We start from the raw sequence: 72089 nt of genomic DNA, 5'->3' as shown, positions 1-72089 counted from the left end.
ACATCCCTTGGTGTGTCATCGGTGATTTTAATGATTTACTGTCACAACAAGACAAGAGGGGGATCAATCCTCACCCTAATTGGCTTTGCGAGGGTTTTCGGCAAGTGGTCGAGGATTGTAATCTAACGGATCTTCCTTTGGTTGGGTATCCGTTTACTTGGATATAAAGTCGTGGCAAAGAGAACGCGGTTGAGGAGCGTTTAGACAGAACCCTTGTAAACCCGGGATGGTCGGATTTATTTCCATAAGCAACGCTTACGAATCTGTTAGCAGCTTATTCTGACCATAGCCCACTTTTCCTTCAATGCAATAATGTTCAGCGCAGGAAGTTAGCTTTCTCTTTTAAGAAAACAAATGGTTGAGGGAGGAGGATGTTGAAGAAGTGGTTGCAAGAGGTTGGTGCAAAAGAGATAATTCGGAGGTTACGTCACATATTGTCTCTTGTGCAAGTGAGTTAACTAGCTGGAATAGAAGGAAATTTAGTGACCAGAAAGAAGTTGTAGCAGGTCTTTTGGCTACTATGGAATTGTATCGGGGAGGGCAGGATGCAGTCTCTTCGTCGCGGTACCTGGAAGCATAGAGTGAGTATAATAAGCTTTTTGTCAACGATGAAATTTACTGGAAACAACGTGCTAAAATGTTTTGGCTCCGGAGCGGTGATCGTAACACTAAATTCTTCCACGGGCCAGCTACTGTGCGTAAGAATTTTCAAAAGCTGGACATGTTATTTGATGAGGATAATGCCGAGATTCGTGATCAGACAGGATTATGTGGAGTTGCGCATCGTTACTTTGAAAATCTTTTTCTGGCTCAGAGTGGTGTATATGAACATGTATTGGATCTTATACAACCTGTTATTTCCGTGGAAGATAATACTTACCTGTTAGCAAGCATCACTAAAGAGGAATTGTATGAAGCCCTTCATCTCATGCATCCTGATAAATCGTCGGGACCCGATGGTTTCAACCCGGCTTTTTATAAGAATTTTTGGCATATTTGTGGGGATGATATTTTTGCAGCAGCGTCGGCTTGGTTAGATCGTGGTTTTTTTCCGGCTACTCTCAATGAAACAAATATGTGCTTGATTCCAAAGTGTGCTAAACCTCAGACTATGAAAGAACTGAGGCCTATTTCTTTGTGTAATGTTGCTTATAAGCTGGTGGCTAAGCTACTAGGGAACAGGATGAAGAGGTGTTTGGTGAAATGTGTGTCTAAGGAACAGTCTGCATTTGTAGAAAATCGTTCCATTTTGGATAATGCGATGATGGCAATTGAGATTATCCATGCGCTCAAGCGAAGAACAGGTGGTAATAAGGCTCATATGGCATTGAAGATTGATATTAGCAAGGCCTATGATAGGGTGGATTGGGGTTTCCTGAGGGAGATGTTAAGGAGATTTGGTTTTGCAGATAGGTGGATTCATTGGGTGATGATGTGTGTGACATTTGTGAGTTATTCGGTTCTTGTGAACTCAGACAGAGTTGGACCAGTCAAACCAGGAAGTGGGTTGAGACAAGGTGACCCACTGTCACCTTATCTCTTTCTTCTCATAGCTGAAGGTCTTTCAGCTCTTATAAAAGGTGTTGTAGCTCGGGGGGATATCCACGATGTTCAGATATGCAGAGGGGTGCCTAGTGTGTCCCATCTGCTTTTTGCTGACGATTGTTTTTTATTTTGCAGGGCTACCATTTCAGAGGTGTCTCACCTTATGGAGTTACTTAAAATCTATGCCGCTGCATCCGGCCAAGAAATTAATATGACAAAGTCAGAGGTCTTCTTTAGTCGTAATCTTAGTATTCCGGCCCAAGAGGATATTGCTAAAATGATGGGAGTTCGTCATGTTCTAGGAACAAGTCCTTATTTGGGCTTACCATCGATGATAGGTCATAGTAAGAAAGGGACTTTTGCTTTTATAAAAGATCGTATTTGGAAGAGAATTAATTCTTGGAGGGGTCGGTCTTTGTCGAAGGCAGGTAAAGAGGTGATGATAAAATCCGTTCTGCAATCTATTCCTTCTTATATCATGAGTGTGTTTGTTATTCCTGACGGGGTGGTAAATGATATTGAGAAGATGTTAAATTCCTTTTGGTGGGCAGGTGGTGGGGGTAATAAAGGCATTCATTGGTTGACTTGGGAGAAGTTGGTGGTTTCGAAGCGAGATGGTGGATTGGGGTTTAGAGATTTTAGGGTCTTCAACTTGGCTATGGTTGCTAAATAGGGTTGGAAGTTGTTGTCTAATCCCGCCTCCTTAGTATCCATATTCTTCAAAGCAAGGTACTTTCCAAATTCCTCGTTTTTGGATGCGAATTTAGGCTCTAATCTGAGTTTTGTGTGGATAAGTCTCTGGAAAGCTAAGGATGTGTTGTCTTTGGGATGTAGGTGGAGTATTGGAAATGGAAGTAATATTAAGGTCTTGCATGAACCTTGGCTTCGCGGAAGCAAAGATTTCCGCCTTAGAGGTCTGTTTCCCCAAGGTGTGTATCAACTTTCAGTTCAAGATCCTCTCTTACCCAATGTAAAGAGTTGGAACATTCGAGTTGCTAATTCCTTGTTTGATCAGGTTGTTGCGAAAGACATCTTGAGTATTCCCTTGATTGAGGAGGTTGTAGAGGATAAGCTTGTTTGGGATGAAGAGAAAAGTGGGGATTATAGTGTTCGTACGGGTTATAAACTTTGGAGGAATTCTCACTCTTTTCAACCAAAGTATAGAGTGGATGGAAATTGGGATAGTTTGTGGAATATTATGGCTCCGCTGGAGTTAAACACCTTCTTTGGAGAATTTGTCGAGATTGCTTACCATCGCGTAGGAGACTGAGACAACATTATGTTCAATGTTCTTTGTATTGCCCAGTTTGCAATTTGGAAGTGGAAGATGATTGGCATACTTTCTTTGGTTGTCATACTATTAGTTCTTGTTGGCGGGTAACAGGTTTATCTTTTATTGTTGATCACCGTTTACTAACTTTCAGTGATGCTAAGTCTCTCATCCTGGATATTTGTAGTAGAGAAGATAAGAAAGATGCGGGGCGTTTTGCTATGGTGCTAGAATGTATTTGAAAGAACCGTAATAATATTGTTTGGAATAATAATAGGGAGGAGCTCTCTAGAATTGGTATTCAAGATTATTATAATTGGTTTGATTGGTTTGAGGCCCGTGAAATTCAGGTGTCGAATATTATTCCTCAGCTCCCGTTGGTTTGGATTCCCCCCGCAGAAGGATGGCTGAAGTGTAATGTTGATGCCGGTTTTAGTAGACATAATCAGACTACAAACAGGAGTTGGTGTCTTCGAGATAATTTGGGAAGATTTATCATTGCACCTGTAGCATGGGATACTGGCCTTATTGTTAGAACAAGAATTGTTCTAATCAATATTCTTAGTTTTGATGATAACAATTTATATGAATTTTGCTTAAGACAATGTGGTACTCTAATCCTATGAAATTCCCATTTCAGGAAATATATAAAGAGTATGCACAAAATCAGCGCAAGAAGCACTGACTCAGAAGGTTCAGCATGCAACATCAGAACATGCTCTCGCAAGACATCAGAAGATGGTCAAGCAGAATCAGAACATGGTCTATTGAAGCATCAGAAGAACTTGAGATCAGAAGCACTGAAGTTCTCATGGTATCACGCTTGAAGCACTTCAAAGTCAGAAGACAAGAAGATGCTCTGCACCAAGCTGTTTGACTCTGATATATTCAAACGTTGTATCTACAAACATCAGATCAGAAGCAAGTACAAGATGGCAGGCAACGCTGACTGACAAAAGGAACGTTAGAAGCTATTAAAGGCAAAGTCAGTTAAAGCAGGAAAAGCAAGGCTCGAGGTAGTTGACAAAAGAGTGAAACATTAAATGCAATGCTGTACGGATCACGCAACGCATTAAATGCTCCCAACGGTCATCTTCTCAAAACGCCTATAAATAGAAGTTCTGATGAGAAGCTGAATACAATACTCTACGCAAACATACAGAAACACTGTCAAAGTGAAAAGCTCTCAAAACTTCATCTTCAACCTCACTTCATTACTGTTAATATCTTAGTGAGATTAAGCTTAAACTTAAGAGAAATATCACAGTTGTGATTATAGCTTATTAAGAAGTATTGTAATACTCTTGTAAAAATTTGTTTACATTAATTTGTAAAAGGTTCCTAGAGTGATCAAGGTGTGATCAGAATACTCTAGAAGACTTAGAAGGTATCTAAGTGGAAAACCATTGTAATCAAGGTTGATTAGTGGATTAAATCCTCAGGTGAGGTAAATCACTCTAAGGGGGTGGACTGGAGTAGTTTTGTTAACAACGAACCAGGATAAAAATCATTGTGCAATTGTTTTTATCTTAAGAGTTTTTAAAGTCACACTTATTCAAACCCCCCCCCCCTTTTCTAAGTGTTTTTCTATCCTTCAATTGGCATCAGAGCGCCGGTTCTAAGGTGCAAGCACTTAACCGTGTTTAGAAAAGATTCAGGAAGAGAAAAACGCTAAGTCAAGATGGCTGGTGAGACTCCAACACCTACATCTACATCTGGCTCTACTGAGCAACACAATGGAAATGGTAACAATGGTTACACTAGACCACCAGTATTCGATGGTGAAAACTTTGAATATTGGAAAGATAAACTTGAAAGTTACTTTCTTGGTTTAGATGGTGACTTATGGGATCTTCTGGTGGATGGTTACAAACATCCAGTGAAAGCTAGAGGAGTAAAGCTGACAAGACAAGAAATGAGTGATGATCAAAAGAAAGAATTCAAAAATCATCACAAGTGTAGGACTGTTTTGCTGAATGCTATCTCTCATGCTGAATATGAGAAGATATCTAACAGGGAAACTGCCTATGACATATATGAATCATTGAAAATGACTCATGAAGGAAATGCCCAAGTCAAGGAGACCAAAGCTCTTGCCTTGATCCAGAAATATGAAGCCTTCAAGATGGAGGATGATGAAAACATTGAGAAAATGTTCTCAAGATTTCAAACGCTAACTGCTGGATTAAGAGTTCTTGACAAGGGATATACTAAAGCTGATCATGTCAAGAAGATCATCAGAAGCTTGCCTAGAAGATGGGGCCCAATGGTGACTGCATTCAAGATAGCAAAGGATCTGAATGAAGTCTCTTTGGAAGAGCTGATCAGCGCTTTAAGAAGCCATAAAATAGAGCTGGATGCAAATGAACCTCAGAAGAAAGGTAAGTCTATTGCATTAAAATCTAATTATAAAAAATGCACTAACGCTTTTCAGGCTGAAGAAGAAGATTCTGAAGAATCAGAATCAGAAGAAGAAGATGATCTGTCCACGATCTCCAGAACGGTAAACCAACTCTGGAATAGGAAGCATAGGAAGTTCAAGAACTTAAAAAGTTCTAAGAAGCTTGAAAAAGGAGAATCTTCTGGAAGCAGAAGATATGACAAGAAGAAGGTCACTTGCTTTGAGTGCAATGAGCCAGGTCACTACAAGAGTGAGTGTCCAAAACTTCAGAAGGAGAAGCCCAAGAAGAAGTTTCATAAGAAGAAAGGTCTTATGGCAACGTGGGATGATTCAGATTCATCAGAATCAGAATCAGACTCTGAAGGCGAGCAGGCAAACATTACACTGATGGCCACAGTTGATGATGGATTAGAATCTACATCAGAATCAGATTCTGAAGAGGTATTTTCTGAACTATCTAGAGAAGAGTTAGTTTCCAGTTTAACAGAACTTCTGGAACTCAAGGCTCATCTTAGTATCAAATACAAAAAGCTAAAAAAGATATTTGATTCTGAAACTAAGAAGCTGGAAGTGGAAAATTCTGAACTGAAGGAAAAGGTTTTAAAATTATCCAAAGATATTGGATCTCCTTCTGACTCAGAAAAGTCCATTCCTAGTCTGAACCATATTTTGAAAGAATATGACTTGAGCTTTAGAAATTTCTTATCTAGAAGTATTGGCAGAAGTCATCTTGCTTCTATGATATATGTTGTTTCTGGAAACAAGAGAGTTGGCATTGGTTATGAGGGTGATACCCCATACAAACTTGAACCTGTAGATGATATGAAAATCACATACAAGCCATTGTATGATCAGTTCAAGTATGGCCACTCCCATGATATTAGGCTCACATCACATGCCAAAAGCTTTCACATTACACACACTAAGAAGCATGTGACACAACCTAGAAAATATCATGTAACTCAGAATAAGGAATATCATGTTGTACCTCCTGTTGTTTATAATGCTAAACCCAAGTTCAATCAGAACTTGAGAAGAACTAACAAGAAAGGACCCAAGAAAATGTGGGTACCTAAGGAAAAGATTATTCCTGTTGTAGATATCCTTGGCTGCAAAGAAGACAAAGGAAAGCATGTCATGGTACCTGGACTCTGGGTGCTCTCAACACATGACGGGAAGAAGGTCTATGTTCCAAGACCTGGTGCTTAAATCTGCTGGAGAAGTTAAGTTTGGAGGAGATCAGAAGGGCAAGATAATTGGCTCAGGAACCATAAATACTGGTAACTCTCCTTCTATAACTAATGTTCTTCTGGTAGATGGATTAGATCATAACTTATTGTCCATAAGTCAATTAAGTGACAATGGTTATGACATAATCTTCAATCAAAAGTCTTGCAAGGCTGTAAGTCAGAAGGACGGTCAATCCTATTTACAGGCAAGAGAAAGAATAACATTTACAAGATTGATCTTCAAGATCTTAAGAATCAGAAGGTAACTTGTCTTATGTCTGTTAGTGAAGAGCAATGGGTCTGGCATAGAAGATTAGGCCATGCTAGTTTGAGAAAGATTTCTCAGATTAACAAACTAAATCTGGTCAGAGGTCTCCCAAATCTGAAATATAAATTAGATGCTCTTTGTGAAGCATGTCAGAAGGGAAAGTTTTCCAAACCTGCATTCAAGTCTAAGAATGTTGTTTCTTCCTCTAGGCCGCTAGAACTTCTGCACATTGATCTGTTTGGCCCAGTCAAAACAGCATCTGTCAGAGGGAAGAAATATGGATTAGTCATCGTAGATGATTATAGTCGCTGGACATGGGTAAAGTTCTTAAAACACAAGGATGAGTCTCATCCAGTGTTCTTTGAATTCTGCACTCAAATTCAATCTGAGAAGGAGTGCAAAATCATAAACGTCAGAAGTGATCATGGTGGCGAAGTTAAGAACAGATTCTTTGAGGAGTTCTTCAAAGAAAATGGTATTGCCCATGATTTCTCTTGCCCTAGAACTCCACAGCAAAATGGAGTTGTAGAGCGAAAGAATAGGACTCTACAAGAAATGGCCAAAACCATGATCAATGAAACCAATATGGATAAGCATTTCTGGGCAGAAGCAATAAACACTGCATGCTATATTCAGAATAGAATCTCTATAAGACCTATTCTTAATAAGACTCCTTATGAATTGTGGAAGAACAGAAAGCCCAACATTTCATATTTTCATCCTTTTGGTTGTGTTTGTTTCATTCTGAATACTAAAGATCATCTTGGTAAGTTTGATTCTAAGGCACAGAAGTGTTTCCTTCTTGGATATTCTGAACGCTCTAAAGGCTACAGAGTATACAATACTGAAACATTGGTTGTAGAAGAATCAATCAATATCATATTTGATGATAAGCTTGGTCTTGAAAAGCCAAAGCAGTTTGAGAATTTTGCAGATATAGATATCTCAATTTCAGAAGCTGAAGAACCAAGAAGCAAAGTATCAGAAGCTGAAGATCTCAGAAGCAAAGGATCAGAAGATCAAGTTGTTGTATCTTTAGAGAATCTCAGAATTTCTGAAGAGCCAACAGTCAGAAGATCTTCTAGACTCACATTTGCTCACTCATAAGATGTCATTCTTAGAAAGAAGGATGGTCCTATCAGAACAAGAGCTTTTCTGAAGAATAGCAACATGGATTCTTGATCAGAATGAGAAGATGAGAAGTTCTAACTCTGTTAGAATCAAAAGTTAAAGTAAAACAGATGTCACCAACTGCTCCAGAAGTTGAACACGTGTTCACTATTTTTGGACAGACATGTATGCAACTGATGAGACGCCGCCCTAGGTAACTATGCAAATCATTTCAAATTTCACGTTATCCCACCTAACGTCATTCATCATTAAATGCGATTGATTTCATTTGATTCTGTAACTGTTCATTCTCATAATTTCATTGCATTCTTTTTCAAATCCGCCTCTATATATTCATCTCACATCATAACGTTTATTCTTTTACGCATTCATCTTCTCTCTCTTGTTTATGCACTTCTGCAATCTCTTTGCCCTTTTTGACTACCCTAAAAGAAAGAACCCTAGAAAACTCAGTTGTGCAACTATGGCTGCTCCTTCATCAAACGTTGCTGGTTCTCCATCTCCTTCTCAACAACACCTTCAAGAAGAAGAAGAACTGTTCTATCCTCCACTCACATGCACTATTCCTCGAGAAGATTTAGAAGTTATCTGCGAGTTGATGGTTGATTTTGATAATCTGGCAGAACATCAGTTTGATCTCACGGAGAATATAGCCTTTCAAGGATGGTCTCCTTTATTTCATGAATTTTGTGGACCAGTCTATCCTGATTTGGTCAAGGAATTCTAGGTTAATGCTTTCGTCATTCCTAAGGCAATTGTGTCGTTTGTTCACGGAAGGTTCTTCTCAATCACTGAAGACACATTGCGAATGTTGTTTAATTTGAGAGAGCCTGTTGGTGCTTTTGAACTCTCAAAAAGGGAAAACTGGAATCATGTTCTTGCTGAACTATATCCAGATGTGACAAAGACTAAAGATGTCAGGGATCTGAAGGACATCTACAAAGTCTGGACAAAGATTCTTCTTGGTTGTTTCTATCATAGGAAAGCAACCCATTCTCCAAACTTTGTCAACAGAGATCAACAATACATTCTGTATTGCATTGGTACTCAGAAGAAGGTTGATGTTGTATACATCATTTTTAATCATATGTGGAATGTTGTAAGAGATACTCGTGATGAGAATAGAACCAAGAAAGGAAACATTATTCCTTTTGGAAGAATCATCACCAATCTTCTGGTTCAAACCAAGATGGTTGAAAGACTGGAAAATGCTGGAGTTGTCAAGGATCTTGTTACTATCACTGACAGTGTATCGAATGCCAATACCTTGAGAAAGATGAGTCTCATTGAAGCTATTGAAAATGTTCCTCAACCTATTCCAGGCGTCAGAATCAGAAGAGGACCTGTGCTAGCTGAGTTTGAAGCGTTCTTCTTAAATGAACAACCAGATATTAAAGTTAAGTATCTGAACATTGTCAAGAAAGGCAGTCAGAAAGCCTCAACTTCTAAACCTGCTGCTTCAGAAGATGTTCCAGAAGCTGCTCCCGAAGTTGCCGCTAAGAAAGAAAGAAGGACAAAGTGTAAGTTTGATCGTCCTTCTATCAATGAGGAGAAAAATAATCAAGAAGAAGATGCTGCAGTTGTTGATGAGAATGTTGTTGTGGAAGAAGCTGTAGTTGAAGAAAATCAAAAAGCTTTAGTTGAAAATGAGAATGTAGAACAAGATGTTGCTGAGAAAAAGAAGAAGAAGAGGAAGTCGGAGAAAGAAAAGAAAGCAGAGAATGAGAAGGAAGTAGAAAAGAAGAAGGGGAAGAAAAATAAAAAGAAAAAGGAAGTTGTTGCTCAAGAAGAAGTGATTCAAGAAGCTATGAATCAGCAAGAAGAAGAAGTGAATAAGGAAGAACAACAGAAGGAAATTGCCAGAAAGAGAGAAATAGCTCTGGGCAAGGTAAGGTCTGTTTATGAGAAGAAGAAGAAGAGAAAAGGATTTGAAGCTGATTCTGAAGGGTTTCAGAAGAAGTCCAAAGGTATACATATTTCTTAGCCTGACTCTGTTTCTGTTTTAAATTCAGAATCTGTACCAATAGAAGTTCCCCAACCTTCTCAACCAGAAAATCAACCACATACAACCCCTGTTGAATCCCCTCAACCTACTAAAGTTCTCACCCCTCCTTCTTCACCAATTACCAAAGTTCTTACTCCTCCTCCTTCACCCATAACCAACCCTGCTTCTGACCATCCCATTGATACACTCGTTCTAGACATTCAACCCCTTCAAACTCTCTATCCTCCTCACTCAAATATCTCCACTTCTCAACCTCCACCTCATGCAAACTATTCCCCCATTGCTAACCCTGTCACCAACAATTCACCAGAATCAGACTCTAAAAGTATTGGTTATATGGCTCAATTGTTTCGTGAATGCAATTTCACTCTCAAACCCCGTCCTGAACCTGAGCTTGTGGTGTTAGACGCTGAGTCAGAAGAAGTAGAATCCCATCTCTCTCTTGATAGAGAACCTCAACCATACTTCTTTCTGAACCCAGATTCTGCCGTCACCAGACTCAAATCCCGCCGGAATTCTCTGTTGGTGTACGTTTTGAATTATTAAATCTAAAAATAGAGGCAGGTTTAGAGACATTGAAGGCAGCGCATCATGCCAGGATGGATGATGTTGAATTGAGAAATCTTTGGAGGATCTTCAGAAGAAATATGCACTCTGAGTTTCTGAAGCTTCAGAAGGCGTGCGTAGCAGAAGCTCCAGGTCATCTTGGATTCCTAAGATCCTATGAAGAATTCTGGGTCAGTCATCTCAAGGGCATGCATTGTCTTGTAGAAAAAGAGTTTCTTGATGAGCTTGCAGAAGATGTCTCTGACCAAGTGCCCTGTCTTGCCATGGTCGTATGGAAGCCCCCATACTCTGTTCTGACTGGAGATTTCCAATGGCTATTCAACTGGCTAAGGGAGAATCCTTCTAAGAAGGCACCAAACATGGTCATTCCTGAGGTTGTCTACCCTTCAAAAGTTGCTGCTCCCATTCCTCCAAAGAATCTGGCTGAAATTCTTAAGGCTCTGGAGAATGAAGATTCTGAGATCCCTACTCCAGAATATTCTGAAGATGCTTCTATGTCAGAAGCTGATGCTAAGAAACAAAGTGCTGAGAATCATCATGCTGAGAAAGTTCCTGTTGCGGAAAATCAAGATGATGTTCTGATATTAGATGTTGCTGCTGGAAATGCTATCCCTCTGAACGATAGCTGTGAAGCTTCTTCTGCTGGACCTTCTGTTCTGATGAACGTTGTCAAGGCTCTTCAACAGAACCAAGATGCTCTAGCTTCTCGGTTGGATAAGCATGAGGAAACGCATGAGGAATTCAGAACCTTCATGAAGAAGCAAACTGAAAGCACCTCTGAGATTCAAGACTTTCTGACCAAGATAGTTTCTAAGCTAGGCTAGTCGTAGTCCTTTGGTCTTAGCTGTCTCTTGTTTCTTGCATTTGTTTCTTGCATCTCCTTCTGTATCTTCTGATATTTTGTTGAATCAATGAAATATTATCTTCTTCTCTCATATTGTTTGTTTTTCATCTGAATCTTTTATGCTTTTTGATGTTATGACAAAAAGGGGGAGAACACGTGATAATTGATTTGATTTATGATATCAGTTGATGGGAGTAAGTCTCAACATTCCTAACAATATTTGCAAGTTCTATGTCTTTGAGATTTTTGCAGGATTGAAGATATTCTGAAAAAGCTCAACATGAGAAGCAAATACGTGGGTGTAATACGGTGAACTGACTTTTATATCGAAATGTTGCGGTAAGCAAGAGTCGCCACCGACTTTTATTTTATCCAAACAAGTTAGAAAGGCTAAAAGAAACAGGAAAAACCTTTTAAATAAAATAGGGTTCGGGGGGTAATTATGCAAAGGGAAGGTGTAAGGCACCCTTTGCATCCATGGTTTTCCATGGGCTCTTAATTGCTTTGCTCTTTGTTTGAAAAGAAATGTAGAAGAAAAAAGAATAGGGACTTTAGCTCGTAAATGAGCGTAGCCCTTTTGAAGGATTATGAGAAAGAATATAAAAAGTTTAGAGCAAGGCAAAGTAATTAGGGGCAATTACCTTAAACTTAGATGATAGGTTTCTTTTAGCCTTTCAGGATGAAAGGGTCTATCCATGCCATGAGAGGGCAGGAAGCCTTTCGTTTGGATGTAAACGGGTCATCGCATTATCGTTCGCCATAAGACTGACCCATGCCATAGAGAGGCAGGTAGTCTAAGGGGAAGGATCAGAATAGCCTTTTTCGTAGGCAGCCAAAGGATACCTCAACCTTTTCGAAGGCAACTTACAAGGGTCGAGATCATGTATATCGAAGGCAGCATCATTAGGGACCATGATCTTTAATCGAGGCAACATGGCTGAGGTATCCTCGTATTCGAGGGACTGGCTATTCTACAAAGTAACACAAGGCAACAAGGCAACAGGCAACAGGCAACAGGCAACAGAGAGGTTTACCCAAAAGTGTGTGTGTGTGCACCAATCACGTGATTATGTTCAGTTATGTTATCTTGTAAATTTACGTGATGCTAATTCAGTTAATAAGTTGCACTCCCTAGAATTACTAACCACGCAGTTTAATATAAACAGTAATAATGGGGAAGGGAAATTGCAACCAGCGGAGGAGAGGGGAATTGAAACCAGCGGGATAAAATAAATGGGTTTGAAACAAGTAATAATATAATCGAGATTAGGGTTTAAGGTTACCGATACTCGATGCTTTGGCAACTGACAAACCCTGAAAAGGTGGGAAAAATGGCAAACAAAAGACGGGTGAGTGCATTATCGGTTCAGAGGCGAATATTGCTAAACCTAATAAAAATAAAAGATGAAGAAATTAAGAATAAATAAATACAAGGGCACTTAGCTTTGCATTTTAGATTTGATCTGACATGGTTGGCGGTCGGAGGTAGCTTCGAGATTAACCCTAAAAAGGCAAAAAGGCAAGGCACGTGAGTGTAAAATAGTCCATTGACTTTCGAGGTTTTTTTAACCCTATAAGGCAAACGAATATTTAAATGATAAAATAATAAAGAAGAGTAAAGTCGGGACTTAGCTTCGTAGAAGGCGAGGCGCGTAGTCGGAAGGCACCTGAAAAGCCAACCCTGAAAAGGCACAGAAAAAAAGAAATATTCAGTGTAGGGTTATTCCTCGTAAACCCTATTTAAGATTCAAATTGAATATAATGATAAATTGATTTAATTAATTATTGGTCTTGCGACCTAATTAATTAAATCGGGGCAAGAAAATTAAATCGAGTGCGAAAATAATTTTTAAGAATTTTTTGGAATTAAAATAAAATAAATATGAATTTATGTAAATAATTAAATCAATATATTATATATATATATATATATATATATATATATTATTAAAACAAAAATAGAAAAAGCTGTGTAATTAAAAATAAAAAAATTGCAAAAACTTAACTTTTGATTCAGTGTGGCATTCGCTGAGGGACTATGGTGGTCTCGCATCATGTGGCTCGTTGGATGCGCTTTGGATGAAATCCAACGGATACTGCGCTAGGGACCACCACATGTGCATGAGGACGAAACGCGTCAGATCCACTCATCCACTCAGCAAAAGGCGCGCGCGGAAAAATTTGAATGGGCCAATCGTGTGACGCCAACGCATCGTCTTCCCCACAGATTTTCTGCAACTCACTTTTGACAGCGCATATTACCAAAGCGCTGTAAAAACTCCAAGCTTTTACACCTGCGAAAATAGCGAACCCTACCTAGAGCACAAATAAATTTTTCGCGAGGGCACCATTATGTTCGTATGGTCCTCACGAATCCAACCATGGTCTTGATTTGACCAAAATCTACCTGTGTATAAAAGCCCCAAAAAAAGCTTCGAAAACCTAGTTATGGCGTCTCGTTCAAAACAACACAATAACACGTATAATTCTCCAGAAACGATCATCACATGATATCAAACACAAATATACAAATTAAATTCACCAATGATGCATGAACAATGCAAATCGAACAAGTTTTAAATAAGACAAACCGTGGGGAATTAGGGATGATTCTGGGCGTGTCTCTTGCGTGCGACAATTGTAAAAGCTTCAGTGAACACTAGGGGACGCTTTGCAATCAACAAAAACACTTGAATCGTCCTGCAATTAAGAATTGGAACTTTGATTTTTCTTGAATTTTTTGCTTCGGGTTAGGGGCTCTTTGGCTGCAGATTTTCGTAACCCTAGCATCTGGCATTGTTCATGTACTTATAGAGATGATTTTAGGGCAACAAAATTGAACCAAATCTCTTTGCATCTTGAGATTGAGTTTTAGGATAATTTGATTGAGATATGCTTCCAAATCTTTCTAAAATTGTACTTTCTTGGGCTTCAAGCATTATGAACGAAATTGACTGATTGGTGGGAGAGATTTGATTCAATTCTTGACTTAAAATTAAAGCAAAATCAAATCTTGCATTATTTTTATATTTTATATAATTAAATCATGATTTTAATGAATTAAAACCATAAAATAATAAATAAAATAGTAAAAATAACATGCTCCTAGTTCTAGCACGTGGATGGGCTTAAAATAAGGTTAGAATAAAAAGAATGCAAGCCCATTTAGAAATATTTTGAGTTTTAGGCTTTTTTCCCTCTTGTACACTCTTGAAAATAGGTGAACTTGTACACCATGCCATTTCTTCATATATCAATATTTTTTCAAGCTTGTGGACTTTTTGGAAACCTTAGAGAGTCCCTTAACCAGTGTCTTTGGTCTCACATCAAAATAATTTTCCATGCTCTTTATATGACCTTTTGAAAAAAGTGTCCTTTTGTTGACTTTTGAAAAGGACTTGTAATGTTTTGGTCCATATCTCTTAAATGAAGCATTTTTAGACTTGGCATGTGAGAGACAATTTTGTAGAGAATCCAATTTCCTTCAAGATGAGCTTTGGATGGAAAATTTTGGAGGTTCCATGTAAAAGTTATGGCTGGTCAAAGTTCAGTTGACTTTTCCTATACAAAACCCTAATTTAGAAACTTTTGATTTGTTGATTTTTGATCTTTCCTTGATGAACCATAATCAATTCTTGATCAAATGGTGAATGATACTTCAATATGAGGATCTTGACAAAAAATCAGGAGTTTTGACTTTACTTTGACCATAGTTGACTTTTAGGTTAAACTAGTCGACTGTTGACCTTTTGAACAATTGAGTGATCAATTCTTTGAGATGAGACTTGATATTTGTCATGGAGATTATGTGAGATATACTGAGCCATATGAGATGCCTTGGAGCCATTGATTCACTGATTTTCCTTTGGGTAAACCAAACCCTAGTTTCTGAGCTTTGTATAGGGGAATGTGTCTTGGAGCTTTGTGTATTGATTTGAATTTGAGTAGGAGAAATAGTATAGGCAAATTTTGGGGTATGACAGCTGCCCCTGTTCAATTATCTTAAACCTGAAGATGTAGAGTGGTTTGTATGCCATTCGATATCTGAAGGTGGAAGGTGATTGAACACTAGAATACCAAGAAATTTGCCCTAGCTGAAGTAGGGACTTTTGTCGGAGATGGGCTTGAAGATGCCATCCAGTAGTTGTTGGAGTGTTGATTGTTACGGAACCGTCCGAGGTTTCCGCTTTTATACTTTGAACATTGATTATTTAAGGAACCGTCTGAGGTATCGACTTAAATTTGAAGTAGTTCATTAAGGAACTGTCTAAGGTATCGACTTAAATCTGAAAGTAGATCATTAAGGAACCGTCAAAGGTATCGACTCAAATCTGAAAGTAGATCATTAAGGAACCGTCCAAGGTATCGACTTAAATCTGAAAGTAGATCATTAAGGAACCGTCCAAGGTATCGACTTAAATCTGAAAGTAGATTATTAAGGAACCGTCAAAGGTATCGACTTAAATCTGAAAGTAGATCATTAAGGAACCGTCCAAGGTATCGACTTAAATCTGAAAGTAGATCATTAAGGAACCGTCAAAGGTATCGACTTAGATCTGGGGTAGATCATTAAGGAACCGTCCAAGGTATCGACTTAAATCTAAAGGTAGAAGTTGTTTATTTGATTGTAGCAATAACCTGTTATGTACGCATTTTTCGCGATGCATTATGTATTATGTATGGACATGTATGCAATTGTATGAATATGTTTATGATTTATGACGTACGACTATGATTTATGCTTTTTGACACATCTTGATTGAGAAGGTGGATCTCCTTGTCATTGTAATTTTGATGTTTGATCTTATCTTGAAGATATCTTCTTAGTGAACGAACTGTGGGGATTCCTTCAGATTATTGACTTTGAAGGAGGACTTCCGGTTTACTTTGGACATTGTTTCTTCGCCCTTCCTATCTAAGGACTAATAGATATTTTTATGAAAAAAAGATAGATGACAATCATGTTCATATGCATATGATTATTCAAAATTATCATTGGGCGTTTGCGTATTCGACACAGAGAGAAATGGAAACTCGAAAGAGAGAAAGTAACTTGTATTAAGAAAGCCATGAATAGGCAAAATAAAAACATATTGTGTGTTTTTTTTTTGAAAAAGGTACAGAATAAAACAAAAGAAAAGTAGCTATGTGTAAACAATCCTATTGAGTTTCAACTCTGTTATTTCTATTATGTCTTCGAGCATCTCATCCCTTGCTTGTTGGAGAAAGATGATTGGATTGATCCAAGCCTTTTGAACTTGATGTTGTAGGTATATCTGATTGATGAATGATGTGAACGAGACATAGTCATACGCTTAATCCTTAACTTTTGCCTAGACCGCCCTTTCAGGTTTTCAGCCTACCAGGATATCCTTTTTTGCCCAAGTCACCCTTTCGGGTTTTCAACTTGACGGGTGTACATTTTTTGTATATATCCCTAATTTTTGCCCAAACCTTTTTGGTTTGCCGGGATGCCTTTACTTTTGCCTAGGTACGTCGACCTAGCGGGTCGTATTTATGTGTAGTATTTTTTGACTATGTCTGCGTTCACAGGCTGTGGAAAGTCTTCTCCGTCCATAGTGGTGAGTATCATGGCTCCTCCGGAGAAAATCTTCTTGATTACAAATGGTCCCTCATAGGTGGGAGTCCACTTGCCCCTAGGATCACCTTGTGGTAGAATAATCCTCTTTATGACCAAGTCACCAGCCTGATAAACTTGTTGTTTGACTCTTTTGTTGAATGCCTTGATCATACGCTTCTGATACAATTGTCCATGACAAACAGCCGCAAGCCTCTTTTCGTCAATTAGGTTTATCTGATCCAGTCGAGTCTGAATCCATTCATTTTTAGACTTGGCATGTGAGAGACAATTTTGTAGAGAATCCAATTTCCTTCAAGATGAGCTTTGGATGGAAAATTTTGGAGGTTCCATGTAAAAGTTATGGCTGGTCAAAGTTCAGTTGACTTTTCCTATACAAAACCCTAATTTAGAAACTTTTTGATTTGTTGATTTTTTATCTTTCCTTGATGAACCATGATCAATTCTTGATCAAATGGTGAATGATACTTCAATATGAGGATCTTGACAAAAAATCAGGAGTTTTGACTTTACTTTGACCATAGTTGACTTTTAGGTTAAACTAGTCGACTGTTGACCTTTTGAACAATTGAGTGATCAATTCTTTGAGATGAGACTTGATATTTGTCATGGAGATTATGTGAGATATATTGAGCCATATGAGATGCCTTGGAGCCATTGGTTCACTGATTTTCCTTTGGGTAAACCAAACCCTAGTTTCTGAGCTTTGTATAGGGGAATGTGTCTTGGAGCTTTGTGTATTGATTTGAATTTGAGTAGGAGAAATAGTATAGGCAAATTTTAGGGTATGACAATGGGGAAATGCAATTTTGTAAAGAAGCATGGAATTTGAAGCAAGCTTAGTGCTGTGAAGCTTCATGATCAGAAGCAAGAAGGAAGAATGTTCTGATATTCTCGTGGCAGAATTTGATCTAACACATTCTTATCCCTTATATGTTCTGATATATATTTCTTTTAAGAACTTACCAGAGTTGTTGCTCTGATACATGTTCCTTCTTAAAAGAATGATTCTGAGTCATTCATGCTCTGACTTTTGTCGTATAGTTTGTTCTGAAACATTTAAGGATGTAAAGATGCTCTGATGATGCTCTGGTACATTCAAGAATGTTCTGATACAATCAAAGCATGCAATGATTCAAGAAGAAATTCAAAGCTCTGAAGCTGTCCTATGGAAGCAAGAAGCAGAAGCTCTAAATGTTCTGAAGTTTAAGCAAATGTGAACGTCTCAACTGAAATGGAAAATACTCAGGGAAGTCTTTTATTTTTAAATTCTTCTAGTATTTATTTCAGGGGGAGATTGTTAATCTCAGGGGGAGATTGTTGATCTCAGGGGGAGACATATTCACACACTATGTTTATATGCTTATGCTATAACTGTGTAATTGTCTTTGGTCATCTGTGATTCTGATTGCAAATTCATATCAATTATATATGTTTTTGTCATCATCAAAAAGGGGGAGATTGTTAGAACAAGAATTGTTTTGATCAATATTCTTAGTTTTGATGATAACAATGTATATGAATTTTGCTTAAGACAATGTGGTACTCTAATCCTATGAAATTTCCATTTCAGGAAATATATAAAGAGTATGCACAAAATCAGCGCAAGAAGCACTGACTCAGAAGGTTCAGCATGCAACATCAGAACATGCTCTCGCAAGACATCAGAAGATGGTCAAGCAGAATCAGAACATGGTCTATTGAAGCATCAGAAGAACTTGAGATCAGAAGCAGAAGCACTGAAGTTCTCATGGTATCACGCTTGAAGCACTTCAAAGTCAGAAGACAAGAAGATGCTCTGCACCAAGCTGATTGACTCTAATATATTCAAACGTTGTATCTACAAACATCAGATCAGAAGCAAGTACAAGATGGCAGACTACGCTGACTGACAAAAGGAACGTTAGAAGCTATTAAAGGCAAAGTCAGTTAAAGCAGGAAAAGCAAGGCTCGAGGTAGTTGACAAAAGAGTGAAACATTAAATGCAATGTTGTACGGATCACGCAACACATTAAATGCTCCCAACGGTCATCTTCTCAAAACGCCTATAAATAGAAGTTCTGATGAGAAGCTGAATACAATACTCTACGCAAACATACAAAAACGTTGTCAAAGTGAAAAGCTCTCAAAACTTCATCTTCAACCTCACTTCATTATGGTTGTAATATCTTAGTGAGATTAAGCTTAAACTTAAGAGAAATATCACAGTTGTGATTATAGCTTATTAAGAAGCATTGTAATACTCTTGTAAAAATTTGTTTACATTAATTTGTAAAAGGTTCCTAGAGTGATCAAGGTGTGATCAGAATACTCTAGAAGACTTAGAAGGTATCTAAGTGGAAAACCATTGTAATCAAGGTTGATTAGTGGATTAAATCCTCAGGTGAGGTAAATCACTATAAGGGGGTGGACTAGAGTAGTTTCGTTAACAACGAACCAGGATAAAAATTATTGTGCAATTGTTTTTATCTTAAGAGTTTTTAAAGTCACACTTATTCAAACCCCCCCTTTCTAAGTGTTTTTCTATCCTTCACTTATGTCTCCTTTAGAAGCAGAAGATTTGGCCATGAAAGAATCCATTCATAATGCTATTGCTATGAATCTGATCAAAGTTATTTTAGAAAGCGATTCTCAGGTGGTGATAAATGGTATCAATTCTACGGTTACCGGTAATTCTGAGTTTAATACTATCATTATGTCTATTCAAAGATTGTTGAGTTCTGTTACAAACTTTGAGGTTAAGTTTATTAAGCGTCAAGCGAATATGGTTGCCGACTCGTTAGTCAAGGCGGCCAATTCTTGGTCTAAACGTAGTATTGTTAATGTTATTCCTCCTTGTATTGATACTCTTTTGTTTAATGGAATGAATTAAGTTTCTTCTTGTCAAAAAAAAAATATGCTTCCATATTATTTTACTATAAATTTGTATGTTTTCTTGCTAAATAAAATTGTAACAACGATATTTTGTAATTAAATTTATATAAATAGTATTAAAACTTTCTTTTATGTTTTCTTTGAAACTTCTATTAATACATAACTTTGCATCTTAGGTCTTATTTTGAATTTTAAAAATAAATATACTTAAATATAACACCGAAAAAAATGGAGAAAGAGAAGACTAAAGAGAAGGAGCAGAAGGAGTATTTCATACCTTATGGTTGAAATTTACTTTGAATGTATGTTGTTTTGCTTTTGAATTAAAAGGAGTATTTGATACCTATTTTTTAGTATAGTAATTAAAATTTACTTTTTACCTCAAATTTAATATTTATAGTATATTTAATATATAAATGGAAAGTAATATATTTTATATATTATTTTGTAATGTATCCTTCAATAAATAATATAATGTAATTTAAATAATATATTAGCTTATAATTTGTCCTTCCATAGTTAATTTATCCTTCAATATATATTTTGTTTACTTAAAAAACAATAAATTTCTCTTAATAAATATATTCTTCAATAACGTATTATTTTCTTAATTTCTTCTTCAATAAATAATCTATTTTTATTTACTAATAAAAATACAATGATATTCATAAGAAAGGAAGTTCTTAATTTTACGGCAGTTATAAACTTATCATTTAATTCCAATAACAAATACCTATATTATTTTATAAAAAAAGGCAATAATTGAATGACAATATGAAAATATTAATTGAATGGGTATAAGAAATTGGAAGCAATAATTTAATATGAAAATATTAATTGAATGGGTATAAAAAATTGGAAGCAATAATTTAATGACAATAATAAACCTTAGTAATATTTTTATGATAAAATGTTATCAGTTATACTAAAAAATATTACACAATTTTCTCAAGACTTGATTCTAAGTATAAATTAAGTATGACTTTCATATAATTAATTTTAATTTCAAACTAACAATAAAAAAAATTATTTAATATTTAATCCAAATTATCTTAAAATAATTAGAATATTATTACATTACCAATAATAAATTTATATTAGAAAAAAGTTATGTTAAAAGATGCAAAATTATAAATTTGAATCACTAAATTATATAATTATTAAATTAGATTGGTCCATGTAACTAAAAGGTAATATGTTATAATCCATCATTTTTTTTATTTTCTTATATATGTAATTCATATAAGTATTTATTAATAGAACATCAAATTATTTTATTTTATTTTATTTTGATTTTCAAATTTATTTTTGATTTAGAATATTAATTTTTTAGACTAGATCAACTTGCTTTTAAAAAAATTGATTCAATCAATTGAGTATGTTTTCTTTTATAATTCTTTTAAATAAAAATATCATATATATGATGGAAAATGATATATAATATTGTGATATGATACAAGGAAAAATAAAATTGACATGAAAAATGTTAGAATTTTTTATGATAAAATTTTAGCATTTATTCTAAATTTATATTCAAATTTTTATCTTCAAATATCATAAGAGTCATATTTTATTTGTGTTAGTAAATTATTTTAGAGGTTGATGTAGTTTGACATTTTTGTTTTGTTTTAGTGAATAAGATGATATAATTTTATTACATAAAACATATATTATTATATATTATCGTTGAATAGATTCATATTAAAACGGGTTTTAGTCTAAAACTAAAATACAACTTCATATTTATGATATATTTAAATTTAGTATTAGAAATATGTACATTGAAATTTCACACAATTATATACCAATGCAAATTGTATTTAAACTAAAAATTACTATAAATATTTATTTTAGACATGAGACAATTGTGATGTATGAAAAACACAACTTTCTTATGAAAAACACAAATTTGTCATTCTTTTTATTAAATAAAAGATCTATTTTATACATTTTCTACGGGCCGAGACTACTTAAAATAGACATGCCATAAGTACTGAGACTACTTAGTTTTTTATTATTTAATTTATTTTTTCTACTAAAATAGACAATACAAGGGGCAGAGACTACCTAATTTGTATATCTAATTTTATTGAATTAACACAATTTCCCTTTAAAAATTAATAAAATAATTCTGCATTATACAATTAATTCATATTTAGATCACAAGCACGAATTGGCATATATTTATTATTTTTAATAGTATATTTTTTTATCTATATTTTTTAATCATTACTTTAACATAATTATTTACTATTCAAAATAACGTCGCGCGACCCGCTGTCCTCCAAATAGATTTGATATTTCTTTATCTTTTGATTTCCTTCTTTTGCATGCTTTTTCAGTATCAATACATATTCATTAAACTCTTTTATGTAATTAAAAGATTTATACTATAGTTTTAATTATTATTTAATTGATAATACTCATATTTAATTGATAATACTCATATTTAATTTTATGAGAGACATTTAAAATATTTATTAATTAATTCAATTTTATAAACAGGAATAAGTTACAAATATTTTCATAAACATGAGAAAGTTTACTGTTGATACAATTATTATTATAAACTGTAATAAGTTATAAATATTTTTATAAACGGGAAAAAGTCGACTGACGATACAATTATTTTTATAAATGAGAATAATTTGAAAATATTTTTATAAGTGGAAAAAAGTCAATTGTTGATACAATTATTTAACGGGTTAATTTTTTAAAAAACTTATACAAATTATTAATAAATTAAAAATGTCCAAATTATTTTATAATTTACAAAAAATTTAGTTAAGTAAACTTTTTTATGTATATTATTAATAACAATGACATTTTATCTATAAAATAGTAATCTAACTATAAGTATAATTTGTAAATTATAAATGTTTTTAAAATGAGATTTTTATTTAGAAAATAATTAACCTGTGTCTTGCACGGGTCCAAGTACTAGTTTAATCATTAATTGTAAATTGATATTGTCATAAATAATAATTAAAACAATGAGAATAAACAAATATTTATAGTAATGTTTAATGCATTAAAAACATAATTGCAATTGTAAAAGGTTTATTTTATATATATATATATATATATATATATATATATATATATATATTTATATATATATATATATATACATAATCATAAAATAATAATAATGATAATAATAATAATAACAATAATAATAATAATGATAATAATAAATAATGATTAAATGGCGCGGGGAAAAGGGAGAGGAAGGGGACGGGGGAGACCTCCATCGATCACGGAACCACCGCCGTCGGAATCTCCACCGGTGACTCTGTGTGAACAACCGGAAGTACCAACTGAACGCGTAGCCAAAGAAGTACATGATGATAATCGAAGTAGCCTGATTCAGCAAGAAGCAAAACAATCAAAGAAGGAAACGCGACCTGTGGAGACAGAAACCCTAATTCCACCGGAAGGGGAACAACCTCGCAAGCTATGGGTGGATGTTATCAGCAACAATCGCAAACCTGGCAACGGTATGGTCCTTGATTTCATTGCTCCCAAAGTGGTTAATGGTAGTATAGTTGTTGAAATTGAGAAATCTGATATTGAGTCTGAAGTAGTATATTGGGAAAGTGCGCTAATCATGTATGTGTTGGGAGGGGAATAGAGTATGAATAATGTTAAACAGTTCATGATGAAGAATTGGAACACTGTTCAATTGCCTGACCTGTTATACCATGATGATGGATACTTCCTCATGAAGTTCAAATCGTCCAAGGAGAAGGAGGAAATTTTGATGAATGGACCGTACATGATAAAGAATATGCCTATGATTCTAAGAGACTGGAAACCAAATTTCAGTATGAAGAAAGATATGCTTCGAACTATCCCTCTATGGATGAAGCTGCCTCAATTGCCATTGGAGTATTGGGGAGCAAATAGTCTCAAGAAAATTGGTAGTGCTATTGGAAGACCTGTGGTTACGGATGAATGCACTGCCCATAAACTCAGGGTGTCTTATGCAAGAATCCTTGTGGAAATTGATGCTACACAAGAGGTCCCTAAAGTTGTCATGATACAGAATTCTGAGGGTGAACTTGTATCACAAGATGTAGAGTATGAATGGTTACCAAAATTATGTGGGAAGTGCCAGAGATTTGGTCATAATTGTGCCACAAAGAAGACCATTACTCATTGGAAGCCAAAGGAGCCTGTAGCTGCCCAGGGGACTCAGCCTGCACCATCAATAGAGAAGGTTGCTCAATCTGCACCTACATTGGACCTGCAGAAGGATAAAACATTTGAGCAAGTCTTAGAGGATGGTTCAAAGTTGAATGAGGGTAGTAGCAAAAAGGATGAAGGCAACTGGTCTTCACCAAAAGGAGGAAGCAAAGGAAGAAGTACTATTAGGTATAGCTGCTCACAGGGGACTCCAAATTTTGCTAGCAATAACGGGTTTGATGCCTTGGGGGATTTGATTGAGCCCTCAATGCATATAGAACCTGGCCCATGCAAATCTCATGGAATGTTAGGGGGCTCAATAAAAGTGGTAAAGTTAGAGAGATTAGCTCCCATCTCTCAAAGCTTAACCCAGAGATTTGCATTTTGCTTGAGACCCGTGTAAAGAGTAACAGAGCTAGTCTCATTCGAAATAAGTTGCAGAGTTATGATAGGTATCTGGACAACTACTCACACCATCCCAATGGCAGGATTTGGGTGAGTTGGAAGTCTAGCCACAATGATATTTCCCTGATAGCTAGCACGGATCAAATGTTACACTACAGTATGAAGGATATTCAAGGGGACCTGAAATTCCATATGACAGTTGTGTATGCTATGAACACTCTGGCCAACAGAAGATGCCTATGGAATGACATTGAGAAGCTGAATAACAACAACAATGCCCCCTGGTGTGTTGTTGGAGATTTCAACAATGCCCTTAGGAGCAAGGATCAGATTGGAGGGAGATTAGTTACTGAATCTGAATTCATTGACCTGCAGAGTATGATGGACAGGTGTAACCTGGCAGAAATGGAAAACAAGGGTGACTACTACACTTGGCATAACAAACATGAACTGGACCCTATCTACTCTAGAATTGATAGAGTGTTAGGCAACCCTGTCTGGTTCCTTCACATGGATGTACACCTAGAGCACTTACCCCCTAGTGTGTCTGATCATGTTATTATGCACCTCTCCAGACAAAATCACTAGCAGCCTTCACAGAGACATTTCAAGTTTATCAATTGTGTCACTGAGTTGAATGGTTTCCATGAGCTAGTTGTTAAAAGCTGGACAGAGCCTATGAGTGGAAGCCCTCCTTTTGTCTTGTGGGAGAAACTCAAGAGACTAAGACCTATCCTTAGAAACTTGAGTAAGCCTCTTACTGACATCCAGAGGCACATCCTGACCACCAGAATGGAGCTAAACAACTGTCAGCAGGAGCTCTCAAAAGACCTCACAAATGCCTCTCTCATACATGAAGTTAAGGATAAGACTATGGAGATAATCAAGTGGCAGGAGCTTGAAGAGAAGGTCTTACATCAGAAAGCAAAGATAGATTGGATAAAACTTGGAGATGGGAATAACCAGTTTTTCCATGCTTCCCTGAAGGCTAAGGCTAACTCTAACAAAATTATGAAGGTTTGTCTGGCAGATGGAACTGAAGTGACTGACAAACAAGGCATGCACGATAGGGTGCTCGGCTTTTATGGTGATCTCATGGGAAAGGAGGGTAGGAGCCTGTCTCAAATTAACCTGCAGGTCATGAGAGAGGGCAACTGCCTGAATAATGAGCAGAGACAAGATATAATCAAATCTATCAGTGAGAAGGAGATTTTTGATGCCCTTCATGACATGGGAGACTCTAAGAGCCCAGGGATGGATGGATATAGTGCAAAGTTCTTCAAGAGTTGCTGGTCTATTGTCAAAGAGGACTTAATTTGTACCATCAGATACTGGTTCAGAACCAATACTATGTTCAAGGGATTTAACAGTACTCTTGTCACCCTTATCCCTAAGTTCCCTGAGGCAAAGCAGTTGAAAGATTACAGGACAATTGCTTGTTGCACCATTGTCTACAAGATATACTCCAAGATCCTCACTTCTAGAATGGCCAAAGTTATAGGGACCATTGTCAGCAAACACCAGGCTGCTTTTATCCCTGGACAACACATCCATAAGCATATCCTTTTAGCCTATGAGCTCATAAAGGGCTATAGCAGGAAACATGGCACTCCTAGGAACCTGATTCAGCAGGACCTTCAAAAAGCATATGATATGCTTAATTGGCAGGCCCTCAAGACTATCCTGGCAGAGTTAGGTTTTCCCAATCAGTTTGTGGCATGGAATATGAATGGTGTAACTTCTGTCTCCTATAGATTCAACATTAATGGGGAGCATTCCAGGCTGATGAAGGCTAAAAGGGGCATCAGGCTGGGTGATCCTATATCCCCCTCTTGTTTGTTATTGTTATGGAATATATGTCTAGGCTGCTCCTTAAGATGCAAGAGAATCTTATTTTTAAACATCATCCTAAATGTAAGAAACTGGGACTCACTCACTTGATCTTTGCTGATGACATCCTGCTCTTTTCTAAAGGGGATGTGGCTTCCATTCAGATGCTTATGAACACTCTGCAGGTTTTCTCAAACTCTATTGGGCTGATTGTCAACCCCAGCAAATGCTTTGTGTACATGGGAGCAGTGGATGATAGCACCAAGGAGCAAATCCTATCCACCACTGGCTTCAACTTGGGGCAGCTCCCTTTCAGGTATCTTGGAGTCCCTCTGTCTAGCAAGAAACTGTCTATTGCTTATTATCTGCCTCTTATGGACAGGATCCTTAAAAGGATACATCACTGGAGCTCTAAGCTTTTGAGCTTTGCTGGTAGAGTTCAGCTTGTGAAAGCTATTAGCTTTGCTATAACTAGCTACTGGCTCCAGTGTTTCCCTATCCCAAAGTGTGTTATCAAGCGTATCAATGTTGCATGCAGAACTTTCATCTGGACTGGAGGGAATATGCCCAGCAGAAAGAGCCCCATAGCTTGGAAGGAGGTCTGCAAACCTAGAGAGAAAGGTGGGTTAAACATCATTGACTTGGAAGATTGGAACAAAGTCACTATGCTCAAGTTACTGTGGGACTTGAGGAAGAAAACTGATAGTCTCTGGGTCCTTTGGATGCACACATACTATATAAGAGAGAAGGATATCATGATAATGGAGTTGAAGCATGACTCCTCCTGGATTGTGAAGGGAATCTTGAAAGCAAGAATGTTAGTCCCTGAGGTCCTTAATACCTGGCACCAAGCTCTGAGTGCTAGCAGCTTCAAAATGGGCAAATTTTATAAGGATTTGAATAGAAACCATACTACTGTCAGTTGGTCTGTGCTTTTTGCAGGAAATATTGCTAGGCCTCGTGCTCTTTTCTGCCTTTGGCTTGCTTGTCACAAGAGGCTGGCCACAAGAGAAAGGCTTGCAAAACTTGGCTTCATCAATGTTACCAACTGCTGTTTTTGCAACCACAACGAGTCCATTGAGCACTTGTTCTATGGCTGTAGCACTATGAAGAACATATGGACAGAGATCTTGGATTGGATTCAGACTAGTCATACACCTCTTGAATGGCCACAAGAGCTACACTGGCTGACCAGAAGTGGAAAGGGGAAAGGAATCAAAGCGGGTATCCTGAAGCTTGCTGTAGCTGAATGCTTGTACCAATGCTGGCGTCTCCGAAATGATGTTTGTTTTGGCAATGCTCAGAATATAGATAAAGTTGTACATAATATAAAGGAAGCTGTCATTCATAGAGAGTGGAGCTATAGGAAGTACAAGGAGTTTATTGCTAGGAATTTGATGTTATAGTTTCTTTTTGCTTTTGGAGATCCAATTTATCTCCTCTTGTAATTAACAGTTTTTTGAAGTGTTAATAATAGTTTTTATTTCTTCAAAATAATAAAAATAATAATAAATATTATAAATTTATTCAGGGCAATAAATATATTGGGTGGTTATGTTTAGTAGATACAATTGATACATGTATTATATTTTTTTCTACCAAAAAGACAACTTTTAGTATGATAATAAAATAAAAATTTCGAAAAAATAAAAATGAATTTTGAAATTATAAATATTAAAAGATATCCTAATATATATATATATATATATATATATATATATATATATATATATATATATATATATATATATATATATATAATTAAATAAAAATATAATGACATTATAAGGTGTTGCGTAAAGGACTTAGTACATATGTATTGCAATTAAAAAAAAATTAACACTATCATTTTTTTCTGTAGAATTTTACAAATTAGAAGAAGTTACAATATAAAAATCAATATCAATTATATATATATATATATATATATATATATATATATATATATATATATATATATATATATATCTATATATATATATATATATTAATTCCATTCCAAAAAAACCAACAATAATAAGATTAATACCCGTTGGCGTCGCGCATGCATTCTTTTTCCATTCCTCTCTTCCCCGACCAAACACGACAAAATAATACTCAGACCCCAAATCCCCCGTGGCACCCACCAAATGCGTAGATTCTTCACATCATTTTCCTTCCTAGTCTTCTCAAACTCCTCAACAATAAAATGATCCTCCATGCTCCCTCCTGAAACCTAAGAAAAAACAAAAATCACCATTCCCGAACCAAATCCCAACCCTCTCCCATGGCTCACCGTCATCTCATCGACTCACTCACCTCCCACATCTCCCTCTACCATTCCCAATCCCCAAACCCAAACCCTAACCCTAGATCCTCCATTCTCAAACGGTTCTCCTCTCTCTCAACTCACCAACGTCTATCTCATATGACAATTCTCCATTCCAATTTCGTCCAGATCCTACTCCAGTGCTGTCCAAACTCCATTCCAACAACAACCACGGTTGCTTCATCCTCCTCCCTAATCTCCCCTCCCGCGATCCTCCTTTTCTCACGACTCTCTGCTTCAAGAAATTTCACGGCCTTCTCGCTCGAGTCGCGGATTTGGACGCTTCCGCGAAATTGATCTTCGATTCGGTTCGACTTTTCAAGTCTCGTGAAGGGGAGGACGGTGTCGTCGGATGCTCTTGCTCTGTAAGGAATCTCGACAAGGTTCATACAAGGTTCTAATGTATTCTAAACCTATAAGTCAAAACAAAAATTTAAATGACAACTTTTGACACCATCCCACTGGGCGTGCCAATTTGTTTACGGTGATTTCTGGTAAACAACCGCTAGTCCTCCAAACTATTAATATACTTTGGTTAATTGTAGGATCGACTAGATTGATCCTAGGACATGTGTCGAAAAGCTGTCTTTTATGATGATTTGATTCATACTTTCTTGGTTTTGGTTTTTATAAAGTGATGATGCAGATCTATGAATAACTGCAAAGTAAAACTAAGTAAAAATGCAATGAAACATAAATTGGTTAGACAATAATCGTAAATGACTTCGACGGAAATGTACCGGAAATTAAACTACAAATATGAAAAGACTCGACGAGAAAGTAAAGAAAATTAAAAATACTTCAATCTTATAACAGAAAGATAAACATATATAAGGTGTTGGTGTTACACGTACATTTCTCAGCGAAAACTCTTTCTCTAATGCTTGATACTTAAGTGATTTGTGAGTAATTTGTACAAAATGAACACCCCTGGATCCTACCACTAAGACCCTTATTTATACTAATTTGACCCTAAAGGTCCTATACTAGCGAAATGCCACGTTGCCCACATGCATGCGCTTCGAATTCCTGGGGCTCCACATGTCCTCCTTGATTCAAACAGAACTTTTCGAATTTCAAACCTCCCCGCTCGAACCTTCTTCGATTCGTGACAACGTGTCCTTCGTGAGAATGTATCAAAATACCTTAAGTCTCAAAAATCTTTGTGTTTCAAAGACTATTTAAGGTTTCGAAGGCTACCTATCTCAATTCAGCTTCGATTTAGGAACCTTCATGATATATAACATTCTCAAAAAATGCCATTCAAAGCCATTCTTCCTCCAAAATTTATATTTTCGAAGAATATATATAGTATTCGAAATCTCTAGCTAACACTCTGATACGTAGCACTCGGGGGGATAAATGTGTGCTTTAATTATTTGTTACTTGCTGATTTTTTAGTGATGTTTTATTGTTGAATTGTAGCTTAAAGCTATATTGCGAAGATGTTATGATTAAATTGAAAAGTGTGAAGTTTTGTGAATCCGCTGCGAGATTAAATAATTTTGTTTAATGAAGTGATTTCGAGGATTAAATTAAATGTTATAATTGTTCGTTTTAATTATACATGCTATGTATATGCGATGAAGGCAGGAACACCGAAAATGATTTGAATGACGGAATGTGACATCTCAATTGTTGATAAAGTTTTTGAATAACTCTGATTTTTCGTTATAATCGAATAATTTATCAGGTAGAATTGGGGTGTTACACTGATGCTTCGCAGGGGAGTCCGACTACAAAGAGATCATGCATACAACCAAGTGGGAGTCAATTGTCAACTATACAGATTGGTAAGTAACCTTCTATCAATTCTTCAAAAGCCGAGTACTTGTCACAGTTTCCTGCCTTCTTTCATCTGTACATCGATGACATTGTTGATGTTGAACCAGATGGAAATTGTGGTTTATGTTGTATCTTATCTGCATTAGGAAGGGGGGAAGAAGCATGTTATGATGTTCTAAGACAACTTCATACTCAAATCCAGCAACACGCAGATTTGTTTTCAAAGTTGTTCTATGACACTGTCTCTGATGTTAGTAATTCATTACTCGTAAAACACTTGGGTTTTCAGGGCAAGGAGAAATGGATGACGATTCCCGATATGGGTTACCCTGTTGCTTCTAAATATAATGTTGTATTTGTTTCTCTTTCCATGTTAATGAACATAACATTTTTCCCGCTTCTCATAGCTCCATCCCCATACACGAGTCGACATACGATCATTGTTTTTGGTTTTGTCAACGGTAATCATTGAGTTTAGATAAAGTTGAGACCCAATTGTCCACTGCCGTCCGTCACTGATCGTTGGAGGAATAGTTGTTATAATAATGCAAAAGCATGGGAATCAACATATGCGGGTCGCTTTTGACACTAGAAAGCACTGGCAGGAAAGTCAGACATTCGGAAGAATGTTTCTATGAATGCAGAAACTGTTGCGATATTGTAATAATAGATATGTACGATATTTATTCTATTTATATACTCCATCCGTCCCACAATGAGTGATCCATTTGGAATAAAATGATGTCCCAAAATGAATGACCCATTTCAATTTCCAATAAACTTTTTCCAATTCTACCCTCTAATTATTAAATTTTTCATCATTCCCAATACATAATAAGGGTATTATAGTAAACATATTATTCTCTCTCTTACTTTTAACTATTTTTCTTAATCTGTGTGAAATGGTGGGATGAGTCACTCATTGTGGGACGAAGGAAGTATTAAGATGGTTTGATATTTATTCTATTTATGTTAATCATGTTAAAAAAATAAATTTAACTCCTAGTACCGGAAATTTGAAATTTCTGGTATTTTTCTTTTATAAGAAATTTAAAATTTCCGGAAGTTTTATACATTGAAATCATACCGGAACCAGAAATTTTATATTTCCGATATAGCTCATCATGCATAGTAAATTAGTAAATCTTAATAAATTTTAAGTACATTTGCAAAATTTTCAATACGAACCAGAAATTTCAAATTATCCGGTATTTTTGCATGGATAAAGTGGTCAAAACACCACCCTTAAAGAGTGATAGGTATAAAAATGAGGATGGCAAGTTAATTTCTCGTATTTCATTAAAAAAAAAAAAACAGGCGAAATACATGTATGATGTAGTAATAATTTATTTACCAACAGTAATAATACCCGTTGGCGTCGCGCATGCGTCCTTTTTCCATTCCTCTTCCCCGACCAAACACGACAAAATAATACTCAGACCCCAAATCCCCCGTGGCACCCACCAAATGCGTAGATTCCTCACATCATTTTCCTCCCCAGTCTTCTCAAACTCCTCAACAACAAAATGATCCTCCATGCTCCCTCCTGAAACCCAAGAAAAAACAAAAATCACCATTCCCAAACCAAATCCCAACCCTTCTCCCATGGCTCACCGTCATCTCATCGACTCACTCACCTCCCACATCTCCCTCTACCATTCCCAATCCCCAAACCCTAACCCTAACCTTAACCCTAACCCTAGATCCTCCATTCTCAAATGGTTCTCCTCTCTCTCAACTCACCAACGTCTATCTCATCTCACAATTCTCCATTCCAGTTTCGTCCAGATCCTACTCCAGATGCTCTCCAAACTCCATTCCAACAACAACCACGGTTGCTTCATCCTCCTCCCTGATCTCCCCTCCCGCGATCCGCCTTTTCTCCCGACTCTCTGCTTCAAGAAATCTCACGGCCTCCTCGCTCGAATCGCCGATTCGGACGCTTCCGTGAAGTTGATCTTCGATTCGGTTCGACTTTTCGAGTCACGCGAAGGCGAAGACGATGTTGCCGGATGCTCTTGCTCGGTAAGGAATCTCGACGCGGTGACGTTTTCGGTTGAGCTTGTGGAGGATGTGGAGAGATTTGTGGAGACTATGGATAGGATCTCCGGGGGAGGGTTTCTTAGAGGGGAGGAAAGTGAGATTGGAGAGGATTGGATGGAGTTGAATTGGTTGAAATCGAAGGGATACTATGGGATTGAGGCTTTTATTGCGAATAGGATTGAGGTTTGTTTGAGGTTGGCTTGGTTGAATAGCTGTGGCGGGAAGAAGAGAGGTGTGAAATTGAAGGAGAAGTTGAATTTGGCTGGGGTTGCTGCTAATGTGTATTGGAGAAAAAAAGGTTGTGTGGATTGGTGGGAGAATTTGGATTCTGTCACAAGGAAGAAGGTGTTCAACACTATCATCATGAAATCCGCTAAAACTTTGGTATGCTTTCAATTTTTGGGAATTCTTGCAAACTTTTGATTTTTTAGTTATATGATAAGATTAGAAATGAAAATATTAGAGAGAGTGCTGGGGCCGCACCAATAGTAGAGAAGATAGTGGAAAATAGGCTTAGGTGGTTTGATGATATAGAGAGAAGACATGTAGATTCTGTGGTAAGGAGAGTAGATCACACGGAGAGAAGTCAAACAACCAGAAGAAAATGAAGACCTAGAAAGACTATAAGTGAAGTTATTAAAAAAGATCTTGGGATTATCGATTTGGATAGAAATATGGTCCTGGATGGCGATAGTTGATCCTTATTGACCCCAGACCCCTTAGTGGGATAAGGCTCGATTGTTTTTGCTGTATAAGATAGGTAGACATTTTTCCATTTTGGCAAAATGAAAAGAGTCTAGTTTTTTGACACCCTGTAAGTGTAATTTACACTTTCAGTAGGTTAAAGTCAAACATTTCTTATAATATAAAGATAAAGATTATAATCATTGACAGTGTAAGAAACCATTACATCGACTGTATTAGATCTAGTCACACGGTTCACAATTCATCTTGGTACGTACGTGGTACGAATTTAGGTACGTGGTACGGAACTCTCAAAAAAGTAGGTATGTGAGGGGTATACATAGTCGATATGTTATTTAGGTTCGTGGTATGTTCAAATATAATACTTGGTACGTTATGATTAAAATAATTTAATTATTTTAAGATTAAGATGGAATGAGTAGTTGAATTTATACAGCTTATATTGAGTGAGAGAAAACAGAATTGTCTAACATAATATATATAGCTGAGTCCCACATCGAATATTTTCTTAATATTAAGAGCCAGCATAGCTATAAATATAGAACACTGCAGCTTTACTTTGCAACTTACAATGGCCTACTTGAATTTGTACCATCACTCCAATTGAGCAAATGGTAGTTTAATAATTTTTTTTTTTTTTACCTTTTTTAGTGGTTTGTGAGTTACTGTGGCATGCTTACGTTAGCTACCGAAAATCCCGTTGAATTAGTTTAATATTTTATAACTAGCTGCAGTGGTACTCTGGTTCGCTGGTTTATTTGAATTCCTAGAGAATTGTGGTGACCCAGTTCACAAAAGTACCTCGAACCGGTTCGCGCAAACCAATTCGCGGTTCTTTAGGGACCTGGCGAATTATGTGACTAGATGAATTAAATCCAAATGAAATCAAGAAAAGATGTTAATTTGAGAGTGACTTTGGTGGGATAGTAAGGGGAAATTGATTTTGGATGTTGATGGATGATTTATAGTGTAAAAGTTAATGTCCAGTTGGATAACGTAACATGGTATTATCATTATGTTGCATAAATTGTGGACACATTATAACTTGCTTATAAATATTAACTTTAGTGGATTTACTATATATATACATTGTCAAAATTTTACTACCTGCATAGGTGTGTGCGAGGGAGTCTAAATTTATTATCTGTGCACATTAAGTATATATTAAACAAAAAGTGAAGCATCATTACAAGTGTAGTACGCGATTGTGCATTTTTTGACAATTATATCAGAAAGTAATTATGATTTTACTAGATTCTTAGTACTTTTAAATCGGGTTTTTGCATTGTTAAGGATATGAATTCCATATGAAACTGACATATTCTGCAGTAATCTTCGTTATTTGAACACATGGTTCTGAGAAAGCAAACATTTTTCCTTTCCCTTTGTGTTAAGCTTAAATGATGTGCGGACATTAGCGTAAAGATGCCGATCATGTTTTGTTGGCAGAGTTAATGTCTATAATGAAATAGAGAGAAGAATTTAACTGAATTGTCACTTTTTGCTAAATTGAAGTAAAATTTTGGGGGTGGGGGAATGAGGGTGAAAAAGTACTAGTCAATGGTTATGTATACCTTTATTTTTGAAATAGGACATGTTTCAAACAGTGGCTACATATTGTGGTACTTTGATTTGGCTAATAGATTAATATTATTAAAGATAGATCATAGGGTTAATGGGTGATATTGTGCATACATTAAAAAATAATATACTATTTCTTATTAAAACTTAGGTTTGTCTTGTAGAGTTTTATACTCCCTCTGTCCTACCAGTGATTATTTGTAAACAAGAATTGCCACAAAGTGAACTAGCCCTTTTAATTTTCAATATAATATTAATGAGAAAAATATATAACGATTCATACATGTTTGTATTAAAGAGTAATCAGAAATATATATATATATATATATATATATATATATATATATATATATATATATATATATATATATATATATATATATATATATATATTTATATATTATCAAGAATAGTAAAAAATTGAATTTATTGGAGAGTAATCAGAAAAATATAGAAATATTATAATGGTTCATACATGTTTGTAATAAAGAGAATATTCAGTAGAAAGAATACACTGTTATAAAAGGCTCGGAAACTCCCATTTTCTAGTTTATCAAAAAGGAAATGATTACAGATTTTCCAAGATCAATAAACTATTCTCTAAGTGTTGTATTTGACGTTTCAAATCAGCTGCACAGTGGGTAAAACTTGGCTCTACCAATTTGTTGAGTTCACAATACAAGGGGAAAAAATTGGTTCCATAAATTGTCAGATTATTATATTTTTGAGGTCGGCTCTAAGTAATAGACTGACTTTTGATCCATAAGTTTTCAGACGAATGAGATTTTGAAAATGGCCAGCAGTGCCTCCAAAGATGAAGTTTGGCTATACAGTAGTGGGATGAGAGTTGATGAACTACTTGGCTATAATTGTACTGCATCTTCTCAAAGGACCATCCGGACATTTTGCGATGATACAGAATTTGGCAGAATTATTACACCAGTCAACAGTTGTAAAAGGCCTGCAGCTTTAATCAGAGTCTTTAATTCCTTATCTGTGCTTCAAGACATTAACATAATGTTAACATCAAGTATTAATAGTGAATATGATATAGGAACTCTTTTCTTTAGTTCGTTGGGTTCTGTCTCTACAATATCTGATTGTATATTAAGAAAATTGAGAGGTTTTCTGATGGTTATTTCACTTGACTGCACAAAACGTGAGCTACTAGAGGAGGAACATGGCAAATCCTCGTCGGGTAAACCTAAGGAAAAGGTTGGTCTTTCTAACCGTAAAAAGAAGGGACGGACCCGCAATAAAAAGCAAAATCCTGCCCCAAAAACATCTGTGAGTGGTATTTCATGCGAAAATCATCATAAGGTATTAAATAATCTCTTTCATTTCACAGATGGCTGGAATAAGTTTATTGCATAAATGCTAGAATTTACAATTCTGGTTTATTCCATATGTTATTACAGGACATTGATTGTGTAATGGACAGTACAAAGAAGACTGATTTAACAAAACCTGGGGAACTTCCTCTGGGAAAGGATACTTCTAAGGGGAGTTCGTCATCAACTGTAAAAATTGTAGTAAGTCATTTTTTAAAAATCTGGATCATATTTCTTGCTAAAAATTTAATTGGTTTATAATAAGCCACTTGTCATCAGGATAATACTCGGGAATCAAATATTGGCAAACCTCGAACTACACCAAGAAGAAGTAGGAAAGAGAAAAATAAAAATAAAAGCGCCCTTATTGACAATGCAGTTGAAGATTCTCTTGACTCAATTATGCATGCTTCCTCTACCACTATTATTTCTAAAGGTGAGGTGGCAATATGCGATAGGTCTTTTGATAGTTCTACCATTCAGAATGTCAAACATGACGATTCAATTGGTAATGACACCCTTGCTTCAAATTCAAGCCTTAGTTGTTCTTTTAATAGACTTACTAAGGAGAACACCTCTATTGGGAATGTTGAAGGAGAGACTGTTGACAATCTTGCTGAAAGTTGCGATAGTTCAGGTTCTCCGTGTTGTTCATTGCCAAATGAACGGAAATTATTGTCTTCTGAATTAAATACTTGCAACGTAGAATGTGAAGCTACAACACCGCCTGTACCTGCATTGGAGCATGATAGTTTCTCCAGCAATGACAATACCTGTTCTCTGAACACAACAGGTGCTGCCAAAGCTGATGTAAAGTCAACTATTCATGACAAACCGATTCGAGAGGTTAATGTAAAAGAATTTAGTAAGTTAAGAGAGAGAGATAGATGTCTATTTGATAGTAGAAATTCTGCTTTCTCAAAATGCAGTCCATATGAATGGCCTGGTATACCCTCTATCTATTTTCCATCTTTTAACTCACATCTCCCTCCCGCGACTGACAGATTGCATCTGGATGTTGGGCGCAATTGGCATAATCACTTCTGCCAACCATTTGTTCCCACATTACAGCAAACAAGAAATACACCAATTGAAGGTGGATGCAACCAAATCCTGTCTCGTTCAATTCCTATGAGTTTTGACTGGCCACCAGTTTTCCGTGGTGGTGTGACCCCATCACCAAATTGTAATTATGACTCCAGTTTCATATCTAGGCGGCAATGTAAAGTTTCAAAAGGGTTGGCTGTTCACAGCATGCATGTTGATGCGACAATTCCTGATGATGAAAGGAAGTACTCTGGGGATACATTGGATTTACCTGACCTAGTAACTACACAGGAGTTCACAGATGACTTTGACAACCTCTGTGTATCAGAGGAAGAGTATGATTTTCATGCTGTTTCCGGTATAGATTATAATCAATATTTTGGCGGCGGTGTAATGTACTGGAACCCTTCTGATCATTCAGGAAAAGGTTTCTCTCGGCCTCCCTCTCTCAGCTCTGATGACAGTCTATGGGCTTTGCGTGAAGCTGACATGAATAGGACAGTAGATGATATGGTTGCTTTCTCATCTTCATATAGTACAAATGGTTTAACATCACCAACTGCTGCGACATTTTGCTCTCCCTTTGATCCTGTAGGGACTGGGGCTCAGGCTGTTGGCTATGTAATGTCAGGTAATGAAATTCCTGGGAAAGTGATGCATTCTTCATCAGTTACAGATGCAGCAGTGGATGATGATACTTCTGGTTCTTTGGGTAGTAACTTATCTGGAGAAACTGAAGGGAAGACGGGTGATTCACATCCGTATCCCATTCTACGGCCAATAATTATTCCTAACTTTTCAAGGGAAAGGTCTATATGTGTTGATCATAAAAGCCCTTGTGTTCCTCCTACTAGGCGGGAGCAGCCTCGCATAAAGCGGCCACCATCCCCTGTGGTGCTTTGTGTACCGCGTGCACCACGTCCTCCCCCACCCTCCCCTGTGAGTGATTCCAGGAAACAAAGGGGTTTTCCAACTGTTCGATCTGGTAGTTCCAGCCCAAGACACTGGGGAATGAGAGGTTGGTATCATGATGGAAGTAATTTAGAGGATGCTTGTTTGAGAATGGATGGTGCTGAAGTTGTGTGGCCTTCCTGGAGAAATAAAAACCTTGCAGTGCAACCTCTGATCCAACCTTTACCTGCTGCCTTGCTGCAGGACCGCCTGATTGCAATGTCACAGATAGCACGTGACCAGGAACATGTAAGAAAGATTGTTGCTTAAGTCCCTATTAGATACATATGCGTTGGTGTTCATTGTGGGTGTTTAATTATACAGCCGGATGTCACTATTCCTCTGCAACCTGCCGAGTTACGAAGCTGTTCTGCAACAAGTGCATCTTTATCTTTGATGCATGGAATGCTCCATGATGAGATTGACTCTTTCTGTAAACAGGTATATAGTATATTTTATGGGTGATGTTACAAACACACACTTGAACTTGCACAGTTCTCACATAATCTTTTGCAAACCAGTGGAAAACACTGTTACATTGTAACTTATTCCTAAATGATCCCGACTTTGGATTTAGTACATATCTTTATCCTTAATTTGTCACCATTGTTTCCTTATTTGAGTTTTTTCCAATTGGAATCATTATTGAAAATATAGAGGCGTTGTCTTTCTTAATACTGTCATCGGAAAACAACATTCTAATGTAATCAATATTATAATTATATGATGGAATCCAAGGTTGCCGCAGAAAACATGGCAAGGAGGCCTTACATTAATTGGGCTGTCAAGAGAGTTACCCGATCTCTGCAGGTTCTATGGCCCAGATCCAGGACAAACATATTTGGTTCCAACGCCACTGGTATGGCTCTTCCAACAAGTGATGTTGACCTTGTGGTTTCTCTCCCTCCAGTGAGGAACCTGGTAATGTTTTTGTTTAGTTTCTTGTGTTTCTTGGTAGACCATTACCTTATTGGATTAACTTTTGATTCTTTTAAATTTTGATAAAATGTTCAGGAACCTATTAAAGAAGCTGGAATATTGGAAGGTCGTAATGGTATTAAAGAAACATGTCTTCAGGTATATTGACAATAAATACCTACACTCTGTACTTCCAATGTACCTGTATTGGGCATGCACATCTATGATAAGTAGGATCTTTATAGAACTTGTGACACCTACCATGAACATATATGAAATGCGCTACTCAATAATTTGAGGCTTGACGACTGATGGGAGACTGGCGTCTCTCTCATTTGAAGTTAACAAAATGATTGTTATTTGAAATAATAGAAAATACCATATGGTGAGATAATTGACGACAAGAGATATTGATATGATGTTAATTGTTGGTGGATCTATATGCTTCGGTTAGAGTTGTCCCAAACATGCCTAAGAAAATGAGACATTATGGACCTTATTGATTGATTGTTTCAATTCTGTTAGAATGAGGTTTGATTTGATTGACATTAAAAAGTAATTTATTGTTTTGTAACTTATTCACTTTTTCTTAATTCTCTGAACATGTGATTAGAAGATGAAGTGATATTTACTTTCTAAATATTTTTACAATAAACACAAGTTTTCAGTGTGTCAGACGATTGACACAACTATGTTTATGTGCCAGCACGCAGCGAGGTATCTTGCCAATCAGGAATGGGTAAAAAATGATTCTCTAAAGACAGTGGAAAATACTGCTGTAATACCTCTTCTCTTGGATGTTAATTATTAATCTCAACTTATACAGTATACACCACTCATTTCTAATACAAATATCTGTATCCTTATATTAGATTCCTATTATTATGCTCGTGGTGGAAGTACCCCAGGATGTTATCACTTCATCAGCTCCCACGTTAAATTCATTAAAGGAAGAGCCACAATGTACAACTGGTGAACATGGTAATGACAGTCATTCTGATACTATCCAGTTAGAAGATCCAGCTTTGCTGAAAAGGTCTCAAACTAATTTTTATGCTTTAAAAGATTCCAAATCAGTTCGTGTTGACATCAGCTTTAAGTCCCCATCACATACAGGACTCCAAACTACAGGAATGGTAATTTCTCGTGACTAGGGCTTTTAATTTTATATAATTTTTGGGTTGTCGTTCTTTTTGATATAGATTTATCTTCTGTTGCAATGGTCTTTCCATCTTAACATAGGCACATACATAAACCTACATATGAAGCTTCTAGGCCACTGCCTAGTATTTGACTTTTTCCTAGTTCAAGAAGGCGACAGACTTTATCTGTTATAAATTTTGAATAAAATTTATCTTTATTTGTGGGTTTTATTGAATTTTCTTATTTCTCAAATTTATGTTTTCATTCCAACAGGAAACTTAGAGCTGGTCACCTGTGAAGCTGTCTTGTTTTTTTCTTCATTTATGAAGAGAAATGTTAAACTAAACAGCCCAATGCTATGTCTATACTTTGCATGATTTTTAATTGAACAATGCATGTTTAGTTTCTGTCATACATCCTTGACATGTTTCCCAGAAATTCAGGCTCCCGTAGTTGTTAGTAAACATTTCCTGCTTAATTGGGTTAGACCAGCAGAGCACCATTATCCCCCATAAGAAATTGGATCCAGTCAGTCCATTAGTTGGAACTGGAACTGTTCAGACCTAACTGGCTATCGCATAATTCTAAGCTATGTTGTTAATCGCGGCTGGTGCGGCCGCTATCGCGGCGCGATGCGGAAAAAAGGAGACGGCCGCTTCCGGTCGTACCAGTTTAGCGCGTTAGGGTGATGCGGCCGCGTTAGGGCTGGTGCGGCCGAGATCGCGGATTCGGGCGCGGGTCGGATGCGGCCCAAAGCGGCGCTTCAGATGGGGTCGGATGTATATGTTATCGAACTCGGTAAACTCGAACGAGTTGTGCTGAAAACTCGTTTTCAAACGTTAGAAGATGGAGGAGAGATGAAGTCGCGAGAAGAAGATGGAGCAGAGATGAAGTCATGGAGAAGAAGATGAAGTGGGATGATTCTCTGAAAGAAGGGATGAAGTCGTGGAGAAAGATGAAGTGGGTGATTCAGGGAGAGAAAAGAGATGAAGTAGTGGAAAGAAGAAGAGATGAAGTAGTGGAGAAAGATAAGTAAGTATTTAATTAATAAAATAATGTAGAAAGTGGGTTGAAAAGTCAGAAAAAGAGAAAACTATTTCCAATGTAATAGCTGTATCCACCTATGAATCTACTATTATAAAAGTATAGTAATATACTAGTTTTTTGAAAAAAACATTAGTAATAAATAATAAATAATGATAGTTAATCCCCTAAAAATAATAATATATTAGTGCTATTAAAATATTTATTTTTTAGTCTCTTAAAAAAACTATATAAGTGTCATTAAAATATTTATTTTTTAGTGGCCGCATCGCTTAAATAGCGCCCGCGTCGCTCCCGATTTCCGCGCCGCTCCCATTTTGAGGTTGACCGCACCGCGCCGCATTCCGAGATTAACAACATAGATTCTAAGTGGAAGAGCCATAACTCTATATTCAGATTTGATACTGTATTTGGTGGGATGTGGACCTGATACCCCTACTACATGAGTCTCTGCGATGGTTAGTAGTTGTACTGGCAAGTCAAATACTTTCCCATTTCTGCATGACCCACCTAGTATGTTCAATCATATTTGTGGATCCCTCACTCCTCTTAAGAGTATGAACCGAAAGCCTCTCCCTCTACCGACCCCCACTTTTTATGACAGGCCTTATTCCACTCCATCACTCATCACCTACTTCAATTTCTGTACATGGTTTGTTACTGTCTGTTGGTTGTTCTGGTCTGTTGGCCATCTCTCCCACTGTTTTTTTGTCACATGTCTGTGAGCTTTATTCTATATTTGCCTAACTTATGTTCTTTTTTGTGTGTGTAGTGTTGTGTAATTTAAACTTCACCGCCCTCCGTTTTTGCAGTCTTTTACGTCCTTTGTTTTATTAAAAGATCTCTTTTATTCCGCTCTTTCTATTATTTTTTCTACCTTGCCTGTTTTGTATTTTGCACATAGCAGCCTAATCTTATTGAGTTAACATTCATGCCTTAAATTTTGCCAAAAAAAAAACATTATGCATTCAATTTATTCTTTAACTTTTCAGCATTAAATGCATGTATTGTAAATTACTCATTGTTGTTGACATGTTTATATAAACTTCAGTTGACTTATTGATTATACATAATATGTTTTCTGGTTTGCGTACTTTACAATTTTAAGCTCTATCCTATTGACTTGTCATCTATGCCTGAAATTTTGAATTTATTAAAAACATTTGTGTAATAATATATATATAAATTACTTGTCCTGTATAAAAAATCTCCAGTTATTGGTATAGAAGTTAACCTGGTCTATAGTGTATGCTTTTGGGATCGAATGCTCCACACTTCTATTTGAGATTGACAACTGTAATTATAGCACTCTATTTGGGTGGACATTAAACCATTCCTTGAGCTAAAGTGAAGCTTGACTAGGTTCTAGGCTGCACGTAGGATCACCTTCATATTCTGTTCTCCAACCTATTTGGTTCAATCATAAATATTGAGTTTGAAAGTATTATTGGTTTCACAATTTCATTGCTTAACCATGCAAATTATGATACTTCTACCTGTAGGTTAAGGAGTTGACAGAACAATTTCCTGCTGCTACTCCTCTTGCTTTGGTGCTGAAACAGTTTTTGGCAGATCGAAGCCTTGACCAGTCCTACTCTGGTGGCTTAAGTTCTTACTGTTTGGTATGTATTTTTCCCCTTTTCATAAAATTTTCATCCCTTAATGAATTACCCATATCTCCTTTATGCTGGAGTAACAAATTGCCTTGGCTAATGTAATGCCATTCTTTGTTACTTGATTGTAACTAATTTGTACACTAGTAATGATTTTATTTTCTCATTAGGACATGGTTACCAACAATCTGTGGCTATAATTTATTCATATGATCGAACTGCAAATATGTCATCAATTTCTTTCTACATCTGTGTTATATATGTGTTTGTCATCCTTACTGCCATGCTTTTTATCAATTGCCTTTGTCATCAGTTGTATTTAATTTCTCTATGCCACTATGTTTCTTGAGAAGTATTCTTTCAGGATTTAAGGAGGCTGCCTGTATCTTATAATCTTGTTTATTTTTATTTTGTATGTAGGTACTACTAATTATACGTTTTCTTCAGCATGAGCACCATCTTGGCCGGCCGATCAACCAAGTAAACTTTGAGCTTTTTATTTGTTCAAGTCTATATATGTTGATAGCCACCCAGGACCAAGTAGAAAGGAACATCCATCCAGACTTTGTTATTTTGTAATCAATGACTGTGGCATAAAAACACCCTAGCTGGGTTGTAAAGTGTTGTAGTCCTTACTTTCTCGGTTCCTTTTTACTTACAGATACACTACTGCCACTGAATGGATTTTCTTCCATTTTCTTGCAGAATTACGGAAGTCTTATGGTGGATTTTCTTTACTTTTTTGGGTGAGAGAGCTAAATATAATTTTTTTTTTCTTCTTGTTGCTATTGGGCATTGCATAATCATGAACAATTTTTGGTTAAATATCATTACAATTATTTTTCTTCTAGGAATGTGTTTGATCCCCGTCAAATGCGGATATCAGTGCAGGGAAGTGGACTTTATATAAAGAGAGAAAGAGGTTGCAGGTAATTGATAAATCAAACAATCTGTGTACAGTGTGACATCCTTTTCATTTACTTTTCTCCAACTAATTGAAAATTGCCTTATTTGCAGCATTGATCCAATTCACATAGATGATCCTCTTTTTCCAACAAATAATGTGGGAAGGAATTGCTTCAGAATCCATCAATGTATTAAGGTAATATAATGCAGACATTATTTACAAATTTTCCTTGGCTAAGTCTCTGACAAAAAGAAACATGTGGTGTAAATTATCCTTTGGCATTTATGCTAATCTGTCTTGTGCTTAATGCTGAGAATGATAATGCTTAGTGGATTGTGGTATTATTACTTTCTTGAGTTAACTGATATTGCGGGGTTTTCCGCCATAATCCGCTATAATGGCGCCCCAAAGCGGAATTATTGCTCTCCACCACAGACTGCCATCGGCAACACTGCTCTGGCCATTATTATAAGCCAAGTTATTTTTTTGATTCAGTGAAAAACTAATGTATCCGGTCTCTATATATATCAGATACATCAGATGATCAATGAACCGAATAAGTCAAATTTGCTTATAATAGTGATCGGCAGAAGTATGTTATTTTGAGGATTCTCATACTAAATATTTTTCTTATGTTTAGGAAATTAAAATGCTAATTTGGTAACAAACATGATTCTTGTTGTTATTTATGCTTGTATTGGTTGCCAATTCATCTTATTCCTGCACCATGTTTATCTTAAGATATAGGCCTTAATGAATTTGTTTTTACTGGTACTGCAGCTCATCAATTTTAACAATGGTGCAGGCATTTTCAGAAGCTTATATTGTTCTTGAAAATGAACTCACGCTCATTAATGGTGATGGCGAGTCATGCTCTAAGCCATCTTACAGACTGCTTCCAAAAATCATCTCAAGTCTTGGTGTATCGTAAAGATTCTTGTTACATGAAGACCAATTAGTTTTGTCTGAAAGGTACGTTCATGTCACCAGTAACTTGTGACAATCATCATGATATTTCGACTCGCTTTGGTTCATTCCTCACAATAATAAATGTTCAATTTAGAGTATGAATATCTTTGTTAGAAATGAAATAACTGGACTAGAGGTGTATGACAGTCTGTCACTTTTTTCTTTTTTATTTGAAGTTGAGGATACTGGTTTTTTATTGAGGATGTGGCCTATTATATAAAACGTAGACCGGTCATTGACTCAATAAAGACATTGGATCAATGGGCCTCTGATTGAATCAATGAGTCGCCGGTGGAATAAGTTATACTGAAAAATATATTAAAAACAAATAAAATATATTCCTTCATCAGAGTTATGTGTGTTTCTTATAGAAAGAAACATGCACAAATTGATAGTACTTACAGAAAATAGAATGAATGAAACAGGGTAGATGAGTGATGGAATGAAGTTATTTGGATTAATGGAAGGAAAGGAAAAGCAGTTACAATGTATAACCAGAGCAGAGCTCCTACAGAGAAAATATTCTCCTAATACAATGATACCAATAGAGACTCTCATTAACAGAATCATTACCCACTTTCTTACCCCTGCGAATATACACTCTCGAAACAGCAGGATTGGACCTTTCAATAGGAACAGACCTTTCATTAATAATAGGCCCAAGAGTAGTTGTTCTATCACCCCCCCCCACCCAGGTACAACAGCCTTGTCCTCAGGGTTGAGAGAAGGGAACTGACTTTTTAAAACTGACTCGTCCTCACAAGTGGTATCTTCTAGAGCTCTCCCCTTTCAATGCACCAACCATTGTTGCACCTGCTGTCCATTTTTCGTAATTGACCTTGGCGCCAACAGTTCTTCAGGTTCTTCTAAGTCTTCTGGCACTATCTCGAATCCTTCTGGTCACCAATAGCCTTCTTAAGTTGAGATATATGAAACACTACATGTACTCAGCTTCCTTCAGGCAGTTTCAACTTATAAGACACTGCTCCTATTTTTTTAGGATAGGAAAAGGTCCTAAGTATCATGGAGCAAGTTTCTGATTATTAATCCTATGATTCACCAACCTCAAATGATTAAACTTTTCTTTTCTTGTCGGCCTACCTTTTCATCTGTTCTTGAGCCCAAGTCAAGGTGGTAGCCTAATTGACGTAAAGCCTCATCCTGGTCAACCAACTCAGCTGCCACTACCTCCACCTTAGTTTCTTCCTGGAGAAATCTTATCACAAATAGTTGGTTTCCTTCCATACACCATTTCAAATGGTGTAGTACTCATAGACACATGGATTATGGTATTATACCATAATTCAGCCCAAGGAATCCATTGTGACTACTCCTTCGGTTGTTCCGATGCAAAACAACGAAGATATGCTTCTAGGCACTGATTTACAACCTCCGTTTGCCCATCCGTCTCCGAATGATAGGAAGAACTCATACTCAACACTGTCCCCTGCAAAGAGGAATAACTCTTTCCAGAATAAGCTGACAAATAAGGGGTCACGATCACTAACAATAGATCATGGAACACCATGGAGACGCACGACCTCTTTAGTTAAAATCTCAGCAACTTTTCTTGTTGTATATGGATTTTTGGGAAATTAAATGTCCATATTTAGATAGTCTATCCACTACTACAAAAACAGCTTCATACCCCTTTGATTTTGGAAGACCAGTTATGAAATCGATTGAGATGTCCTCCCAAACTCTCTGGAATTGGCAGTGGCTGCAACAGACCCATCAGAGAAGACGCAGAGTACTTTTGACGTTTGCACACGTCACGATTCTGTAGAAAATTTTGAGCTGACTTCCTCATTCCTATCCAGTTAAGATTCCCTGTTAATATCTCCAATATATACGCAAAAAACCCGAGTGGCTTCCAGTACTGGATGAATGAAATTCCTTCAACATTAAGGGTATGTATTCAGGGTCTGAAGACAACACCAACCTACCATGATAGAACAGCCTCCCTTAGATCAACTGGAAACCCGGTTGAGATGTAGGATTCTATTGCAAATCAGCCATCACTTTCTTCAAATAAGGATCATTCCTTCATGTTGGATTTGTACATATTGGGAATGATGTTATTCCCTTTAGTTCGATCTCACTCGGCGAACCAAACACAGTTTTAAAATCCCGTCTCTTCCCTCACCTCCTTTTCCCTTCCATCCATTAAAATCCCTCCCTTTATTGGACCAAGCAGACCCCTAATGAAGGGGAAGTCTCCCCTTCCCATGCAAACCAAAAAATCTTCACCCTCACGTCTTTGGGGTACAGTTCATTAGATCTTTGCACACCCACAGCTTGTTTTATTCTGGTTAACATTTATTTTGGGTAGCACGTATTTTTGATTAATAAGCTAGCAATCTATTACTATCCTGATGTTACGATATACATTAACCTACATTTTTTCATTGTTGGTGTAAAACAATTTTTGAAATTCTGGGTGTGCATACAATAAAAAAACTTAAGTGCTAATCATGCATGTAGCGCTTCTATCATGTTGCTGCTATATGGAAGCTTACTTAGAAAACTCAAATACAAGCTAAATCAAGTTATTCCTAAAGTCAGAGTGTTATTATGAGATGATTTGATCTTCTGTCTCCAGATGGAATGTTCATGACTTATTATAATGTTTCCCTATGTTTTACATTGTGAGTACGTAGGTATATATGACGATGATATACATTACAAATTGTTGCACTTGATATGTGTGTTGGCTCACATGATTTTAGTCTGCATATACTTTGAAGTAGAAAACTTATTGATTACCTTGGGTCCACAGCTTTCAAGATTTATTGATTTTTATTTATATACATACATTCTTACACATAATTTGAATGATTATATTCAGTTTTCTGTTGGGCAGGTTCGTTCTTGGGTTTGTGCAAAGTTATGCATGCCAAGAAGATATTGGGTTGTTACTCTAATGATGTGGAGTATACATGGAATGATGGAAACTGAATCACTATCCGAAGGCTTGCATTCCATGCGGGGTGGGTCAAAAGTTAAACAATGCAAATATTTGTGAGTTGATCTCCAGGCACTGCCTAAGATGATCACAAGTTTTTTCACTGTACTTGGTGCCAAGAACTAGCTTAGGACTTTATCATTCTGGTATGGTGGATCATCATCTATGGACTTTAAACTTGTTACTGGCTTGATTACTGGTTCTCTGTCCTCTGCCGGTGAGCTCTTTAATTCCTAGTGAATAGCATCAGTGGAGTTTCTTAGAACATAAGACATATTGCTGATGCCACCACAATTGTATGCATACTTATGTTGTACTAAGTTGGAAGCAGTCTCTGTGTCATTTGCTTATTAATTTTTCTTTTTATCTTTAGTTTCTTTCGAACATTTTCTTCTCAACATCTAAGCTCTTCTGTATTTAAATAATTTCAGGATTTGAAGAGCGGCACGCGGAAGGAAGTCTTCTGATAAGCCCCTAAACACTGCTGCTCATGAAATCCTATCTTAAAAGTTTGCAGACAAGGACAATGAATCCAGCCATTTAAGTGTGTGTCTGGATGGACGGTGAATTTGGTAAAATCACTGTTGCACAGTGATATTGTTGAAGTTTTAGCTTTTGCCAAAATGGTAATGGCTCATCATGATTCTGCCAATCTCACTGGTAAGTGGTAACCCAAATATGCGCCAAGTACTCTCCAACGAGCATCATAGACTACTTGATGTGGGACTTAGACACCCCATATTGCCCAAATTTCTATCATAGTGCTGCCTTTGAGAGCCGACTTTTCGTGGCGGCACTCTACAATGCTTCATATTTTTCAAGTTAGCTTCTATATTTGTAGCCCTTTTCCCGACATTGATAATCAACTCTGATACCATATGATAAACATCCAAACACTTGGTATTCCTTCCCTTAAACGCCAACTGTCAAGAGCGAAGAATCAAACAACTTAAGAGCCCTTTGCTACATGATGTTGGACTTAGGCACCTCTTAATACTCAAGTCCCAATCATCTTATTGCATGTTTTTCTCTAGATATTTTATCTTTCTTTCTGTAATTATTTTCATATCAAAATAAACTCTGAACACAGCAAAACATAACAATTGTTGTCAACTTTATTTTGCACTTAAACAAAATTTCGCAATTTCTTAGTCTAACTTCATTGTGAAATTAAGATAGTTGTTGCCTTTCAACTCATTGGATAAATGATCCTATTATTAACTCAAATTTATTTATGAAAATGACATGTTCCTGTTTCGTTTACTGGAATCTCCATTTATTTTATGTGACACCACTTATATGCTGAAAATGATGTCACTTATTCGAACCCAAAGTGAAGGAGTGGATGTTTAAATTATTATAATATTCTTAGTAACAACATATCCCTTGATATCTCAGCAAGTAAATTTAACACATTTTATAAAATGACAAAAAAACTATTTACAGAGAAAACAAAATCTTTAATTTTAAACTGATGAGTAATGCACTAGTCTGATTTATAAGTTAAAAAAGAAAGAGACAACTTTCACTGAGGGTGATCGCGGGTTGGGTATAATTTGATTAAATCAAATATTTGACCCATTAGGTCGAGTGTTTAACATGCACTTCTAAGAATAAATCTGAACCAAATCAACCTACTCATCAATGGGTTGAGTTGGGTTAGTTCGTGGGTCATCCACTAAATATAATTTTTAAATTTTAAATAAAATATTAATTTAGTTAACACATTTATTTTACAAAAATATTAAAAAAATTAAAAAATGTAGTATTTATTTTGAATAAAATTTATTATTTAATCCTTAAAAATTCTTTTTTGATTCAGATCAAGTCAAAAAAAATATACAAATGGTGCAAAGTATAATTTAAAAGGTAAGATATATCTTTCTTCGAATAAATAAATTTGATCTCTCAAATTTGATTTAGACTAAGACTTTTACAATAAATAAAAATTATAATTATATTAAAAAAAAAGGCATTGATTTATTCTAGATGATTTATAAATAAAATAAAATAAAAATAGAGTGACATGTCAATGGGTTAGGTTCGCGGGTTTAAAACTTTAAACCCGTTACCCCAACAAAATACTAATGGGTTTGAATGGGTTGGTTCAGATTAAACCCGTACATGATTGAGTTGGGTAAAAATATGGGTTGGGTTAGGTGAGTGGGTTCGCGGGTCGACCTGTATCCATGAACACCCCTAACTTTCACGCTTAAGGATATGGCCAACCCTCTTAGGAATAATGTAGTGTCTCCAGCAGAGTCGTCACTTTTCTGTAGCAGTGAAAAATTAAGACTAGAGCCATTGTCTGACATTTTAGCAGAGTCGCTTTATTGTTTTCAAAGGAAATGAGAAAAAGAGCGAAATAAAACCCACAAAAGTTTTTAAAATCAAAACTAATAAACTTATCACAGATCTTTGGTTCGGGGGTTGGTTATGCAAGAGAAATTAGCACCCCTCATCTACGGTACTCCGTAAGAACCTCTTTGAAATATATATTTGTTATTATTGTTATAAAACTGCTTTTTTGTGTTTTTGTTTGAATAGAGTGGGAGGATGAGAAAAAAATATTTTAAAAGTGTGCTCGTATCGTGTGCCTACATATCTCTTAAGTGCAATGGGGAAGTCAGAGTATTTCTAGTTCCCCTTAAAAGGAAAATAAAGAGCCAAGTGGCAAATTTTTATTGGGTGTTGAGCTTTAACAATACTCAACGAGTTTTTAAAATGTTAAGCTTTAACAATACTTAACAAGATTTAACAATACAAGGAAATTGTTGATTTTAAAATAGGTCAGTCGAGCTTTAACAATACAAATACAAGGGGTTTGAGTTTAAAAAGGTTGAGCTTTAACAATACAAAACCATTTTTAAAACAAGGAGAAAAGCGCTAAGCTTTAACAATATAAAGCATAAAGTAAAAGAGTTGGAAAAAAGAGTGAGTACCTTGACAATTTTAGTCAATACCATTCTCATTCCTTTGGAGTTTAGGCAACAACTTAAGCAATCATTCATGGTGAATATCTCATGTGGTGTGTGTGATATAACATGTGTATCATGGTTACAATCAAGGATGAGTTCAAGATAAACCAAGATATCAATGTATAAACTCAAGTGTAAAAGTTTGATGAATAAAAGGATGACATACATCAAAATTATTTCATGCAAGGTTGTCAGAATCGAGTTTTTACCTTGACTCGTTTTGCCTCGGTAAAAACAAAACGTAAAATCGAAACGTAAAATCATGGAGTTTACCTCATATTAAAATAATATTAAATTGATATACACGACATATATATACTTATATAATATTGTAAATGCATTAATAATTCAAATTTTAAACTTAATTATAAAGTAAAAATGTACTATATCACTATAATAAGGTGTAATATTCACAAACTTGTATCAAACTACATAATTAATTCACCAAATATTAATAAGTAATATCCAAAATATTGTCCAGAAAAACCAATAGTTTCATAAGTTTCTCTAGTTAAAAAAAAACAAGTGTTTTCATCTTAATAATCAAAAGTTCAATCCTTCTACAACATCACCTTTATTAGGGTATTCATATTCCAATTGATTAAATTCATCTCCAAATGATAAAGAGTCTTCAATATTATAATCAAGATATGAATGCGAATAAAATTAGAAAGTCAGAGAAAATTTTTTATAGGCCAAAATATAAAATGTAATTTTTAAAATTTGACAAAAAAAGGTAAAATCATGCAAAGAGTAAAATCCAACGCTTTTATATGATTTTACACGATTTCACTGATTTCAGAGCGATTTAAATCACTTAAAATCGTTCCAGAATACGATTTTACATAAAAAAGTTTTTACCTGCGATTTAACACGAAATGCTGACCTAGAAACGTGAAATCTATAGAGTTTAGGTTTTAAATCGGGCTTTTAACAATCTTGATTTCATGTATGAATGAATATGATATGATGATAGATGAATATCTCATGGATATAGGGTTAGTTTAACAATGTGTGTGTGTGTGTGTATATATATATATATATATATATATATATATATATATATATATATATATATATAATAACCACAATATAAATGTACAAAGATGTAAATTAACAAGCATATGTATGAGTGAATAAAAAAGGAGATCATAGCAACAAGTTAATATCAATATGGTATGCTTAGGGATCAAAAAGATCAAGGGATTACAAGATTAGGGTTTTGTATGTACACCTAAAGTGAATCAACTAAGGGATCATGCTTCTCTTCTCAAGGTTGACTAATCTTAGCCCTAATTAGTTTCTATCAGATCAATTGGTGAAAAGTATTAAAGAGAGTTTGATTTAAAATTCCTTTAAAAGGCTTAAAAACATCATTTTTGTTTTAATTTAAAATTGATTAAATAATAAATATTTTTGGATTTTGAAAATATGGTCTAAAAATATATCACATAATTAAGGTGTGTGCAAAAAATTAGACAAAAATAAGTTAATTTGATTGGTTAAATTATTAATCAAAGTTGTAAAGAAAAATAATAAAAATAGTGGTAAAATTATAGGAATGCACTTGGTAGGTCTTGAACCCACACCTCTATGATTGCCATCTTAAAACTTAACCACTGAGCCAACGTGCTTCAACTATTAACCAAATGCGCGTAATAATATATAATAAAAATCATGTTCTAAAGTCAGATTGAACTTCATCTTCAACCTCTAGCTCATGATTTTTCAGAAATGCATCATGCTCAAAACTCAACCATTTTGAAAAGTGTAAACATGAAAACCACTCCATTTTTCCTCACGATTCCAAATATGTATCAACCATTCATTTATTTTAACTGCAACTTAATAATTTTCAAAAAAACCTCAAGAACCCTAAAACTTCAATTTCAAATTAAATGGTATATACAAACGGTAAATGAAAGCAAACAAAGGGGTTTTGATCCTTACATTGTGTTGAACATAATAGAATCAAGTTTTATTGAAAAGGATGCAGAATCAAAGGAGTTCAAGTTTTAAAAGTTACCTCTGAAGCTGGAAATCAAAACTTGGATTAATGGACTTCCAAAAGTGAAATGATGATCTGGATAGCTTCCTTGGACCTTGATGAAGCTATTTGAATGTTTAGAACACTTTGAAGTTTCTCAAATTGCTCTACCCGAATCCTCTTGCAAATGGCAAAAGTTGAAAATGGGGAATGATGTTCAAGGTGTGACAGATGCAATTTTAAGGCTTGAACAATTCCGATGAGGTGTATGAAAGGTGTTTGGATGGTTGTTTGACACAGAAAACACTTGGAACTTAAAAATTAAGTTTATGCACAGTGACAAATTTATAGTTTGAAGTGAGGAAGTGAATTGGAGAATTTCTGTGTGTTTGATTTCAGAGGCAAGACCCTCTATTTATAGGGAAGGTTTGTGGCCTCAAAGAATTTGGTGTTTGGTGTTTCTTCAAATTCTAAAGAAATCTTGATGAAAAGTGGCCTCAAAGATGCATACTTTTCAAGAATAAATCTGCCTTGGAAAAGTACTGGAGAAAAAGTAGACAACTTCAAAGCTCCATAACATAAAAACCATTCATATTTTGGAAAATAGTTCACACTGACAAAGTTGTAGATTTTGACTTTTTCTTAAAGTGGGGCCTTTGAGCACGAAATTTGGTCAAGTATTGAGGAAGTTATGGCCTTTAAAGGTTGAGTAAAAAACATGTATTTCTTCATGAAAAAGTAAAAACCCTAATTGTTGACTTTTTGATCCTCGATTGATTTTCTTGATCAAATGACTTAAATATTCATATATTCATGATTTTAATCTTCAAAAGTCCATGGTTGACCAAATTTCTCAAAAGTCAAAGGTAATCTTGAATAGTTGACTTTTTCCAAATAATTTGATTTCTTCCAATCATCAATTGAATCAAGCTATTCTATCTAAATGGATGATATGAGTGGATTATAATGAGGAATTGGAGATACTTGAATCATGATTTGAGCCATGGAACCATGCTTGACCAAAAGTTAACTTTCTAGAGAACTAGGTAAAAAACTCTAATTGTGTACCAGATGAATTTGAAAGTTGTTGATCTTGAATTGAACCACACTTGGGATTCGATATTAATGATAGGAATCAATTGAACATATGAGAATGCTTGAGCTTCTTTGTGAGCCTAAAATCCCTAATTTCTTGAGTTCCTTGATCAGCCACCTACCTTGGAAAACAAGCAACAAGCAAACACAATCTTTTTGTATATTTTGGTTAGTAAATGATGCATGAATGATTATGTATAATGATAATGATGATGATGATCAAACCCATGGTGCTTAATGCGAAATGAGGTGGGATCTCAGGGTAAAAAATTAGGGTACAACAAGAGACTATTACAACTTAGTTCTACGTATTCTCTTCTGAAGTTTTCATTTTGTATCTGGATAAGCAATCTTGTTGGCATTATTTGGAACAGTTCTGAAGCTGTTGTTGTTTACAGTATTATTGCATTTTATATTAGGTTCTATTTAATTGATTTCTATCAGTTTATGATTGTTTTAATATCCTTGTTGTACTGTTGTCCCAATAATTATTATTTCTGTTGAAATCATGTTTTATTCCAAGATTAATAATTGTGATAGCATGTTTAAGTTTAAAACAATGTCTGACTAAATCTTTTGATACCATTATGTGATAACCATCGTACGGACGAGATTCCATAATAGTTAGCGTTAACTTTTATAAACTATTTTTCTGGTTTTAGTTTCTAATTCTAAAATTAAAACGACTTTTGTAACGAGAGTAAAAAGCCAATAAAGGTTACAGTCAATAGAGCGATAATTTGAGATTTTAACCTGATAGTAGAAACTAGGCATTAATCCTAAACACAACGAGAGCACTTTAGGATTAATTAGAACTTATTAATTTTCAAAAATATAATTACTTTTAATTCAAATGAGGGAGCGACAGCAAAGCATTCTGGTTTAAGAGTATAGTCAGAGTCAATAGCACGACAGTATGAGATAAAGTCTTTTAAATTATTACTTTCTCCTGAAAATTATTTTGACACATCGTACGCCAACAATTTACCGAGTCCCCGAAGTATGATGCGAGTAACATATCAATGTCTCATTATTGAATATTTCTATTAAAGTTTTATTTCCTCGTTCAAATGTATTTATCATTTCCCTCAACCTAAACAAGAATCATTAGCCTTAGATTTACGTAGTAGCATTAGATAATGGTAGTTTGATTTTTGGTCCTTTGGGTTCGATAATATTTTAAAACTACGCGATACGACTGTGCACTTGCTGTCACGAATCCTATAGACATACTAAGTCGCGATCAAGTTTTTGGCGCCGTTACCGGGGACCAATTAAGTCAATATCGTGACTCCAGCTGTCAGTGTTTGTACAATATGCAGACACAATAAAAGCTAATGATGTTAATCCCGAAGCGATACAATTATGTCTTTTTTCCCATTTCTTTGAGAGACAGAGCCAGAGCGTGGCTCCAGTCCTTACCTTCCAACTCCATAACTACATCGTACAAATTAAAGAAAGTCTTCTTAGCAAGATATTTCCCACCTAGGCAAACAGCTATACTAAGAAGCCAAATCAACAAATTTACGCAAAAAAGACAATGAATCACTTTCAAAGCATGGGAGAGATACAAAGATATGTTAAGGCTTAGCCCACATCATGAACTTGAACCATGGCTAACTATCCACACCTCCTATAGTGGTCTCCTATGTAACACCAAACTAACCTTAGAAATTAAAGTTGGCGGTGCTCTAATGGATAAACCCTATGATGAGGCCTATGGACTTATTGAAAAATATGGCACAAAACCACTATCAATAGGGAGGAAAGCTAACTTCCATGGAGAAATCCCAAACTAAGGGAGGACTGCACAAAGTCAGTGGCATAGACCGCGTCAATGCTAAAGTGGACGCCTTAACTCAAAAGATTGAAAGTTTAACCATAACTCCCGCAACCACCGTGGCTGCCGTAGCTCCGAACTGTGAATTATGTGGAGTACCTGGACATATCGTTTTCGAATGCTAATTACTAGTAGGCATACCACCTGACCAACTCAATTATGCTCAAGAAAACCCATATTCGAATACTTACAACCCAAGTTGGAAAAACCATCCAAATTTCTCCCATAAGAATAAAAATGCGTTGTATGCCCCTACCCAAACACCTCCCAGTTTTCAAAAGCCAAATCAAGTTGCACCTGAAGCCACTCCCCAAGCACCCCGAAAGTCAAACTTTGAGATAATGATGGAAAACTTTCTTGCTTCTCAAACACAACAAACTAAGAAGTTTATAAACAAAAATGTACATACCTCTGAATTAGTGAAACAATTAGCAACTAAAGTAGATACCTTGGCTACTCATAACAAAATGCTAGAGATCCAAATTTCTCAAATAACCTAACAACAAGTAACAACAGCCCCAACTGGAGTGTTTTCTGGTCAACCACAACCTAACCCGAAAGGTCATGCTAATGCTATTACACTGCAAAGTGGGATAGAGTTAGATGGGCCAATAGATCCAAGAATCTAAATTACACATATGTCTCAGCAAAAGGAAAAAGAAGCTAAAAAAGCAACAAACAATGACCAACCAAATAAACCAACTGAACAGGAAGCTAAAACTAGAGAGGAAGTTGAAATAGAGAAACCATACGTGCCTCCCCCATATAAATTTAAGAAAATTTATAAGATTAGATTTAATGAGTAATGATGGATGATAATCATGATAGAATAATAGTAGTGCCTTAGTGGTGTAGAAAGAATTATTTAAAGAAAATTTGATGGTATGAGTGAACATTATGATGCACACTATTTGACTAGGCAAATAATTGTTGAAATGTTACATCACTTACTGCTATGTATATACATATGTACTTGATAATGCAATTCCATTTAGGTGTACGGTAAATAATGAGTTTAATTGCTATGCACTGTCAGTGTAAAACTTTTTACACTGTCAATGCATCACAACCACTCAATTATATTATTTTTTAAAAATTAAAATAAAAGTCAAACACTTCCAATAGATTAACGGTTGTGATTCACTGACGGTGTAAAACTTCTTTACACTGTCAGTGTATTCTAATTAAATTCGTAAATAATATATTATATGTACGGTAATACAGTATATGAATAATTGTGAGTTGATAATAATAAATTTAATATAGTGTGTGGAGAGGTAGGAAACGTAAGGAACTAGGCGAGTGGGAATGTAGAAATTGTTAACTAAGTCCATCATGGTTCCTAAAAGAAATGGGGTAGTGGACTAAGTGACGAATTAATTCCACAATAAATTAATTTAGAAAATTTCTTTATCAACCCCCATGTCTTCTTGGTCACATCTGGTGAAAAATCCAAACTACCCCTGACTTCGGAAATGCATTTCCGAAATGCAAGAAAAAGGTGTTTTCGGAGATGCATCTCCGAAAGCGCCTTTTTTTTTGAAAAAATTGTCTTATTTCGGAAGTTTATTTCTGAAAACAGCATTTCGAAAGTTCATTTCCGAAATACTGCGCGTTTTGCAGATTAAGCAAAACAGCCCCCTCCCCCTAATCATTTACCCTAATCTTCTTCCAAACTCAACCCCAAGAGATTTTTGTGCAAACCAGTTCCAAGCTACCTCAAAGGCTCCATCTACTTGCTCTATTACATTCAAAAGTCCTCCAATCTATTCAATCGGTAAGCATTTTGATTTTAAGATCTATGATTAAAATGTATATTAGGGTGTTTACAAATAGCAAAAAATGTATTAGGTTAGGTTTATACTGATATTTAGGATGTTTAGAATGTGTAGACATAGGTTTGATATTTGGTTTAGGGGTCTGCCATGGAAGTTGCAGAAAACTTCCTCGCAGGGGTGTTTCGGAAGTTCATTTCCGAAAACACCTCCATCCCAGTTTCAGAAATGAACTTCCGAATTGTATCAGAAGTTCAATTTTTTTAGTTTTTTTCTTTTGTCTCGCATATTAATCGATTTCAATTGTTTACAGGAACATGTCAGGAAACCAACCAGCACGCATCAGACAGGGTAGGGAGACCCAGACTGCGTCGGCTAGACGCGAGCGGGCTGCGGCGCAGTTGGCGTCGACACAGGGACGGGGGCAGGGCCGGGGACGACGTGTGCGAGTTCCCGTGGGCGAGGGAGAGGGTACATCTGCTTCAGGATCTAGGAGTCGGCTGGCTCGGGTATCTTCTTTCCGCCAGTGAGAGGAGGAGGAGGAGGAGGATGAGGAGGAGGTGGCGGCAGTGCCCTACCACGAGCCGGAGGGGGTACCGGATGTTGACCCTCCGGCCGGGGAGGAGGATGAGCAGGAGGACAGCTATCCGGGAGGGCCCTTTGACACTTCCGTGCTGATTCACTACCACGATCACGTCGCTCGGCGTATCTGGGAGGGAGAGGTATTTTTTATACATTAACCGTTTATTTGTCACCATTTTTTATATTTAACCGTTTATTTGTCGCTTATTTAATATATGTCGCTTATTTGTTTTTTTTTGTAACAGGAGAGAGAGCCGTTGAAAATGGTGAACCACGCCCGAAAGATTTTCAGTCTGTTTAAACCAGCAGCTGAGTGGTTTAACGACCATGTGCGAGGTTCAGGGCTTAGCGGGCTCTGCGTGACGGGGTACACCACCATCAGCACCGGCATGCAGGGGGCATTTGTGGAGCGCTGGCACAAGGAGACGTCCTCTTTCCACTTGCCGGTTGGGGAGATGACGATCACCTTGCATGACGTGCAGTGTCTTCTCCACCTGCCAATTAGGGGGCCGCTGTTGCACCACTCCTGGATCCAGAGGGTCGAGGCCATTGAGTGGACGACGCTCTATTTGGGCATGGAGCACGAGGTTGCTCACTTTGAGTGCGTCGCGACATCTGGGCCTCATATCCGGTTCACCACACTGAGCGCTTATTTTGAGCACCACCTGGACGCGGCGGCCGATGCCGAGCAGGAGGGTGACGAGATATTCACACAGTATCACCGCGGCTGCGCTCTCCGGTGCTGGTACATGCATGTGGTAGGCGTTGCATGCTTTGTGGACAAGAGTGCAAGGTACGTCGACGTGACCTACCTCCGTTACTTCATGGACCTGGATACCGTTCACCAGTGGAACTGGGGGGCAGCTACTCTGGCATACCTCTACCAGAAGCTGAATGAGGCCTCCAACTGGAGGACGAGGCAGTTGGTCGGATCCTGCACACTACTTACGGTACGTTTTATTTTAATACATTATCGTATTTATTTATTTATTTATGTTTCGTATTTATTTTTAATACATTATCGTGTTTCTGTTTCAGAGCTGGATCATCTCCTACTTCTCCCGCATCCACGGCTTTCACATCGATCTTGCGTACGTGGACGCCATGCCCAGGGCCGCCAGATACGTTCTCCAGAGGGGGAACGATGCGATGGGACCATACCGTGGATACCTGGACCGCACGATGCACGACGACATCACCTGGAGGCCGTTCAGCGACTACGCTCAGATTGTCCCCTTTGACGGCATTGCTCTATATTCAGGCTGGCTGGCATGCGGGACTACCATCATGGTCCGGTATCTCCCTGAGCGGTGCATGCGTCAGTTCGGATTCGTGCAGCGGATACCCAGGTCACCCTTTGAGGCTGCTACCGACACAGTGACCCGAGTGCAGCTCACTGCCATATGGGAGGACTGACAACATCATGTGGTACCGCAGGAGTACCGTCTCACTCGGGTCACACAGGACTGGCACAATGAGGAGGGATACGTCACATGGTTCTATCGGATGTCACATCCTCTGCTGAGACCCGACGTTCCCGACGCTCCTAGGCCAGCACACGAGGAGATCCTGGAGAACCAGCAGGCCGAGGATGACCACGCCATTGATCTCATGCCGATCTGCCAGCGGATAGAGATACTTGGGCGGGACGCGTTGGATCGAGGTGTCGTTCAGCAGGGCGGTCCAGAGGCTGTGGCCGTGATGGAGATGATCGTCACTGATGCGGGCCGTGCGGCGGCATACAGGCGGCAGAGGAGGTCCCAGGGAGAGAGGGTTAGGCACACCCAGTAGTGGTCGGGTTTATTTATTTTTTGTTTTCGGATTGTATCTTTAGCACATTATTATTATTATTTGGATTCAGATCGGTTGTATATATTACTTTTTTTTATCATATTAGTATTTTCACCTTTATATGTCGTTTATTTTATTTCCTGGTTTCTTTTAATTAAAAATACGAAACTGTTAAGAAAAACATAAAAAAAAATCTCGGTTTCTGCATAATTCGGAAGTGCATTTCCGAAACCCCTCAAAATCTGAACAAAGGTGTTTTCGGAAGTTTATCTCCGAAGACACCCCCATAAAGTGTTTTTGGAACGTGTTTTCCTTTATAATTTCAATACTCTTAGAGTCTGTAAGAGTATTGAAATTATAAAAGAAAACACGTTCAGGTAAGAGCTTGATCTATTAAGACTAAAATAACTTATAAAGAATTAAACATTAATATACATGTATTATGTATATATTGCTTAGATTCATGTATTCACTGTATGTTATTGATTGTGCTAACATTTATTTAAGATTTTGCTACCAATATATTTCTATATTAAAACCAGTTATTTATTATCAATTGTGATTTTAATTAAATCATGGGTACCATTATTGGTATGTTTGTGAAAATTGATTTGGTACAAGTAAAGAAAACAAGAGAACCTAATGTTAAGCAATTCAAGCTATGCTTCTGTATAGATGTTGGTAGGGTTACGTGATATATATTATTAATTATATTTATATGTACTCATGTTGTTTCAGTACAGTATAATGGGTGTGAATAAATGTTACTCTAATATATATGTTGGTTATGATGCTCTAGAATGTGTTAATGATATGTATATGAATAATTATGACTTGTGTGGGATAAATTAAGGTTTTTTCTTTACCCACCTCTCTATGGGGTCACCCCCAACGAAAACCCCACTTTATCCCTGATTCGGAAATGCATTTCCGAATTTTTTTTTTTTAATTTTTCCAGAATTCGGAAGTACATTTTCGAAAAAATCCCAAAAATTGAGATTTTGATTAATTCGGAGATGCATATTCGAAAAAACAAAAAAAAAAATCTAAAAATCCCAAAAATTAATTTTAAGATATTAATTAATTCATATATCATAAATTTGATATAATTTATGAGTAATGAATAATAATAATTATATATTTTGATATAATTTATGAATTATGAATAATAATTATTATATATTTTTATTCTGATTCATATTTTAAAATTTAAAATAATTTTAATTAAAAAAACTAAAATAATTTCACTTACAAAATGAGTTATAATTTTTTATTTATATATTTATATTAATTATTATGTATTTACAAAAAAAATTAAAAAAATGAGTGTTTTAATTTATATATTTATATAATAATTATAATAATTATTATATATTTATAAAAATTATTATATATTTATATATTTATATATTTATATAATAATTATTATATATTAATTATAAATATATTTATATATTTATATAATAATTATAAAAATTAAAAAAATGAGTGTTTAAATTTATAATAATTATTATATATTTATATATTAATTATTATATATTTATATATTATATATTTATATATTTCACTTACAAAATTAATAATTATTATTATATATTTATATATTTCTATTCTGATTCATAATTAAAAATGAGTTATAATTTTTTATTTAGTTTAAAAAAGTTAAAAAAATATTTTGTCTTAATTTTATTTAATGAATAAATTTTATATTTAATTTTATATAATTCAAAATTTACTTATGGAATTAAAATGTTTTTGATTTATATAAGTTAAAAATAATTTTGAACTTTAAAATTGTTTAGAAAATTTTGATTCACATTCATTTTATTGATTCACCTTCATTTTATTGATTCACCTTGATTTTATACCTATTAATTGTATTGATTCACCTTGATTTTAATTTTTTAATAATTATTGAATTCTTTCGGAAGTGTATATTCGAAACATTCCAAGACCAATTTGGTCTTGGAATATTTCAGATATGCATCTCCGAAGACACCCCTCCCAAAAAAAAGGTGTTTTCGGAAATGCATCTCCGAAAACCCAAAAAAGGGGTGTTTTCGGAAATGCATCTCCGAAAACACCTTTTTTTTCGTGTTTTCGGAAGTGCATTTCCGAAATAAGACAAATTTTGAAAAAAAAAAAAAGCGTTTCGGAAATACATTTCTGAAGTGAGTATTTTGGGTTTTTCACCAGAGGTGACCAAGAAAAGAGGGAGGTAGAGAAAGAAATTTCCTAAATTAATGGTCTGTTTGGTAAAAATAGCGGTTAACTGATAAGCTAGCTGATAGCTTATAGCTTTTGACTGAAGGCTGATGGCTGATGACTGATGACTTATAGCTTATAGCGGATGGTTGAGACTGATAGCTTATAAGCTCATTGAAGTGTTTGGTAAAATTAGCGGTTCAATTAACTTATAAATGTAAAATGACATAAAAAATATTTAATATATAATTATTTTATTTTAAATTAAAATAAATTACAATGATTAAAAGTGGATTTTAATTAAAATAATATGAATAAGAAAGGAAGAAAATATAATAAGCTATAAGACATAAGCTAAAACGCTATTTGAAATAGCGTCTGAAAAATAAGATATAAGTTAGTAAAATAAACTATAAGTTCGTGATGAAAAGACCGTTGTCAAACGAGTCTAAATTATCAAATGAGCTTATGCAACGTATAGACTATGTGAGTAAAGTTTTTGTGATTACATTTGTGATAAGTTTGACGCTTTTGTGGTAGGAGTTTTTGTGGCAAGTTGTCGCTTTCAGATAGAGCGATAATTTGAGATTTTAACCGGGTGGTAGAAACTAGACATTAATCCTAACACAACAAGAGCACTTTAGGATTAATTAGAACATAAATTTTCAAAAATTACTTTTAATTCAAATGAGTGAGCGACAGCAAAGCATTATGGTTTAAGAGTATAGTCAGAGTCAATAGCACGACAGTGTGAGATAAAGTCTTTTAAATTATTACTTTCTGCTAAAAATTATTTTGACACATCGTACGCCAACAATTTACCGAGTCCCCGAAGTATGATGCGAGTATCATATCAGTGTCTCATTATTGAATATTTCTATTAAAGTTTTATTTCCTCGTTCAAATTTATTTATCATTTCCCTCAACCTATTAAGTCAATATCGTGACTCCATCTGTCAGTGTTTGTACAATATGCAGACACAGTAAAAGCTAATGATGTTAGGTATACCCAAATAGTCTAAAAAAGATCCTTCCTCTATTGAAAGCCATCCCATGGTTAGGATCATAAGTGATAGAGCTTAGAAATTCTAAAGTCAGCTTACGGTAAGTGAACCACCTCTTCCTAATAAAACCCTCCCATCCTATTTGGTTAAACATGTAGTAGATGTTATCCCTAATGCCTAAAGCATTCATGATAGTGCTATCAGCATATTTTGTTAGTGTCATCTCTCTCTAAAAAAATCTCATAACGCTGCTGTCGGACCGTGTTATCAAAAGTGACAACCATATTATCTATGTTCTCCATCTCTAAAGTTAGTTAAGAAGTTAGTAGCCTGGAAGGAGACACGGAGAAAGTTAGTACTGATCAAAACAATTAAACCGCTTATTATATTATACAAAAATTAAGAAAATAAAAACTAAAATTATGGACTGCCTCCCACGCAACGCTTCGTTTAATGTCGTAAGCTCGACATAGTTAAACAAAAGATTAATTTTGTGAATGAGCGGGAAGCTCTGCAAGCTTTATACTTGTATAATAGTATTTGTTGTCAACGCAATGATAATGTTTCAAACGTTGTCCGCTCATCCCGGATTTTCTCCCAGATATTATTTTAAATTTCTATAAAAATGCAGCTGTTTTTTTTTCTTCTAATTATAAATTGAGAAACTATAATTAATAATTGAAAACGAAATTTAGAGAAACATAGAATAAATGAAATTGAGCAATAGTTTGAAAATTCCTAGTGGAAGAAAATCCATATCCGCATTTTTAAACCAGTTCTGATGCTAAAATAAATAAATAAAAAATTGTACCGCAACGACTTATTTATTACATAAATTACTACTTTTGAAAAAGACCTTGTTTATCCGTACGCGCTTCAAGCAACACTTTCAATTATGTTTTTCAACTTGAGTACCTAAAATGTTAATTGTAAAGGTCAAATTTCATATCCACATTGAATCATACTCACCATAAAAAAATATCATAAAATAATAGCAAAGGCTTCACCAATAAAAATATAATTAACATTTTCTTTTTATATAATTACTTTATATTATATGAAATGCAATATGTCTAACATATCTAACATTAACACATGCATTTGTATTTTGGTATGTAGTAAACAGCCAAACACTTCTCATATACACACAGTGACATTCCAACATATATGCCAAACAACCAAGTAAACCACAATTATTACTAAGTGATTCTTACTGCTATCTAATGGCAGAATAAAACCATATCATCATTTTTACTGCGTCCGGAACCAAACTAGAGCATACCTTTTATTCATTACTGGGATTAAATTTTCTCTTGTTATTCTATATAAGGGCATTAACTTAGCTTATTGGAAACTGAAGTTGTTTAATTAACAGTTTAAAAAACGGTCCGCAACCGACCGCGAATAGACAAAAATTTTGGCAGATGCCAATACCAATATGTTATCACCGTTTTTTATATTGAAGAACAAATTGTCATTAATTCACACTGTGACGACCGCAATACATCTATACAAACCGAAATCGCGAAAGACTTTACGCGACCGTGACGACGCGACCTTTTTTTAAACTTTGATTAATAGTACAAAAGAAAAATATACTGATAGTGAAGAGAACACACTGGTGATTTAATCACATGCTCCATATATAACTAAATTAGATCAAACTATATATATACTAGTGCTTGCTTAACTAACTTATAGGTAGTAATAACATCACCTGCTACCTTCCATTTAAATTTGATACTAGTTCTATATGAGAAATAAAATATACTGGTAATAATAACAATAAGTCAATAATCATACTTAGAACAAAAACTAATGCTATACCACTAATTGCAAAAGTAAAAATATTTCTTTGTCACAATCACGATGTGATTATAACAAAATAATTAAACAAATCAAATGAATATATATACTGATGTTTAATTATTTATAGCTATTTTAATTTTAATAAATCAAAGTTTTATTACCATTCTACAACATTGTCCTATGTAGCATGAGTGTATGGGAAAAAGCCCTTACCTAAAACGCTTTCTTCAACAAACAGAAGTAAAGAATAGATGAAAATATGGTACCATTACAGTTGAGAATTTCTACACGGTTGAAATGTTAGAGCTGTTCATGGTATGGTTTATTCTGAAAAATCAATCCGAACCGAATCATAATAAAAATGGACTCCAACTGAACTGAACCGTTTTAATATACTCTGTCCCGAACCGAACTGTTTTAATTTACTCTGAACCAAACCGAACCATAATAATTGGTTAGGTATACCGTTTCGAAATTCCGAACCATACCAAACCGTTAAAAGTTAATTTTTCTCAAACCGAACCGTTTATTAAATAACCGAACCATTAAACTATTTTTATTTTAATTTTTTTAAAATTAAAACTTGTTTTTTGTATTTTTCATTTTCAGTTTCGGTTTGCTTCGGTTCTGTTATAATTTCGATTCTAAAACTGGTTGTACATGGTTTGATTCACTAACCAAACATAATGTTTGATTATTTTAACTTCAGTACGGTTCATTTCGACAGTACTGTTATAGTTTTTTTCAACAGCCCTACCCAAAACTACATGATAGTGCTGCAGAGGATATGGTTATTTTTGTTGTATATCTTTGGTCGACTAAAAAATTATAGGCCGAGTAGTTTTATGTGTGAGAGGTGAACTGAGTTAATGGATTTTATAAGGCTGAAAAATTGAGAGAAGGAAGACAAGGATGACACCGGTTGAAACAAATAATAGAGAAATTTATTGGAACTGCCTTGACTTTTTTAAGGTAGGACCCTTTGTCCCCTTTTTTGTTTGTTTTGGCTACGGAGGTGCTAACGGCGTTAGTGAAAAAAGCAACCGATATAGGGGAGTTTAGGGGCTTCAAGATAAATGATACGGAGGAAGTGAATATACTTCAATTTGCGGACGACACCATTATCATGGCGGAAGGAGATACGGCGAATTTGTGGTGTTTGAAATCTATTCTAAGGGGATTTGAGTTGATGTCGGGTTTGAAGGTCAATTTCAACAAAAGAAACATTTATGGAATCAATGTGAACGAGTGGTATAGCCAAGCGGCTTCCATTTTTCTTTCTTGCAAAGTGGATAGGCTACCGTTTAAATTCCTTGGGGTGAGAGTGGGAGATAACCCAAGGAAAATTTCGATGTGGAAGGATTTGATTGCTTACTTGAAGAGGAGATTAGCCGGTTGGAAGGGAAGGCACCTCAACATAGCGGGACGCGTGTGCTTGATTAACTCCGTGCTTAATGCCCTCCCCATCTATTCCTTATCCTTCTATAAAGCACCTACCAAGATCATTAACGAGATAAAATCAATACAAAGCAACTTCTTGTGGAGCGGGTGCGACTTAAAGAGAACTATTCATTGGATCTCTTGGGATACTGTTTGCAAAATTCGTGAAGAAGGTGGTCTTGGGGTAAAAAGCGTCGAGGTTATGAATGCCGCATTGCTAAGTAAGTGGAAATGGAGAATGTTAGTAGAAGAAGAAGCGGTGTGGCGTGGCATCATTACTTCTCGATACGGAAATGTAAAGAGGAAGGTGCTCATTGGTGATTCTTCGGTGGTGGAGAAATATGACTCAATTTGGTGGAGGGATATGATTTTATCTGACAACTATATCTGTTTGTTGAATGATAATTTTTCAGGGGCTGTCACTTGTTCGATTGGAAACGGAGTGGATGTACCGTTCTGGTATAGCAGCTGGGCCGGATTGCAGTCTCTTGCGAGTGCATTCCTGGAGCTGCTTGCAGAGGCCGAAAATGACAGCATCACAGTGGCTGAAGCGGGACAATACACGGAGGCTGGATGGAGATGGAACACGGCTGCACAGCTTGCGGACGGCAGTAGCGATTCTGAGCTGCTACGGCGCGAGATGGAGGACAGAATTAGCCACGTCAAACCCATGATGAACGAAAAGGATTCCTTCACTTGGCGCCTTAACGAGGACGGCTTTTTCACTGTCAAAACTTGCTACGACATGTTCAAAACGAAGCTAACTGGACCACCCCTTGATGCCAACATCGTAGAGGCATCCCAACATCTATGGAAGGTAAAATCCCCTCCTAAAATCTTATTCTTTGGCTGGAGGATCATCCACAATAGACTAGCCACTAGGAACCAATTGCTTAGGAGGGGAATTCTGTCAAATGAAGAAGAGGTGGTATGCGTTTTCTGTTCTTTGGAAGAGGAATGCATCAATCATTTGTTTGGGGGCTGTTTTGTGGTGGCAGGCATTTGGAGTAAAGTTTTCAACTGGATAGGTGATATTGATGGTTTATCTTTAGAAGATTTTGAGAATTTTTTCTTTGTCATAGAAAAGGTGAAGAACCGAACCAAAAGGGTGATAATTGCGGTGATTTGGCTAGCAACTACGTGGAGTATTTGGAATAGACGTAATGCAATGATTTTTAAGAACGAACATTTTAGTTTCGTAGAGTGCATGTCGGAGATTCTCTTCAATTCTTGGAATTGGCTTAACTCTTATTATAAACTAGCGGATAATTGTAACTATCATGTTTGGAATACTTTACCGCTCATGTGTTTTGAGTAGTAGAGGCTTTCCGTGTTGTATTCGGTTGGAGTACCCGTTATACTCCGTTTTTAATCCAATTGTTTATTAAAAAAAAAAATTTATTTTCTAATATCTCTTTTGTGGTTTCTGTAGTTTATTTGGATCCAATTCAACTTTTTCTTTTTACTGCAGTTGTGAGAAGATTTACTATGTGTTGTTCTTCTTCACTTATTTTATATGTTCTCCTTCTTGAATCACATAGCCAGACACAACAAAACCTAGAATAAATTGTTATAAATATGTAATAAATTGTTATCAATTTATATTTATAACAAATTATTAATTGTCTTTTTCTATGTGAATGTATTGCCTTTTAAAATGTATTGCCTCTAACAAATATATAAATTGCAAATAATTATAGCTTTAATAATTAAATATTTAGTGTAAAATGATTTTATACCATATTAATTGCATGATAGAATAATGTACTTATTTTTTAAATTTAATAAAATTATAATTTATTTATTTTACGGGTCACTATCAACATAATATCTATTTTAATTCAATCAATTATTATTTTACTTTAAGAGACAAAATTTTTATTTCTTAATATTATTTTTTGCATTTATATTTGAAATTAGAAATGATAAGTTGACACCGTTTTTAACATCAACACCGTATTCAACTGTGCGCACGTTTTATTTTTTTAATAATAGCTCATGTAAAATTTGTATTAGTTAAAAACTCTTTTTCTCCAACGCGCATGTCTTTTTATATGATTATTTCATACTATTGAGTTTTTATGATCATTATTCATTTATAATTAAGTCACTCATTTCAAATTTACATGTATCTAAAATTTTAAATATCTTTTATACAATATCAAATAATTAAAATGTATTTCATCATTGAAACTCGCTATTTTCACGGGTAGCTATCACCACAATACCTTTTTTATTTTAATCAACAAAACTTTTGTAAATATTTATAATTATTGGTGATATTTATAAATATTTATAGTTATTAGATATATTGAATTTATCCTATTTGTGATTTGCTACGTATTTATTTTTAAATATTTGTAGTTATTAGTGATTTTTATGATAACAATTATATATTAGTAACAATCAAATCTTATCGAATGATTTAAGATAGAAATGAATTTACTCGTGCGGACGCACGGGTCTTCTACTAATTTTCATTAGTAAGTATATCCTCTTGCATATATTTATAATATCTACAATATAAGAAAGTTAACTGATCTGGAAAAACCAAAAATGCCCTTCTTGCCCAATATTAAGCCAGGTGTATAGCTTAAGCATTCAGCACTCTGTTTTACAACAACTCCTTCTACAAAGTTTCACAAACTGCTGTTTCTCTTCCAAATTCAAAAACAGTTTCTCACTCATTAATCTTTGAACCTTCTCTTTCTCGACCTCCTTCTTTTATCTCTCTATCTCTCTTGCTTACAGCTTTACCTTCTTCTTCCTTACCTCTCTTCTTCTTCCTCCTCATCACATTAAACCTAATTAAATCTAACTTTTTGAGAGATCAAACCCCTACGATACCCGACAACAGTACCACCGCTCTTATAGACTAACACAACACAACGTGTTTCTACCGCTGCTCCGACATCAAAACCACTACACTTCCACCTAATACTCCTTCGCCCACTGGTTCTATTCCACCTTACATATTTCGCCACCAACGTCGCTATTTGCCTCAAGGTATGTTTAATGTTGAAGATTTAGGGTTTGGGGGTTTTATATGTTTTTGTTGAGTGAAGGTTTTCTTGCGGTGTTGATTTTCCAAATAATGTTGTTTTAGGCTGAAGATGATAAACCTGATTATATTGTCAGGATTGTCGAGTTCTTCGAATCTAAAACAAAGATCTATTTTTTACAGCTCAAAGGTTTTACATAGCTGGAGATATTGTAAGTTCTTTTAATTGTTTTTTTATGTGAGTGTTCATATTTTTAGGGTCATGTTTGATTTTGGAGATTTGAATGTATGTCATAGGTTATTAAGATTCATCCGGAGCTTATTGACAAGAAGATTGTCTTTATATATGGTGTCAAAGATGAAAATTCTCTTGATTGTATTGTGAGATAAGCAAAGATTGCCCTAATTACTCCTGATGTAAGTGTTGTTTTAAAGAATTTGGTTTCAACCGCTTTGATTACTTTTAATTTTCTTCATTCAATTTAGTTTTTTCTACGATTCTAAATGTTACTCTTTTAGAGTTTTGTTTATGTATACTATTGAATGTTTGTTCGAATGTAGGGAACTGGAGTAACGCCGACGACTACCAGCACAATGAAAGTTGGAAAATCTTTTCACCATTCTTTGGAAAAGGAAGAAGCTTGTCTCTTTAAATCATCTATGATTTCAGCGCCGATGTCAACGCTCAAGATCATTGGAAGAACACTGTAATTCGATTCTAATTTTCCTTAATTCTATGTGGCTCTGTTATGTCAAATATTTTTATATTATGGACGGAATTATAGGCACCGATTTATTATATCTTTTAAACAAAATCATTTTATTTTTATTTTATTTTTTGAACAAATGAGCGTATCAATTTTCTTTCATAACTTCATATTTATTTTTTCATATATTTTTTGTTTAAGTATCCTATTTAATTTTTTATGTAAAATAAACCATTTAAAACAAATAAACGTACTACACTAGTACCCGTGCGAACGCACGAGTATTCCGTTAATATTCAAAATATTGAATGCTAACGAAAGCACAGAGTTATTGATTAAAATATTGAATATTAACGAGAACACGAAGTTACTGATCAAAATTTTGAATATTATCATAAACATTGAGTTACTGATCCAAATTTTGAATATTAACGGGAACAAATTTTGAATATTAACAGGAACACGAAGTTACTGATCAAAATAATAAATATTAACGGAACACGGAGTTATTGGCAAAATATTGAATATTAACGAGAACACGAAGTTACTGATAATTTTTTTTGAATATTAACAAAAACATTAAGTTACTGATAATTTTTTTGAATATTAACGGGAATAAATTAGAAATATTTACGGGAACACGAAGTTTTTGACCCAAATAATGAATATTAACGGAAATACGGAGTTAGTGATCAAAATAATAAATATTAACAGGAATATGAAGTTATTGATCATAATATTGAATAAGGGGAACAAATTTGGAATATTAACAGGAATACGAAGTTACTGGTCAAAATAATAAATATTAACGAGAACATGAAGTTACTGAATAAAATATTCAATATTAACGACAACATGAATTACTGATTAAAATATTGAATATTAACGGAAACATGAAGTTATTGATTGAAATATTGAATATTGGAAAATGATGTTTATTGATAAAAATATCATAAACTTTGCCCCAACCTATTGAAAAGAAATTTTATATATTTTACACATCTATTTTTAGGGCATTTACCTCTGCAATAATATCAATATTGAACAAAATAACAAGGCCACAATGGGTACCTGTGCGGACGTACGGGTATCACAAAATAATGAATATTAACGGGAACATGAAGTTACTGATCAAAATATTTAATATTAACGGGAACAAGTTACGGATCAAAATATTGAATATTAACGGGAACATGAAGTTTCTGAATAAAATATTGAATATTAACGAGAACATGAATTACTAATCAAAATATTGAATATTAACGGGAACATGAAGTTACTGATCGAAATATTAAATATTAACGAGAAAATGATGTTTATTGATCAAAATATCCCAAACTTTGATCCAACCTATTAAAAATAAATTTTTATATTTTACACATCGGTTTTTAGGACATTTACCTCTACAATAATATCTATATTCACTACTAAAAATATGACATTTGAGAAAAGGTCTTTACATCAGGCCAATAGTCCAACTGATGTAAAAAGACCAAAATTAAAACACGGTGGCAGTTTGATAAATAAAAGAATCATTTTTATAAACTGCCACTACATTGGTCAAGTTTCCCAACCGATGTAAAAGACATATAACTTGGTCGTTACATCAGGCTTAGGGCCCAACCGAAGTAAGAAAATACCATTTTTCCACAAAACCCTAATTCTCTTTACCATATGAAATGTCTAAGTTCACTAAACACAACCCCTATACCTGGTTTCTTCATTTCGTTCCGCCATGGTCTTCCTTACAAACCCTTCGAAACTCACTCATACGCCGCTTTTCACCATCGCACTCCTCTGATTGTTCTCACTCCTCCGCCATTTTTCACCTTTGAAACATAAACAACAACAATACTTCGCCGCTGCTGCAAGCTTTTTAGAACCACACTACCACATGCGAGAAAAAACGAAGCTCCGACGAAGCCTCCAACACTTCCTCCGTCCTACTGTCGACGACCTACCATAGATCCCCGCTGCCTCGCTCAGCCGGTTGGTGGAAACGTCTGCAGCTGCCACAAAATCTCGCCTTTGTTCCGAAACAGGTAACTCCTTCCCTTTACTGTCGTTTTCGTTACTTCTCTCTTCCTCCTCTTCGGTTAGTTTCTATCAGACTGTTATATTTGCTTCAGTGGTTCATTGTATCACCACCTCTGTTCTTTGCAAGGAAACCATTCTTTGATTTTGACTTAGGTAACTCGTGTATGATATTTACCCTAATCGTCTTATTGAGTGATACCGATTCATCTACTGTTACTGTAAGCTGAATTAGTTGTTAATAATATATTTACATACCATGTTGTGATTGAGTGAATTATTTATAATTTAATTTTTTTAAGGTTGCTTTGGAAGCTTTGTCAAGGGTCATTATTTTGGTAGCTAAGGAGGTACTCCCTTCGTATATAAAACTAG

At 35.5% G+C, this 72089-nt stretch overlaps 2 protein-coding genes across 6 annotated transcripts; both read left to right on the top strand.

Annotated features, from left to right (window-relative positions):
- The first annotated feature begins 23370 nt into the window (after window positions 1-23370).
- LOC131604357 (uncharacterized) lies at window positions 23371-27562 on the top strand. The gene is made up of 4 exons (XM_058876802.1): window positions 23371-24249; window positions 24363-24842; window positions 24960-26035; window positions 26191-27562. Exons 1-4 carry the CDS (start codon window positions 23371-23373, stop codon window positions 27560-27562), a joined length of 3807 nt encoding a protein of 1268 aa, XP_058732785.1.
- Window positions 27563-31656: 4094 nt separating this feature from the next.
- On the top strand, window positions 31657-48623 carry LOC131601452 (uncharacterized). Of its 5 annotated transcripts, XM_058873270.1 has the most exons (18): window positions 31657-32676; window positions 35353-35898; window positions 35997-36110; window positions 36189-38156; window positions 38232-38348; window positions 38646-38828; window positions 38922-38984; window positions 39532-39603; window positions 39698-39806; window positions 39891-39961; window positions 42515-42634; window positions 43046-43105; window positions 43331-43371; window positions 43477-43554; window positions 43643-43727; window positions 44338-44504; window positions 47365-47683; window positions 47898-48623. In XM_058873270.1, the coding sequence occupies exons 1-16, from the start codon at window positions 31786-31788 to the stop codon at window positions 44461-44463; spliced, it is 4644 nt and encodes a 1547-aa protein (XP_058729253.1). In that variant the 5' UTR covers window positions 31657-31785; the 3' UTR covers window positions 44464-44504; window positions 47365-47683; window positions 47898-48623. The 5 variants fall into 5 exon arrangements, with proteins under 5 accessions (XP_058729253.1, XP_058729251.1, XP_058729252.1 ...); XM_058873268.1 differs by having other exon boundaries at window positions 39698-39961; XM_058873269.1 differs by having other exon boundaries at window positions 39698-39961; window positions 47350-47683.
- Window positions 48624-72089: the final 23466 nt, after the last annotated feature.

The sequence above is a fragment of the Vicia villosa genome, linkage group LG5, assembly GCF_029867415.1.
Source record: "Vicia villosa cultivar HV-30 ecotype Madison, WI linkage group LG5, Vvil1.0, whole genome shotgun sequence".
In the NCBI taxonomy this organism is placed as follows: Eukaryota; Viridiplantae; Streptophyta; class Magnoliopsida; order Fabales; family Fabaceae; genus Vicia; species Vicia villosa.
Note: the sequence above shows the minus strand (reverse complement) of the source record. Positions and strands in the feature narration are given on the sequence as shown.

Coding starts and splice junctions, on each gene's coding strand:
- LOC131601452 (XM_058873268.1), top strand. CDS start 31,786: ATGCTCCCTCCTGAAACCCAAGAAAAAACAAAAATCACCATTCCCAAA. Junction 38,829..38,921: donor TCCCTCCAGTGAGGAACCTG/GTAATGTTTTTG, acceptor TAAAATGTTCAG/GAACCTATTAAAGAAGCTGG. Junction 38,985..39,531: donor TTAAAGAAACATGTCTTCAG/GTATATTGACAA, acceptor TTTATGTGCCAG/CACGCAGCGAGGTATCTTGC.
- LOC131604357 (XM_058876802.1), top strand. CDS start 23,371: ATGAATAATGTTAAACAGTTCATGATGAAGAATTGGAACACTGTTCAA. Junction 24,250..24,362: donor TAGGGGGCTCAATAAAAGTG/GTAAAGTTAGAG, acceptor AATAAGTTGCAG/AGTTATGATAGGTATCTGGA. Junction 24,843..24,959: donor TCTGGTTCCTTCACATGGAT/GTACACCTAGAG, acceptor TGTGTCACTGAG/TTGAATGGTTTCCATGAGCT.